Genomic DNA, 72,089 nt, shown 5'->3' on the forward strand with positions numbered 1-72,089 from the left:
TTTGTCTTTGAGATTTTGCAAACTCTTCACAATTGGGATTTTACTTGAATTACGTCATTTTTATTTTTACCCCAGCTGTTGGAAGACACGTCAGCCTTGTGTAGTATTGAATATTCAGTGTGCTGGAGCGAGTATAAATGAATGACCGTGGAGATTCATCAGCTCAGAGTTTCTTCAGCGAGATCGCGGGCAGCTGGAAGACAGGCTGAATCTCACACAAAATGCTTGACGTATTTTCCCGTGTGAGAAAGATATGGTTCATGATCATCGCCGTTATCGGTGTTCCTGGTAAGAACAGAGGCGAACTAACAATTGCGGTTCTGTGTGCGCGGTCTGTGAACTCGTTCAGTTACCGTCAGCGTTGTGATGCCGGTGTATCAATGAGTGCGGTGCAGACATTGTGATAAATCTCTGTGTTCGTTCAGAAATCTCCTTGCTGTTTAATCCGTGCCCTCGACTGAAGATCAACTGGCGGTTGAAATAGATGCAGAGTAGAAGATCGGAGATATGATTCATGGCAGGCTGTTGAAGTAAACTCCGATAATCTCGAGCTTCTGCAGCTTTACGGGCTATTAGTGTTATTCCGAATCAATAGAGTAACATGCTTTAAATTCAAATTGAAATTATTGCGCAGTGTTTTCAGAAATCGCTGCAAGTTTGAAGGGAATGCAGGAAGCGGATCGCCGGTGAGATTCAGCGGGGAGAAGTAGACATCTCTTGTGATAAACTCACAATGAAAAAGTTTACAGACGACGTTACGGGCCGAGCCCCCTCAGCAAGTCCGTTCTGCTGAAGCGTCTCGGCCGGAACTGTCGACTGTACCCTGTTCCATTGACGCTGCCTGGCCTGCTGAGTTCCTCCAGCATTTTGTGTGCGTTGCTCGGATTTCCGGCATCTGCAGATTTTCTCTTGTTTGTGATTGGATTACATCCCTTGTGAGTTAGACTCCGAAACATCGGGAGTTTCCAAAATTAAGATAAGTTTCTGTGCGCGTTTGCGTGCGCCAGGATTTGTTCCCACGTGAACTGAAGCGACATTTAAGAGCCAACCCAACAGGGTCAGTTGGAGGTCAGACGGGGCAATATGCATACGATATCATGACCTCCTCTACTGCCATGATCAGGCCAAACTCAGATTGCAGGAGCAACGCCTCATCTACCGTCTGGGTAGCCTCCAGCCTGGTGGTATGAACATTGAATTCTCCAATTTCCGGTAATTCCCTCCCCCTCCCTTTCCCCTTCCCCTGTCCCTGGTCCCTCTCTGTCTCTCTCCCCTTTCAACTTTCTGCTTCTTTATCTCTACAGTTCTTTCGTGTTTATCCCCTCCCTCTCCCCCCTTTATCTTTCCTCTGATTGGTTTTCCACCTTTCGCCTCTAGGCCCTACCCCCTCCCCTATCTCTATTACTGGGCTTCGGCCCTCTCTTCCCCCCATTCCTGATGAAGGATCTCGGCCCGAAACGTTGGCTACTCTTTTCTCACGGATGCTGAGTTCTTGCATACGATACTCCGCTCTAGAACAATAAACATCGAATCATTCAGAATCATCCTGCAGCCATCTGGAAACAAAACTAAAAGAGACAGAAGTCTTGAATTACCTATATTGCCTTTCATTTGGAAATTCGGTAGATTAAGCACTCACGTGCAAAATAGCTGAAAATTCAACGGGTCCGACAAGATCTTTAAAAAAATACGGAAGCTGAAACTCTCTAACCGGATACCGTGCAATGTGCGAAGTAACTGCGGGTTTACATTGATTTCTCTAAAGCGCCCTTGGCGATTAGTTGACAAACCGTCACCCTCTGTACCCTTTCACCCTGCATGTACTTGTGCGAGGCATCTTCCACTCCCGCTCCACACGCTTCAAATCTTCAGAAATAAGTTGTCTGCAAAGTATGATTGTTGTCAATTCCCAGCTTATTTCTTTCCTGTGACATAGGGAGCGGCGAGAGAGTAATTATCATTCTTTTTGCTGTTTCCCAGTGAACTTAGTGGCTATTGTGATCCTATCCCGGGGCAAGTGCGGCCTCTCCACCTGCACCACACGCTACCTGGTGGCCATGGCAACGGCGGATCTACAAACCATCATCTTGAATGTTATATTCTGGCTGGTCAGTTATTATTCCTTCCCCGGGACTTTCCTTGACATCACCCTGGTATGCAGTGTGATCTTTGTCCTGGGAGAGGTGGCCTCCGACTGTTCTGTCTGGTTCACCGTCGCTTTTACATTTGATTGGTTTGTCGCCATATGTTGCCAGAAACGGAAAGCAAAGTATTGCACCGGGAGAATTGGGGCTGCGGTTCTGACAACAACCGGCATTCTGCTCTGTTTTGAAAATGTGCCCCACTTCTTTATATATCACCCAGTGAAAGTGATTGACAATATACCCTGGGACTGTATTACAAAGCCAGGCTATTATACGGATCCCGGGTGCGTGGGATATGACTGGCTTTCTACCATTCTACTGCCATTACTCCCGTTCGTTACCGATAGGTTTGTGATGCCGATGTATCAGTTACTGCGGCGCCGACATTGTGAGAAAATTCTCAGTTCGTTCGATGTCCCCTTTACAGTTATTACGTGATCTCGGCGGAAATTAAGCCGGCAGTTGAAGCAGATGTAGAGCAGCTGATCGGTGAGACGGATTCATTGTGTGGCTTCGTAGCAAGCAGTTTTCAATTATCATTGCAAAGCCGCTATATAAAAAACAAACTAACTCCAATGCGCTCGGCGCCTTTAGGAGCTACTTGGAGTTGTTCCGTATCTATAGTGCAACAAGCTTTAAATTCAGATTGAAAGGTGATGCGTCATGTTTTAAGATAAATGTTGCAACGTTGAAGGGAAAGCGGAAGGCGATGCGCCGCTGTGATTCAAGGGAGATCGTTCGTCATTAGTTGTGTGTTGGACCCCGAGCCATCGGGAGTTTCGGAGATTCCAATAAGCGTCTGCGTGCGAATTAATCTAGCAGGGTTTGTTCCAATATCGAAGCATTTAGAATCGTCCCGCAGTAATTTGGAGCAAATCCGAAAGAGGCAAATCCGTAAGTTCAAGCGGACTTATATTATCTTTGATGATTTCAGCACGAACGTACGAAGTAGATGAAAAGTTCGTCGAACCAGACAGAATCTTTCAATGCGAAGATCAAACTTTCTGGTCGGATGGTTTGACACATTGTAAAATAAAGCCCGGCGAGGAGTAGTTGCAGAATTTAAAAATGGCGAGCTAAGCGGGTCTCCTCTGTGCGGGTGACGAACAGGAAGTCGAGGAGAGAAGGATGAAAATTAATCTGCTGAGAACGTTGTTCAGAGGCGGAGGGAGCAGGCAGTCGATGTATGGAGAGAGTGACAGAACCTGGGTGAGGGAAACGCGGCAGTCAATATATCTGGTTTCCAGGACTTGACCATCAGCAGAAAACCTAATGGCTGAAAATTTAGAATGATTTCCCCAAATCGCCGTCTACGACCTGTTGACAATGCCTCCTTCCCCAACACTAGTCCTCTGCCAGTACCGAGTACCGTACACGTTCACCCCACGCTCACGTGTGATTGGCTGCGACTGCAGGTTTACACGTTTTTAACTGACTGAAATTGTTGTCAGCAAAGTTTGATTGTTCTGAATTTCCAGCTTATCTCTCTCTGGAGACTCACGGAGTGGCGAGACAGTAATTCACTTTTTTTTCTCTGTTCCCCCAGTGAACTTAGTGGCGATTGTGATCCTGTCCCGGGGAAAGTGCGGCCTCTCCACCTGCACCACTCGCTACCTGGTGGCCATGGCAACGGCGGATCTATTAACCATCATATTTCGGGTCATATTGTGGCGGATCAGTTATTATTACTTCCCCGGGACTTTCCTGGACATCACCCCCGTATGCAGTGTGATTTATGCTCTGGGACAGGCAGTCACAGACTGTTCTGTCTGGTTCACCGTCATGTTTACATTTGATCGGTTTGTCGCCATCTGTTGCCAGAAGCGGAAAGCGAAGTATTGCACCGGGAAAACTGCGGCTGTGGTTCTGACAACAACTGGAGTTCTGTTCTGTTTTATAAATGTGCCCTTCCTCTTTATATACCAACCTGTGACAGTGATTGACAATATACCCTGGGACTGTATTACAAAGCCGGGCTACTATACGGATCCCGAGTGGGTGGGATATGACTGGCTTTCTACCGTTCTGGTGCCATTACTCCCGTTCGTGTTAATATTACTGTTCAACGCTCTGACAGTCAGACACATTTTAGTGACCAGTCGCGTTCGTAAGGGGCTGAGGGGTCAGAGCAAGGCGGAGAACCGCAGTGACCCGGAGATGGAGAGCAGGAGGAGGTCTGTGATCTTACTTCTCTCCATCTCCGGAAGCTTCATCATCCTGTGGTCGGTGTATATTGCCGAATTCCTTTATTACACCATTGCCGGACTGGATCCAAATAATTACAACGATTCGGAATACATACTTCAACATTCCGGATACATGCTGATGATATTAAGTTGCTGCACCAACACGTTTATTTATGGCGTGACTCAGTCCAAGTTCAGAGAGCAGTTCATCAGCGCAGCGAAATATCCACTCACGACATTTTCATTTGATTTCTTTTATTACTCTTCCAATTATTTATTTTCCAAGTTTTAGATTTGATCAGAAAGTCTTTCCTCTTTTTTTGGTTGTCTCCTCAGAACAAACTGCACAGCCCATTTCCACCCCACCCCTTTTTCATATAGTGTAATGGTTTTTTTTTTGTTTTTTTTAAATTATTTTTTTTCTCTCTTTATTAACTGATAAGAGCAGAATTAGCTGTTTCTGTTTTTACTATATACTACATATTATGATTACACGTATTCACATATATTTACATATATTTGTATGATTTTGATAATGTTTATTTCACTTTCTGTTTGTATTGTTTTTGACATGTATATTTGAGATAATTCTCTTGTTTGTATACTTGTTCTTTTCAAATCACTAAAAAGTTTAATAAAGAAAGACATATCCGCTCAGCTCAGTTAGACAACTAAATATCTAGTCTATTCTCACAGGCGATCGCTGTATTCTCACCGAGACACTACAGAACTGTCGTCAGCAGCGACCGCGACAGCCGGGAGAGTTAAACTCGTTTAGAAGCCCAGAGAAACTCAGCACCATTTGTCTCATGCATCCCACCATCTCCACGTTCTACCAATTATCACTCTCATCCGACGTTTTATTCGCGCTCTCGTCACTGCCACGCCCCTTTCGATCATGACAGAGCGGGTCAGGGTTGGAGGGTATTCAAGGGAAGAAGGTACTATCCCAGGGGAGGGCAGTGAATTACGACTTTAGTTTGCACAAAGCCTTGCGTCCGAGTAGATTAACGGGTGAGTTATTGGCTATGACTAATGTTTCTTCAATCCCTCTACCTTCTACACTAATCTCTACGGGCTGGGAAAATGGGTCGGTCATGGGGAGTCCGGTTATCCCCACGGTCTCTATACTCATAGTACTCTCAGGCAGTGCCACAGAGGGGCTTACGGACGGTATCGTGGCGCCGGAATCGACCAGGACACGGACTCGTTTCTCAGCTATTTCTACATCCGGGAATGGATCCTCCTGCGTCTTCTCATGCAGCCCGATCAGAGCCGGTTGTGTCGTCTTCCCCTCGTGGCCTCCCTACTGGGACCTGAAGGGGTTATGCAGAGTGAAACGTCTCACTTCCCGGGGCTTCGTGGGTGATTCTTTCCAATTGCCCTCTCCTAACCCTTCTCTCCGCTCCGCCTCGGCTCTCTCTGACCTAATGCCGCTTTCGCCCACATTTCCGACATCCGTCCTGCCTCCCGTCCCGGGACCTTGGCCGAACTCCCGCCTTCCACTCCCCTTTCTGTGTGAACTGCCCCCTTTCTCCCGTGATCTTAAACAACCCATTTCGTAATTATGAAAAGCTACAGGTTTTCTTAGTGGATCCGGGGCGTCGCTGATCGGACTGCGTACGTCAGCCGGGGTCCTGGTTTTTTAAATAGGGATATCGTCCACTATTATCCGGGGGATTTGAAGGGCCCCTCTCCCCCGTCTGGTGGAAACTCGACCCTCCGTGAACAGAGCGTCCGTTCCCGCCCGCGGGCTCCGGGAGAATCGGGCAAAGGGGCAGGGTTCGGACCAGGCGAGCGAACATCTGCTGCGGTCACACCCTGGGCTGGCTGCCCGTTCCGGGGTCTTTATTGTTGCAACCCCGCTGCCATTTCTATAATCTCGATATCATTCATGGGGCGTCCTAGGGCGGCGGAGGCGCCGGCTGAGGCTACAAACCTCCCAATGGGGCTTCGGACTGACGCTAGAATCTGCCATTGAACTATTATTCCCCCATTTCTTGGCCTTTACCTTAGGGCGCTGTTGCCGCTGTTCCACCTCTCCCCATTCAGTAAAACATGCAAGTCAGTTACCAGTTAGGATCCCCACGTCCGTTCTCAGATTCTCCTTTCCGATATCCGATTTTTACCAAACCGAAGAAGACTCCATGGGGCTGATCCAACACGTAAATCACTAGAAAAGGCAGCAGAGTCCTTGTTGTCCCCTATTTCCAACCAAACCTTATAGGCGGACGTACCCGGAGGAATTAACGTGTCGCAGAATAATTGTTCTGTGTTCTTGTATTTTGCAATTTTCCTCCCCGTGTCCTTATTCACTGGGGCCGTGTTCGGATCGGCCGGGAGTCGTTCATGGGAGCGTCCTTTGTTTTTCTCCATTTCGCTTGACCAAGACTTACTGGCCTTAGGGAAGAGAGGGTAGAAGTCGGGAACCGCGGGCCTGACTGTGAGCAGGTTTGCGCTTCGTTAGTGGGTTGCTCTGTTTATGAACCGGAGTACTGAAATGAACGGATATTTCACCGCGCCTTTCACCTGCTCTCGGAATCTGGACAGTGGCGGCGTAAATGAATGTGTTCGAGTAACAGCTGAAATTCCTTAGCAAATACCCAGCACAGGCGGAAATAATTTCCGAGTCATTCCCCTCTATTCCTATCCCGGTAGTAGATAAATTCTGCAACATTCGTCAGCCACGGGAGGATGAAACTGCCGGAGAGGGTGTAGAGCGAAACCACAGACCTCTTCCGGCTCTCCATCTCCGGGTCACTGCTGTTGTCCCCCTTGCTCTGACCCCTCAGTCCCCTATGGACCCGACTGGCCACTAAAATGTGCCTGACTGTCAGAGCGTTGAGCAGCATTATTACGCCGAATGGGAGGAACGGAGTTAAAACGATGTCAAACCAGTCACACGCCACCCACGCCGGTTCAGTGAAGTAACTTGGCTTCGGATAACAGAATCATGGTACATTGTTAATGATCTCTCTGTAAGTGAAGTAGAGTGGGCCGTTTTTCAGACAGAACAGACCGCTAGATGTCGCTAGAACCACGGCCGCCGTTCTCCCCGTGCAGTACTTTGTTTTCGGTTTCTGACAGCAAATGGCAACAAACCGATCGAAGGTGAAAGTGACAGTGAACCAGGCGGAACAGTTCACGGCAATGCGGGACAGGACACGGAGAACAGTGCCCACAGAGGGGACGTTCAGGAAGCAAACGGGAAAATAATGATAATTGAGTTGATACAAAACGGCCTCAGTGATAATGACCAGTAGATCCACCGCTGCCATGGCCACCAGGTACCGAGTGGTGCAGAAGGAGAGGCCGCACTTTCCCCGGGACAGAATCACAATCACCACTAAATTCACTGGAGAAAGAGAACGGAATGACATAAAATATATGATTCGCAATCAGGCACCCCCAAATTAATCGCCCTCCACTACCCATCAAGGGTAAGGTTGAGTTACTGTAAACGTCAGATTCACTGCTATCGGATTCCTGTGATTCACCAATCACAAGCGTTAAAGAATTTGGTCTGATATCCGCCGTGAACAGGGTATTCATTCTTCTGAAATTTTGCCTTCTCGGCTTCGACCACACGGTGCAGGATACATACTCCCTGCTCCCAGACAGTCAATCATAGAATCATAGAAATCTACAGCGCATTACAGGCCCTTCGGCCCACGATATTGTGCCGTCCATGTAAACTCAGATAGAGATTATCTGCAATATTTGCAAATCATTCATCTTGTTCAGTGTGAATGAATGCACAGGTCATTGTTTGAATGAAGCAGCTTCGCGACGGAGCGTCCAGTCCACGTGATCCAATCCCCGTCACAGTACAGCCACGTCAGAAGCCAAGATGGTGAACATTCCTCTATTGCGAGTCAGTATTTCTTAAGCAAGGAGCATAGGCTGCACGCGATACAGCAATTTTTGCCTCATAATGTCGAGACGAATTTGGAGTAGGAAAACATGACTCTGACAGTGGGATAAAAGTTACTTGCTGCGAATATCAACTGACCATCTCTGAATTGAACTGGTTGCACTATTTACAAGTCAAGAGTGTTCCAGGTGACCCGAGAATCAGCTCACGAAACATTTCCACTATATTATGCAGATCGCTATTTTGGTAGCACTTCGCTTTTAATTTTCCTCATACATTACAATTACCCACGTTATTTTTTTGTAATTGCCATGGATTTCCGCACACATCGAGATTCACTAAATGGCACTAAATCATACTGGCATCCTCATAATTCTGCAAATAGCCCAATTTCATCCCGCCCGGAACGTTAGGGGGGGAAAAAAAACGTTCATGTAATTCTCCACATCGCCCAATTTCACATCACCGGGAATACCAGGAGAAAAAATATATTCTGTCCTCATAATTCCCCACATCGCCTAAGTTCACATCGCCGGGGACGCCAGAAAAGAATAAAACGCCCGGTCCCGACCTAATCAATATAATCGATACAGTCTATATCATGACAGACGGGTTCCATTCTGTGCGGTACCGCACATGTGATTGCCTGCTACCCTAAAAGAGAATAATTTATTGCCAATATCTGTATTTTTCGTCTGATAACCATTGTTCAAATGCAAACTCGCACATCACTGTCTTTTCCAATCTTGAATTTATCTGAGATACTACTTATAATTTCATACTTTATAGGGAATTAGAGAATCGTTCCTGTTATTGCTGATGGACTAGACAGTTCAGAGAGGTGGGGCAGAAAAGGAATAAAAGGGTGTGGAGAGGGCTGAGGAGAGGTGGATAGGGTGCCGAGAGGGGTAGGGAGAGGAAGATAGGGTGGGGGTAGTGGTGGGGAGAGGAGGATAGGGTGGGGAGAGGGGTGGAGAGAGGAGGATAGGATAGGGAGAAAGGTGGAGAGAGGAGGATAGGGTGGGGAGAGGGGTGGAGAGACGAGGATAGGGTAGGGAGAAAGGTGGAGAGAGGAGGATAGGGTGGGGAGAGGGGTGGAGAGAGGAGGATAGGATAGGGAGAAAGGTGGAGAGAGGAGGATAGGGTGGGGAGAGGGGTGGAGGGTGGAGGATAGGGTGGGGAGAGGGGTGGAGGGTGGAGGATAGGGTGCGGAGAGGGGTGGATAGAGGAGGATAGGGTGGGGATGGTGGAGGATAGGGTGGGGAGAGGGGTGGAGGATAAGGTCGGGAGAGTGACGGGGAGAGGAGGATAGGGTGGGAAGTGTGGTGGAGAGAGGAGGATAGGGTGGGGAGAGGGGTGGGGATAAGTGGATAGGCTGGGGAGAGGGGTGGACAGAGGTGGATAGGGTGGGGAGGGAGGTGAGCAGAGGAGGATAGGGTGGGGAAGGTGGAGAGAAGAAGGATAGGGCGGGGCGAGGGGTGGAGAGAAGGGATAGGGTGTGGAGAGAGGTGGATAGAGGAGGATAGGGTGGGGAGAGGGGTGGAGAGAGGACGATAGTGTGGGGATGGTGGAGAGAGGAGGATAGGGTGGGGAGAGGGGTGGAGAGTGGAAGATAGGGTGAGGAGGGGTGGAGAGAAGAGGATAGGGTGGGGAGAGTTGTGGATAGGCTGCGGAGAGGGTGGATAGTGGAGGATAGGGTGGGGAGAGGGGTGGAGAGTGGCGGATAGGGTGGGGAGAGTGATGGGGAGAGGAGGATAGGGTGGGAAGTGTGGTGGAGAGAGGAGGATAGGGTGGGGAGAGAGGTGGGGAGAGGAGGATAGGGTGGGGAGAGGGGTGAAGAGAGGAGGATAGGGTGGGGAGAGGGGTAGAGAGAGGAGGATAGGGTGGGGAGGGAGGTGGGGAGAGGAGGATAGGGTGGGGAGGGGTGGAGAGAGGAGGATAGGATGGGGAGAGGGGTGGAGAGAGGAGGATAGGGTGGGGTGAGGGGTGGAGGGAAGAGGATTGGGTGGGCAGAGGAGTGGAGAGAGGAGCATAGGGTTGGGAGAGGGGTGGAGGGAGGATGATAGGTTGGGGAGAGGGGTGGAGAGAGGAGGATAGGGTGGGGTGAGGGTGGAGAGAAGAGGATAGGGCCGGCAGAGGAGTTTTGAGAGGAGGATAGGGTGGGGAGAGAGTTGGGGACAGGAGGATAGGGTGGGGAGAGGGGTAGAGAGAGGAGGATAGGGTGGGGAAGGTGGTGAGAGGACGATAGGGTGGGAAGAGGGGTGGGGAGAGGAGGATAGGGTGGGCAGAGGAGTGGAGAGAGGAGGATAGGGTGGGGAAGGTGGAGAGAGGACGATAGGGTGGGGAGAGGAGTGGAGAGAGGATAGGGTGGGGAGAGGAGGATAATATGGTAAGAGAAAGGTGGGGGAAGAGATGGAGAGAGGGGACTGAGGGAGAGAGAGACTGAGGGAGTGGGTAGAGGGTCTCATCTCCTCTCACCTTCTCTTTATCCCCTCCCCTACTCAATCTGACCCCTCCCTCTCCCCCACCCTGCATAAAATCGTGGTGATCCACGCCAACCAGCCCGCACCGCCAGACTTGCCTCCATCTTCTCCGGCAAGCCGGCGCCCACTCCTGCCTTTGATGGGCCCCAGTGAAGACACGTCCCCCTACTCCACCGGATAGCCTGAAGGATTCGGGCCGAGCGATCTGAGGCTCAGCCCGAAAGAAAAGTCAAAGCAGGACTTTCGAGATTGAGGAGGGGAGGGGAGGGTAACGGTGCTAGCCTCTTCCCGTAGTCACATTCCTCCCCCGTGGGAACCCCCACAGTTCTTGCTCCCTTGTTACGAGCCGCACTCTCCCACCCTCGGCTCCCGTCACTCCGGAAACACTCCGCTCTCTGTCCCCTCGCTCTCCCCTCTATCACCGCCCATCTCACCCTGGCTGGCGGCCATTTTGTGACGGTTACCATTGACAACCGCTCTCCCACCATTGTAGAATGGGGCACACCCTTTTCCTCACCTTCCGCTCACTTCCCTCCCTGTTTATTCAATCTCAACTCCTCAAACCTCCTCTCCTTCCCCTTGGTGCCCGATCTCACATCTCTCCATTTAACCTTCTGCCGACAGCCATTTTGTGACAGTGTCAGACCCTCCTTCCCACTTCCTCCACCACGAAGTGTGTCACTCCCTCACATTCAACATCTTGTCACCTTCCTTCCCATCCATTCACTCGCAAACCCCTTCCCTCCCTCTCCTCGCTCTCCTCTCCCCGCCACCTCGATGCTCTGCATCGTTTCCTGGTTGGTACTGCCATTTTGCGATGTCAATCTTCGCCTCTTCTCATCGCCCTCTCTCTCTCTCTGTTACCCAGTGAGTCACTCCCGTACTCACCGCGTCACTCCTGACACCCTCCCCTCTCTGGCCCCTTGCCCTTTCTCCCGCCATCCACCACAATTTGGTGAACATTTTCTGATGGGAAATTTCGCTCCCCCACCCAATCCCTTCTCCCCCGTCCGTTGAGTGAGTCACTCCCCTCTCCCTTGTTGAGACAATGAACTCCCCGACCCATCAGCCGTGACCGCGTCCCCGACCCCCGCTCCCTCTTTCTCCCAACTTTTGGAGAAAGTTTTAAGTAGCCCAACTTTTTGGTAGCTCGTCTTATTTGCGAAGGAAATGTCACCACCCATTCATCCCCCACTATTGAAAAAGTCACTCCCCCACACCCCCCATCCTGTCCAATCAGACCACTCCCTCCCGTCACATCACTTCCCCTCCCTTCCCGTACCGTCACTTCCTCTCCCTCCCTGTCCCATCAGTCCCGCTCCCTTCCTGTCGTTTCACTCCTCCTTACCTCGGCTTTATCTTTTCCATTTCGGCCACCAGTTTGTGACAGGAACTTCCGCCCCTCGTCTTTCCGTCCCCTATTGAGTCAGTGACTTCGCCACGCTCACCGTCTCATCAGTCTACTCCTCGTCCCATCACTCCTCTTCCTCCCAAACCCCTCACCCCTCCTCCCCAAAACCCACATGTATATGTGTATGTGTGAATATCTGAGATATATACATTAGTTTATTCAATTACAAAATTATTGGATTTTAAACACTTATACAACGCCCAAGACGATATAAAACACAAATTAAAATACTGTTATTACAATCAATAACACACTCGATCCCGGGATTCTATCCATGGACACCGTATGTTCCTTCACCATAGATTCTGATTGTGACAGTGGCCATTGTAAGTCAGTGTCTCACTCCATCCCTGGCGGCCACATTAACCAAGGATTCGCCCATTTTAAATCAGCGCGTCCCTCCCTCTCTTGTGCTCACTTCTACCAAAGCCGTCACTCCCTCCACGGCGGCCATTTCAAGTGAAGCGTCGGCCATTTGAAGTCAACGTGTCCTTCACTCCTTCTCTGCCGCTCACTTTAACCGAGGCGTCGCTCCCTCCTTGGTCCCGTTTCAACCCGGCCGAACGGGGTCTCCTTCAGTCACCACATCTCTCCCTCCTTGGTCCCGTTTCAACCCGGCCGAACGGGGTTTCCTTCAGTCACCACATCGCTCCCTCCTTGTCCCGTTTCAACCCGGCCGAACGGGGTCTCCTTCAGTCACCACATCTCTCCCTCCTTGGTCCCGTTTCAACCCGGCCGAACGGGGTCTCCTTCAGTCACCACATCGCTCCCTCCTTGGTCCCTTCTTTCCCGGTGCTCACCTTAAACAGGGTATCACTAACCATAAACTGTCCCGTCAGACAGTTTAAGCGAAACAACGGCCATTTTATGTCAGAACATCACTCTCTCCCATTAGATCATTTTACATCGACCCATTACCCCCTCTCTATTCTCAACGTGCCACTGTCTCCATTTGGGCCATTCGGTGCGTTTCTCTCTCCCTGTTGGCCATTGTAACAAAGGAATCGGGGACTATTTCAGGTCGGGCCGCCACTTCCTTTGGTTTGTCAGTGTGTTACTCCCGTCCTGGCGTCCATTTTCGTTCAGTGCATCCCTTTCTCCCTGAGACCATTTTCAATGATCGTGTCACCCCTTACCTGGTGACAATGTTATGTCGGCGCGGCACTCTCTCCCTGGTGATAACTTTATATTCTGGCTTTAATCCAGAATCATATTTTAATCAGCACATAACTACCTCCCCTCCCCTCTAACAGCACCGGTGATAATTTTCAATCAGTGAGTCATCCCCACCCTGTCGGTCATTTTAAGTCCGCCTGTCACTCCCACTCTCTTGTCAGTGTATCACTCCCTCCCTGCCGGCCATGAGAAACAAGGTGACCACGGCCATCTTAATTCCGCCTATCGCCCCCTCCCTGGCGCCCATTGTCACTCAGCCCATCACTTTCTTCCCGGAGACCATTTTCAGTCAACCTTTCACTCCCTCCCTAGTAACCATTCTAAATCCTTCTGTCGTTCCCTCCCTATTCACCATTTTCAATCAGGGGCCCCTCGCAGGACAGACACTCTCGACCACCCTCCACTCGATTGCGCAGACTGTTTATCACAAATAATAAATATATCGTAAACAATAGAGACCGATCCGACATCCTCATCTCCGGATCCTGTGCGTCATCACTCCGAGTGTCGTGGAGAGAGGAGGATACAGACGCCAGGAAACGTGTGCGGTAATATTCCCGGTGTCGATACAGAGACCCGACACCGTGCGCGGTAAAACTCTCGGTGTGGAGACAGAGATCGGGAACCGTGCCTGGCAAAATTCCCAGTTTGGGATATGGAAACTGGGAACCGTTCCCTGTATAACCTCCTGTGTGCTACGTGGACACCGGGAACAGGCGCAATAAATCTCCCGGCGTGGGGAAACAGAAACACCCCCCCCGCCACCCCTACCATCTTCAGGAAGGCGCGCAGAAGGTCCTTCAGTCCAATCGTATCCACCGTCTCCGCCTTACAAATTTGTCAACATCCTGGACCCTGGACTTCCCTTGTAACCCATCGGCGTTCTCGTCGTATTCCGTAAACGCTGCTCCGAGTTGTGTCAAATTCAGAATTTAGGTGTCCCCGCCAATTTCCAAGATCCCTTTACGTTGGAAATGAACTGTAACGGCTCCCATTGGTAGGCAGATGGTGGGAGTGAATGGGAAGGGCTGGGACTCATTGGGAGTGAATGGGAAGGGGTGGGGTCCATTGGGAAGGGCGATGAGAATGAATGGGAAGGGGTGGGGTCTATTGGGAGTGCAGACGGTGGGAATGAATGGGAATTGGTGGGGATTATTGGGAGTGTGGAAGGTGGGAGTGAATGAGAAGATGTGGAGTCTATTGGGAGTGTGGATGATGGGAGTGAATGGGAAGGGCTGTGGTCTATTCGGAGTGCGTACGATGTGAGTTTATGGGAAGGGTGGGGTCTATTGGGAGTGCAGATAGTGGGAGTGAATCGTAAGATGTGGTTCCTCATTGGCAGGCAAACAGTGGGAGTGAATGGGTAGGGGTGCGTCCCGTTAGGAATGCCGATGGATGGAGTGAATGGAAAGTGGTGGGGTCTATTGGGAGTGCGAATGGTGGGAATGACTGGGAAATGGTGGCCATTGATTGAGAGCGAAGCCTGTGTGAGTGTAAGGGAAGGGACGACATCCAGTTTGGAGTGCAGATGGCGAGAGAGGACAGCAGGGGTGGGGTTTAGTTTTTACAAAATTATCCTCATCTTCGATTTCATCCTGTGTTACTTCTCCACCGTAGAAGTCAAATGAGATTGTCAACAGCTAGCGTTTTCATATCCTCCTGTATTCCCCTGCCCGTTTTTGCCCGCTCCCACCTTCTGCAGCTTCATGCACCCTGTATCACTCCCCATCTCTCTGACCTCCCCGACATAGGTTCAACTCGTGTGTGCGATGGGGGATGTCTCTGTGCTACAATTCCAACCTGAACTCGGCTGATACATCTCACGCCACAGAGACAGTTTCCCTGTGGCTGCATACGAGAGGATAAGATTTGTCAAGGTGAAGGGAGCTTCCACCAGAGTGTGTGTTTGGACAGTGTGGAGGGTGATTCACTCTGTGTCTGACCCCGGGTGTGTGTGTTGGGAAAGTGAGGTGGGAGCTTCACTCGGTGTCTGACCATGGGAGTGTGTGTTTGGACAGTGTGGAGGGTGATTCACTCTGTGTCTGACCCTGGGAGTGTGTGATGGGACGGTGTGGAGGGAGATTCACTCTGTGTCTGACCCCGGGAGTGTGTGATGGGACGGTGTGGAGGGAGATTCACTCTGTGTCTGACCCCGGGAGTGTGTGTGTGATGGGACGGTGTGGAGGGAGATTCACTCTGTGTCTGACCCCGGGAGTGTTTGATTGGACGGTGCGGGTGGAGATTCACTCTGTGTCTGACCCCGGGAGTGTGTGACGGGACGGTGTGGAGGGAGATTCACTCTGTGTCTGACGCTGGGAGTGTGTGATGGGGCAGTGTGGAGGGAGCTTCACTCCGCGTTTAACGCTGGTATTCCATCCCCCAATCCTCTCGTACACTGGATTACGGTGGAATCATGTCTATTTCATCCATCTGCGGGGGGCAGGAGGGGGTCAGTTAGCCAGGAAGGGGGTTGGGTGGAGACGAGATCCTGGGCACCCAGACTCAGCCAGTCCGACCTCCCTCAGCCTGGAGCTGAGACGCTACTGTGTCAGTGTGAGGAGCTCCGACCCACTGTTGCAGTGCACAGGGTGCGGGGGGCAGCAGAAACCTCAAATAAAACTCAAGTCCGGCACCAGGACAGGAAGTTACAGCGGTTTATTGATTTCATCATGACAAATGTAAATTAAACAATGTGTGAGCTGCTGACGTGCGGGAATAAATAAGCTGCTCCCGACTCACTCACAGACACACACAATTAACTGACCGGCGACAACGAGTGACCGGTTGAATAATCAGTCCCGTTTCTCACCGTCACTCTGCAAAGGGGAAACGATGATGATAGAATCACACTTCAGGGCCGTGTTCGAGATCGCTGCAGATCCAGGGTCACTGCCGAGGGATTTGTCAATGTAACTTCATTACTCCTTGGAGTACTCCTTGGAGTTTAGAAGAATGAGGGGAGACCTGATAGAAACATTTCGAATGTTGAAAGGCATGGACAGAGTGAATGTGGCAAAGTTGTTTCCCATGGTGGGGAAGTCTAGTACGAGAGGACATGACTTAAGGATTGCAGGCCGCCCATTGAGAACAGAGATGCGAAAAAAAAATTAGCCAGAGGGTGGTAAATCTATGGAATTTATTGCCATGGGCGGCAGTGGAGGCCAAGTCATTTGGTGTATTTAAGGCAGAGATTGATAGGTATCTGAGTAGTCAGGGCATCAAAGTTTGTGGTGTGAAGGCGGGGGAATGGGACTAAAGGGGAAATTGGATCAGCTCATGACGAAATGCAGAGCAGACCCGATGGGCCGAATGGCCGACCTGCTCCTTTGTCTTATATCGGCCAGACTGCCGAATGCACCGTCCTCAGCAAAGGGAGCAAAAGGATTCTCTCCCGGGATAATCCCACCCCGGGACACCGGTGCCCCAAACTGAGTCCCGGCCCAAGGCTCTTCTTGTCTGTGCAATTCCCCGGGGTCTCACGTGGGGAATCTCGAACCTGCAATAGCTGGAAATACGTCACCGCGGGACCGCTTCCGATGTCACCGAGCTTGAGACCGGAGCCAGTTCTGTTAAAACCGTTGGGAATTAGCCCCGGCTTGTGGCCATTAAAGGTAAGGGTGGGTGTTAAAGGGGTGGGCGTGGAATCGGCCATAATGTCCCCATTCTGCGGACGGAGATGTTCACACAGCCACTGTCAGTCCGGATCTGGATTCCTGCAGAGATCTCAGTTCCTTCTTCCCGGTCCAGCTGAACCAATTCCCGCACAGCCTGAAATAGATGGAAGAATAAAGCTGAAATGCCCAGATTAATAATAGGGGACACGAGCGAATCTGCAGATGCTGGAAATAAATAAAAACACAAAATGCTGGCAGAACTCAGCAGGCCAGATGGCATCTATGGGAAACGCTCCTGATGAAGAAACGTCGTTACTACCTCCTCCCATAGGTGCTGTCTGGCCTGCTGAATTCTGCCAGCATTTTGTGTTTTTATTAATAACAGGGAACTGGGGTTAATGTTTCAACAACGAATTGTCACAGACAATTATCGCCAGAAAACCGTGGATCCGCAGATATTTTATCACATTGAACATTAACACAAACACTCACTCGATCTGCTCCAGACTCGGGAGGGTCAGTATGAGGCGGCGGAGAGCGGGGACAGATCGGTCTGTCAGCGTTTTTGATTCCAGGTGCAGCTCCGACAGTGATGGGTTTGTACTGAGAGCGGAGGCGAGATCCTCGGCACCAGAATCTGTGAGACAGACACTGATCAACCTGGAGATGAGAGAGAGTGAGGGTGAAGGACACAGAGAGACAGGAGATGGTACAAATCCCCAGTGTTTATAAGTAACACAATTACTGATCACATTAATGTTCAGTGTCAGACACCCAGTGACTGTAAACACAATCTCCCACAGTCTGGTACTTACCACAGTTTCTGTATTTTACACTCCGGGTTCCTCAGAGCCGCAGACACCAGTTTCACTCCTGAATCTCCCAGCTGGTTCCCCCCAAGGCTAAACACAAACAGACAATTTGATGAACAAAGTGATTCAAAACGTGTGTCTGGGGGAATTTCTCTCACTCGGATATTTCAGGAAACATTAAACCCTTCAGGAAATCACTGATCGGAGTTCCCATCACTGTCAATGTCCCTCACTGCCCAGCTCCAGGGGATTCACCGAATGTCAGTAATTTAGTCTGTCGGTGTGACCCTGTAAACTCCACATACTCTGTCTCATTCCCTGATGGTTAGAAAGGTTTTTCTGACGTGAGATGTTCGGGAAGGGTAGGGATGAAGGATGGGAGAAAGTCCCAAAAAGAGGAAGATTTGTAAATGGGGAAATGTCAATGAGAGACGGTGGAAGAGACAGAATCTGCAGGAGGATGGGTGATGAGGAAGAGAGATCCCACAGGAGGAAGGGGGACAAGGATGAGAGGTCCCATAGGAGGCAGGGGAATGGGGATGGGAAGTCCCACAGCAGTATATCGATGGGATAAGATAATCCAATAAGATGAGATGATCCAGAAATAGAATGCAAGGGAGGGGTGGGTCTGAACTGATGGTGATAATCACACACAGGGAATGGCAGGGGAGGACAATCTCACAATGGTAATTCTATTCTTCTCACTGGGACAGTCTGCTGACGGTCTCTTGTCCCTCACCGGGAAGGGGGTGTGAATCCCTGACCCACCTGCTGCAGTCAGTGTCGGTCTGGCTGTCAGTAACAGTGAGAAGGATCATTTTCAATGGACGTGTCACAGGCAGTGAGAAACACGGCCATTCCTGTGATTTACTACCATTAAACCAATGGCCATGTTCATTGATCTGATGAAGATTCTAAACATCCCTTCACAAGGAACTACAGAACCATCCCATCCTTGGGGAATTACTGACCGATCCCATGGGCATTTGTCACAATTCCTGAACAATCACTGTAGTCTGATTTACTACAGTTTAAAAAAAAATCCCTTTACATTGAAACAACACAATGGAACATTTTCACAGTTCAGAGTGAGAGATAAATCAAGTTACCCCAAATCCTGGCATTTGTGCAGCCCGGGTCCCAGCCGCTGGATTCCTTCACACTGAATGTTGCAGCCAGTCAGGTTGAGGTGTTTTATTGTATCACAGAGTCCGATGACATGAGACAGGACCGCGCAGTCAATCGGGGTCAGTGTCATTTCACTGAATGAAAGGGTTTCCACAGATCCCAATGCGGCCTGAGCCAGTCCACGATTCTGGGACTCAAACAGGTAGTACAATGTGTTCAGGAGGCTCCTTTTACCAGCTTCACTCCCTGTGTTTCCAATCTGGCGTTTCACCTCCTCCTTCACCCAGTCAATCACCCGGCAGGTTGTTTCATGAGGCAATGGACCCAGAAACTCCTCCAGACCCCGAGCTGTCATTGGGGAGGAGAGACCAGCAACAAAACGGAGAAATATTTCAAATCGCCCATCTGTTGTGTTGTGTGCTTCAGTGAGGAATTTCAGGAGATCCCCGGGATGTGGATTCAGGAATTGGGCGACTGCAGCTACAAACTCTTGGATGGTGAGGTGTGGGAAAGTGTACACCACGCTCTGGGCTGAATTCTCTCTCTCCAAAAGCTCCATCAGGAACCCGGACAGGAACTGGGAAGGCTGCAGATTGTAGTTGATCAAATCTCCATCTGTAAACACAATCTTCTTCTCAAACACCCCTCTGAAGGCCATCTGACCAACCCTGAGTAACACATCACGGGGTCTCTCAATCTCACGGCCGTGGTTTTTCAGGATGTTGTAAATATAGTAGGAGTACAGTTGGGTGATGGTCTTGGGAACTAGCTGTGGGTCCCTGACTCTTTGTGTGAAGAAGGGGCCCAGTGCCAGAGCGAGGATCCAGCAGTAGGAGGGGTTGTAGCTCATGGTGTACAGGATCTCGTTCTCCTTCACATATTTGAAAACAGCTGCTGCCACCGTCTGATCTTCAAAATGTCTGTTGAAATATTCTTTCCGTTCCTCACCAGAAAATCCCAAGATTTCAGCCCGGACACTGATCTCTGCCTTTTCCAATAAATGTAACGCAGTGGGGCGGGTGGTCACCAGCACTGAACACCCTGGGAGCAGCTTGTGCTGGATTAAACTGTACACAATGTCAGACACCTTGCACTTGAATTCCGGATCTGTGCAAGTGTACTGAGGTTCTGTGTCTCTCCGACTGTCAGAAAAATCAATTTTGTCATTGAATTCATCCAAACCATCGAATATAAACAGGAAACTCTCTGGATTCTTCCAGACCTCTCTCAGGAATTTCCCAACATAAGGATACTGATCCAGAATCAGTTCCCTCAGGTTTATTCTGCAGTTAATGGAGTTTAAATCCCGGAATTTGAAACTGAAGACAAATTGGAACTGTTGGTATATTTTCCCCGTGGCCCAGTCATAAACAATCTTTTGTACCATTGTTGTTTTCCCGATCCCCGGAACTCCAGCCACTGCTGCCGAACTCCCAGATTTGGATTTACTCCGGGAAAAGCAGCTCTGGAACAACTGATCCGTCCGGAGTTTCTCCAGCTCTCTGCGGAGATGTTTCTCTCTCCACTCCTCGTGGTCTCTGCCTCTTGCCAGCAGCTCATGTTCCACCAGTCTCCGATCTCGAACAGTAGAAATGACCGTGAGCTCAGCGTATCGATCAACCAGCTGGAAATCCTTCACCTTCTCCCTCATCAGGATCGTTTTCACTCTCAGTGTTTCAGTTTGTGCCCGCAGAGTCTCCTTGTGTTTCTGTTGAACATCTTTCATGGGAAAAGAAAACATAGTTACAATGTTAAATGGCTCAACTGTCGAAAAACTTTGTAACTGTATTCCAACATTCAGTGTTTGAGATTACATGAATTAATTCAATGAATCCATGGATATTAGGACATAAAGTAAAACTCTGTTCACAGACACCAGAACTGACAGCGATGGATGTCCCAGAAAATGTCCAGTCCTCATGTTCTGGTACTTGTGAAGGTGAATTTTCCCCTGATATCCTATTGCAATCTTGACTGAACTTCTGTTACAACAACATTTGACTATATTTAAAGCATTGTTTGCATCATTAGCAGACGATGAAAATAAAGGAACCGCAGAGACCGATGCAGCTTGGCATCAGAAGTGTCATAAGAGTTGCCAGACCGCGTTGAATACAACCTAAGACTGCTTTAGGAGCTCCAGCTCTAGACTTTGCCGACTGGGTTCACGGTCAAAGTCTTTCCTATGAGGCGTACAGTTGCAAGGCAGTGTAGGCTTGAGATCAACGTTTTCCAACGAGCCCCAACTGCCTGAAGCGACTGTTTGTCAGGTGGCAGTAACTCGCATTTGCCCTTTCTCCTATCGGAAGAACGCCTCTGCCAAGCTTAATAGCTAAGTCACACGTGAAGGCCAGGAGCTGGACATGATTGTCCGAGGCTATTTGAGTCACATGCCACTGGGAGCATTTAATGGGTCGTGGGAGCTCATCCCCGCTACCACCCCTGGGTATAACAATCTTAAGCAACCAAGCAGCTCTGTGTTATTGACAACAATAACTTGGCAAATTGGTTTATTATAGTCACATGTACCAAGGTACAATGAAAACTTTTATGCATGCGATCCAAATAGAAAATATCTTCACATTGGTGCAATAAGGTCCTACAAGGAAAAGCAGAACAGAATAGTGCAGGGAAACAGTGTTGCAATTGCCAAGAAAATTCAGTGTAGGAAGACAATAAGGTACTAGGCCAAATGACCTTTGTCAGGTCAGGGTTTTTTTGTTTTGTTTTTGAACTATACTCCTAAACTGTAGAATTCAAAATTTAAAATGACAGTACTGCACAAAATTCTGAGGCAGATATATATAACTAGGGAGACCAAGACGTTTTTATGGGTGATGCTTTCATTTCTGCTCACTGATGTGTACCCTTTATCAGAATTGCATATGCTTGTACGGAGTGGGGAATCCTGCTTGCGTTGATGAAAATATATCGTTAGAGGTAATTTGTGGATTTCAGAAAGGGTAAGATGAGGGAACACAACACAACAATCCTCACAGAAGGATCTGAAATGGAGAGTGTGGGCAATTTCAAATTCCTGGCTGTCAATATCTCCCAGTATCTAACCTGGACCCAACAAATCGATTCACCTACAAAGAAGGCACTACAGTGGCTATATTTCATCAGAAGTTTCCAAAATCACTGGAATATTTCTACAGTTCTAACTTGCAGAGCATTGTAACTGGCTGCATCACCGTCTGGTTCATGGGGACTACTGTTCAGGATCGGAGTAAGGTGCACACTCAACGATTCAGAACAACTTCTCCTCTGCCATCCAGTTTCCGAATGGACATTGAACCCATCGATAGTGACTCACTAATCTTTTTTTTTATTTCTATTTCTGCACAATTTATTAAATTTAATATTTTATAGAATCACACAGACATCCGTAGCTATATATGGTTTCTTTGGAAATAAGTTCCGTTATTTGAATTAATTGTTTTAACTCCACTGATGCAACAACAACTAATTTCCAATCATCCCTGTATAGCTGTGTCACGGTATAATTCGTTTGTTTTTTTCTCCGATTTGATATCTGATTTTTGTCTGTTTCAGGAACTTTGAGAGTGGATTTAACACCAGACAAAACCATAGTGGGTTCAGTGTATCACTCTGGAAAATGTCTCCATTTATTTTGGTCACTGTTGTTGTTCCGTTGTGGTTGTTAATAGGGCATTTATTGTACTTTATTAGATGTTGTAGAAATTTCACAAGTATCGGATGCATCTTATATAATATTGGAAACTCTTAACCATGTGAGAGACAGTTTTTGATAGACAATATAACATTGAAAGATTTCTACTCTCCCCAGTGCATGATAGATACATAATCTATTATCAGTTGCTCCTCACATCCGTTCATATACTAAGTGTATTCTTTCTGCTCTTCTGTAAGTATATTTTGGTTATCGAAGTGAGTGGTTATTAGTTACGAGATGCCCTATGTTACAATTTTATATATAAAATTGTCTTATTATTATTAAGAGCCAATAATAACATAGTAGGTAATCATTCAGTAGTCTTATAAATGCAGAATTAAAGCTGTCCTTGAGGCTGCTGGTACGGACCTTCAGCCTTTTATATCTTCTGCCCCATGGGAGTATGAAACAGAGAATGTTTGAGGTGGGTTAGGGTTCAGCAGCGAGTGCCAACTTGATCGAGTTCTTCCAGGAGGTGCCAAAGGTGATGGATGAAGTTACACATGGATATTGTCTGCTTGGATATTATTTGGGTGTTTGACAAGATCCCACATGGGAGGCACATACAAAATATTAACATGCTTGAGAAAGGCGTGAATTGTCCAGGCTGGAGGTGATCCACATTGGGAGAAATTTCTTTTACTGGCAGGTGGTGAATCTGTGAAATTATTGTCATAGACAGCTGAGGAAGACAAGTAATTGGGTATATTTAAAATGCAGGTCGATAGGTTCCTGATTAGGAACTGCATCAACGTCTGCTGGGAGAAGGCAGAATAATGGGGTAGAGAGGATTTGTTCAGCAAATTCACTGAGCCGATTGGCTTAATTTTACTCCTAGGTCTTAAGGTTTTAGGGAGCATCTGGAGTATTGTGTTCACTTCAGATTGTCCAGCTCTTGGAAGGATTGGAGAGGCTGCAGAACAGGTTCATCAGGATGTTGCCTGGATTTGGTGGCATGTGCTACAAGTGGAGGTTTGATAAACTTGGTTTGTTTACTCTGGTGGTATAATAGAGATCTGACTGAGGTGTACAAGTTTGAGAGATAAGAGTTTGGGTCGACAGCCTTTATTTTGTTTGTTTATTTTTACATAAGACTGGTGTCTAATACAAGAGGGCATTTGGTTAAGGTGAGATGGGGTAAATTTACAGCAATTGTCGGTAGGTTTTTTTTCACAGGGTGGTGGGTGCCTGGAATTTACTGCCTGGGTCGTGTCAGAGGCAACAATGTTATAGATGCTCCTAGATATACATGAATGTGCAGGAAATGCAAGGTTATGGTCAATAATATAAGAAAGGATACCAAAGTATGTTTTTCTTTCCCAGATATATAAAGAATAAAAAAAGGAGATATTGGACTGCTGAAAAATGATGTTGTAGTTGCAGTAACAGGTGAAAAGGAAATGCCAGGCAAACTCTGTGGAAGTCAATAGCAAATTGTATCTCTTCCTATAGATGCTGCCTGGCCTGCTGCGTTCCATCAGCATTTTGAGTGTGTTGCTTCAATTTCCAGCATCTGCAGATTTCCTCGTATCAGCAAATAATTAATGGTGAATTTTGATTCCCAGGTTTTGCCAAGTCCCATACTAAAATTTGAGATGTGAGTTGAACTGTGCATTTCATCACTCACCTATCAGTTGAGTGGGTAACTCAGATAATCCTTGGGCGATGTTCATGTATTCCTGTGGATCAGGACCTGTTTAAATATTTTAAAAAAACATCCATGGACACAGAGCTAAAATAATTAAAATAACTAAAATGCTTATTTCAATGTGTTCTTTGTGTTCAGTGCATGGTTTTAACATACCGAGCTCCTGTATTTCCCTCAGTATTCTGTCCAACTTCGGTAACTCAGTCCTCCATGTCACAAAGGATTCCCACATCGCCCTCCGGGCCCGGGAGCCTTTGCCCATCACCAAACTGAGGAAGAGTCTGGAACTATCTGTCCGGTTTCCCTTCTCTGTCAGTTCAGTGACTTTCTATAAAAGGAAAACAATGAATTTACTGTGGAGCAGACAGACAGACATGGAGAATGTGGAGGAAAATATCTGTTCATGGCCCCAGCAGCTTCAGAACATATGCAGTCACTGGGCTGCTGCCTCATCCTCTCTGGGTTCAGTCATTAACAGAGAAACAGTAACTGAAGGAAATTCTAAATCAATAGTGTGAAAGAACAAGGATTTACTGACACCCTGAAGTATATTCAATGTGATTAATTTACTTGTCCGTCAATGTGCAACATTACATCAAAAAGATGTGACAAGATGTGTATGGTGGGCATCACTGAATCGTGGCTGAAAGAAGATCCTAGTTGGGTGATTACATCCATGGATAAATATTGAATCGAAAGGATAAGCAGGTAGGTGAAAGTGTTGGGTTGACTCTGTTGTCATTAAAAATGAAAAGTCCCGAGAAAGAGGTGATATCAGATTGGACAACATAGATGTTAAGAGACTACGTAGGTAAAATGACCCTGATGGAAATTATATACAAGCCTGTTAACAGTAACCAGGATGTGAGCTACAAATTACAACGGGAGAAAGAAACGACATGTAAAAAGGTGAATGTGAAAATAGTCATGGGGAATTTCAATATGCAGGTAGCTTTGGAAAATCAGGTTGGTGCTGCATTCCAAGTGAGGGAATCTATAGAATGCCTTTTGAGAGAAGCCTATGGTTGATCCCACTATAGGAAAAGTGTATCTGGATTCGGTGTTCTGTAATACACCAGATTTGACTGGGGAGCTTCAGGTAAATAAACCCTGAAGAGGCAGTGATCAGAAAAGAGCAGAACTCACACTGCAGTTTGAGAGGGAGAACGTAAACTTAGATATATCAGTGTGACTGTATCTGTGTAAAGGAATTACAGAGGCATGAGAGAGGAGCTGAGCAAATAAAAACTCGAAAGTGACACTAATAGGGACAATGGCAAAGCAGGAATGGCAAGTTTCTCGGAGCAATTCAGAAAGTGCAGGACAAATGATCACAAAGATGAAGAATTATTCTAAAGGGAGGATGATCAACCGTGGCTGACGAGGTAGTCAAAGCAGCACAAAAGCAAGGGAGAGGACACGGAGTATTACAAAATATAGTAGAAAGCTGGAGGACTGGGATGTTTTTACAAACCAATAGAAAACAATCAAAGAGCCGTATGTAGAGAAAATATGGAATATGAAGGTAGGATCGCTAATAATGTAAAATAGTTTACCAAAATATCCGTCTGATATATGAAGAGTGAAAGAGAGGAATTGGGCCGCTGTTAAATGACAGTGGAGAGGTACTGTCAGTGGACAAGGAAATGTCGGAAGTTATTTTGCGTCAGTCATCACTGTAAAAACACTAGAACGTGCCAGATAGTTGAGAATGTCAGGTGGCAGTAGTGAGTGTGTTTGCAGTTATTGAAGTGAAGGCGTTCGGGAAGCTGAACGTTCTGAAGATAGGGAAGTCCAGATCAACTGCACCCGATTGCTTCTGAAAGAGGAGGCTGAAGTGATTGTGGAGACATTAGTAGTGATCGCTCAAGAATCACTAGATTTAGGGATATGGCCCAGGATCAGGTCATTGGGACTAGGCAGAAAAAAAATGGTTCGGCACAGCCAAGAAGGGCCAAAAGGCCTGTTTCTGTGCTGTAATGTTCTATGGTTCTATTTTGGAATGGTTCCGGAAGACCGACCATTTTAAACTGTAGGCCAGTTAGTCTGATCAGCGTTTGGGAAGATGTCAGCAGCCCATAATTGAGGATAATGTTTCGGGGTATTTGGAAGTACATGATAAAAAAGGACAAAATCCATGGAAGGGAATCTTGCCTGACAGACCTGTTGGAATGTTAGCATTCATTTCGAGAGCATTAGAATATAAGAACAAGCACAGGCTAGACCGCACTTGCATATTGTGAACGGTTCTAGTCCCCTGATCAGAGAAAGTATGTGATGGCATTGTGGAAAGACAAGAGAGGAATCAAAACTAACAGAAACAGTGATATTAAACCTGATTTTGATGGGAATGATTCCTGGATGCACCTGTACTGGCTGGAGTGTGGAAGGATGAGGGGGAATCTAATTGTAACCTGTGGAATATTGAAAGGCATTGAGAGGATGTGGAGATGATGTTTCAATGTGGGGGAATCTTGAACCAGACGGAACAGCCTCAGAATAGAGGGACATCCATTTGGAACAGAGGTGAGGAGATTGTTTAGCCGAAGAGTAGTGAATCTGTAGAATTCATTGGCACTGACAGCTGCGGAGACCAGGTCATTGGGCATATTTAAATCAGAGGTTGGTACCTTCTTGACTAGTCAGGTCAGCAAAGTTCGCTGGGAGAATGCAGGAGAATGGAGTGGAGAGGGATAGTAAATCACCTATGATGTAATGGTGGAGCAGAATCGACGGGCCTAATGACCTATTTGTGCTTCGATGCCTTATGGTCTTATGATGTGTAAAGACAGCCGAGCATTAAGGAATGTCAGTGCGGCCGTCTTATGATGGAGATTGTAACTGCCTGGCAATCATGCTGTAAATGGTGATCACTTCCTGAATGCAGGCATGGGCTTCCCGATTAACTGAGGAATTATGAGTTAAACACTGAATAGTCTTCACGCAACATACACCTATGATGGAATTAAGGTAATCGAGGATGCAACTGAGGATGGATGAGCTTAGGACATTACTCTGAGAAATAAGAGCAATGATGTCCTGAGTTTGAATGATTGATCTCCCAGAACAGTTACCAGTAGGGAATTGGAAAGATTTCCCATAACACGAATAATGGACAATAATTATGGAATAAATCATCATAATTCCCTGATGGTCCACTGCACTGTAAAATTATCCCTCAGTTTCACAGCTACCAGGTCTGAGGAACTGCAGTTGTGAAACATTTATAGGTTTACCAATAAAACAGACGTCTTCAGATGATGAATTTACAGATGAGCACACACCTTTACAAATTACTCCTCTTGCCTTTAGATAATGCCTGTCTGATTCATTGCATACAGCACCAATGAATCCCAACGAGAACGGAGTCACTCCCGGGTATAACACACTTGATTTTCGAATACCACTCATCGCTGAATAGTTCAGATCTAGGACAAGATAATCACTGCTTGAGAGCTGCAAGAAGAGAGCACTGAAATGGTGTGTCCCTGTCTCCCATTAGTCAGATATTCAGCAAGTTATCAGATTTCCTTTTTGATTTCCCCCCTTCCCTTTCATGTCAACCTATTGATCTTCTTCATTTTTAAGACAACCTGTTGATTTTTAGGATCATGAGATATCAGCAAGTCAGCAGATTTATTTTATGTTTATAACATATAACCATATAAGAACTACAACAAGGAAACAGGCCACCTTGGCCCTTCTAGTCCGTGCCGAACACTTACTCTCACCTAGTCCCACCTACATGCACTCGCCCCATAACCCTCCATTCCTTTCCTGTCCATATACATATCCTTTTTTTTTAAATGACAATATCGAACCTGCCTCTACCACTTCTACTCGAAGCTCGTTCCACACAGCTACCACTCTCTGAGTAAAGAAGTTCCCCCTCATGTTAACACTAAACTTTTGCCCCCTATCTCTCAACTCATGTCCTCTTGTTTGAATCTCCCCTACACTCAATGGAAAAAAAGCTTATCCACCTCAACTCTATCTATCCCCCTCTTAATTTTAAATACCTCTATCAAGTCCCCCATCAACCTTCTATGCTCCAAAGAATAAAGACCTAACTTGTTCAGCCTTTCCCTGTAACTTAGGTGCTGAAACCCAGGTAACATTCTCGTGAATCTTCTCTGTCCTCTCTATTTTGTTGACATCTTTCCTATAATTTGGTGACCAGAACTGTACACTATGTGCCAAATTTGGCCTTACCAATGCTTCGTACAATTTTAACATTACATCCCAACTCCTATACTCAATTCTCTGATTTATAAAAGGCCTGCATACCAAATGCTTTCGTCACCACCCTATCCACATGAGATTCCACCTTCAGGGGATTATGCACCATTGTTACTAGATCACTCTCTGTTCTACTACATTCCTCAATGAGCTACCATTTACCATGTATGTCCTGTTTTGATTAGTTCTACCAAAATGTAGCACCTCACACTTATCAGCATTAAACTCCATCTGCCATCTTTCAGCCCACTCTTCTAACTGGCCTAAATCTCTCTGTAAACTTTGAAAACCTACTTCATGGTCCACAATGCCACCTATCTTAATATCATCTGCATACTTACTAATCCAATTTACCACCCTAACCTCCAGATCATTAAAGTATATGACAAACAACATTGGACAAGACAATCACTGTTTGTGAGCTCCAAGGAGAGTGACCTGAAATGGTGTGTCCCTGTCTCTCATTAGTCAGATATTCAGCAAGTTATCAGATTTCTTTTTTGTTTTGTCCCTTCCCTTTCAGGAAAACCTATTGATCTTCTTCATTTTTAGGACAAACTTTTGATTTTTGGGATCATGAGATATCAGCTTTGTGCGTGATCTTCCACGTCTAACCAGTCGTAGAGATTTTTGAGGAAGTTACAAGGAAAGTTGATGAAGGCAAGGCTGTGGATATTGCCTACATGGACTTCAGCACGGTATTTGACAAGGTCCCGTATAGGATGTTAGTCAAGAAGATTCAGTTGCTCAGCATTCGAGATATGGTAGTAAACTGGATTGGGCACTAACTTTTTGGAGGAATCCAGAGTGTGGCTATAGACTGTTGCATTTCTGATTGGCGCCTTTAACTCATGCAGTGTCACTGGGATCAGTGCTGTGCCCATTGTTGTTTGTCGTCTATATCAATGATCTGGATGAAATTATAGTTAAATGGATCAGCAAATTTGCGGATGACACCAACATTGGAAAGGTGCCGTGGACAAAGAGGAAGAGCTTGCAATGAGATCTAGGCCAACTGGAGAATGGGCTTATAAGGGGCCAATGCAATTTGATGCAGACAAGTGCAAGATGTTGCATTTTGGAAGGACCAAGCAGGGCAGATCTTACACAGTGACTGTAAAGTGTGGTAGAACAAAGTGATCTGGGAATACATGTCTCTAAGTCATTGAAAGTGGCGGCAAGTGTGCACAAGTTGTGGATCTGAAAGAATGTTTCTTAGCATATTAACCTTTATAAATGAAAATATCGTGTACAGTAGATGGGCTATGATGTTGCATAAGACGTTGGTAAGGCCTAATTTTGATATGATGTGCAGTTATGCTCACCTGCCTACAGGACAGATGGAAATAAGTTTGAAAGAGTACACAAAAAAAATTACACAGACCTTCTAACCCCTTATTCTACTTGAGGCTCCTGGCTGTCCTACCATCTAAATTTAAGTTCAGGGGTGACTGCGCCTTTGCTGTTGTAGCCCCTAGACTGTGGAACATTCCCCTCCCTGTCAAATCTGCCCACTTCATTGACTCTTTTAAGTCCAGGCTCAAAACTTACCTTCATTCACTAGCATTTGAATCTTCCTGATGTGGCTGATTTTTGGCCTGTGCCTAGGCTCGTGTATTGTTTATTTTGTGACTGTAAGCTGAGTGCCTTGTTGTTTATATCTGTGTTTCTTGTATTTGTGATGTTATCTACCTGTTATGGTTCATACAACACTTTGATCAGCATGGGTTGCTTTTCAATGTGCTTTATTAGTAAATTTGACTTGACTGACTTGACAAGGATGTTGCCGGGACTAGAAGACCTAAGTAATAAGAAAAAAGTGAACGGGTTAGGACTTTATTCACTGGAACGGGGAAGACTGAGGAGAGATTTGACAGAAGTGTACACAATTACATGGGGTATAGACAGGATAAATGCAAGCAACATTTTGCACTGAGGTGAAGAGGTACTACAACAAGAGGTTATCAGTAAAGGGTGAAACGTGAAAAGTTCAAGCGGTACAAATGTTAAACTTGTTGACTCAGAGGGTGCTAAGAGTGTGAAACTAGCTAGCGGCGCAAGCAGTACAACTGATTAAGAGAAGTCTGGATAGATACATGCGTAATGAGGGTATAGAGCGTCAGGGCCCAGTGCAGGTCAACGGGAATAGGTATTTCAAGGAGTCCGGTATGGAATAGATGCGCCAAAAGGACTGTTTCTGTGCTATACCTTTCTATGACTATGACGAGTCTGCCACACATTGTTTGGGTAGTCACGGAGCCAAGACCAGCTGTGGTTAGCAGGTTTCCCTCTGTTAAGTACCGCTGTGAAGCAGTGTGGCCCAATTTACAATCTGAGAGTTTAATATTCATCCTGGATTAATGAGCTGAGATGAATCTGCCCGACGGTTCAGACAAGATATGAAATTAGTTTTAGACTGAATGCCTGTTCAAACTCCAGATATGCGCCACTGCTCTTATTTCACACTGATAAATACAGCAGGTGTGAGAGGAAAAGGTGACACTGAACCTGTAGTTCCCAGTGCTCCCCACCTTAACAGCTGAAACCAGATCTGCTGGAAACAAGTCAGAGATCAAAGTCTCCATTCCCATGTAGATCTCCTAGAACGTGCAGGAGATTAATTTTGGTCACTATACACTATACAGTTCTGTGACAATACACACACTACACTCACCTCATTTTCTTCTCTACTGAAATGTCCCTCCTTTGTCAACATCCAACCAAGTTTTTCAACCTTTTCTTCAATCGCTTGTTGAAGTCTGTCTCTGTAGAACTTTGTCAGTTGGTACAGTTGATATTCCTCCTCCTGTGCCAGGAGGTCAGAGATTGTAAACTCTGGCTCTGTGAATATAAAAAGGAAAATGTAGTCTTGAACTCCGATATCGCTTGTCTCCACCGCTCTCACCTAACTCAACAAAAAAAGTGCCTTGAGCCTGACTACAGACACAAACAATGGATTAATTCCCCCATCTCCAAACACTGGCCTTAAAATCTACCCATCAATGTCTAGGCATTACGTAATAGAAGGAACACATTTAATGCAAACCAGTCCATCCCCCAACCCACCCGCTCACCTATTTCAGTTTTGGATAGGCAATAAATGTCGGGACTGTCGGTAATATTCACTTCCCAGAGATACTCTCTCCATCCTGGCGAACACATTTCCCTGGTTTCACAAGCCGGAAATACCCTCCTCTTATTGGCAGCTGCATTTCCTCCAATACACATCCTAGAAATCCTCAGAGCAAGTAGTACATTTATTGTAGTGGGATAACGGGTGCACCACTACACCACATGCATCATGCCCACTCATTTCCCTTCTCCTCTGACCAACCCTCCAACAAAGCCTCACCTTTACCCTCCTCCCTGCAATATTCTGCAAACCCATTACCCTCATATTTCACTTACCAGCTCCTTGTTGGGGACTTGACAATTCCGTGTTTAATGAGCTTCCAAGCCAACAGGCAGTCACCTCACTTGTGCTGGTTCCAGGGTTCTGCTCAATGTCTCCGTCGTCACTGTCTCTGGGCTGACAGACAGTCGCCTCACTTGTGCTGGTGACTCTGACGTCACTGTCTCTGGGCTGAATTTGCTCCTCCTCTGCGGCCGGACTGCTTTCCATTGGGACATCGCTCTCAATCTGACCCTGCTTTGGTACCTTGCTTCCCGTGTCCAGATCATCTTCCCTCGATGATCCCCCTGGTAAAAACCTCTTCAGTCCTTTCACTACTCGATTCAATTTCCTACCTGAAATAAGTGATGAATTGCAGGTTATACGAGTATGATTTAGAGCTGAACAAAACTGATTCAGACGGCAATTGAGCCGAGACTCTGTCTGACCGGATTTGGAGTGGAACTGTGCTGGGTAATGTGAACCGTACATCCTGCCAGGTGACCATCCCGATAACCCGGTGACTGGACATATTCACTCCCAATAAAATAACAGGATAGACACAGTAATACTGATCACTGAATTCACATCAGTTGAACACGTGGATGTCCACTGGATCTTAATGCAACAGTGTCCGCTGATACCGGGAAATATCACCACGATTATCTTCCACAAGCTAAAATCTCCCTGGGTCACTTACTGTCCAGTAGTCTGTGTCACACACGGACCAGCGACGGGATTACAAATGGTCCAGTCTGCCGGATCACGCATTCTCCAATCGTTTTGTAACACGATGTCCAGTCCCCTTGGTCACAGACTGACCATTCCCTTGAGACGCACATCGTCCGGTACTCTGGGTCGCAGGCTGACCATTACCTGAAGTTCTAAGCTGACAACTGCCCTGGTTCCCTTCTTATCCCCTGCCTGATGATCGTCATGTAACAACTATGCAAGTTATTGGCAAATTCTCGCTTAGAGATCTTTGCGTGTAGTTGCAGTTACTAATCTATAGCATATATGTCAAACTCAAGGCCCGCGGGCCAAATCCGGCCCGCGGTGGAATTATCTTTGGTCCGCGAGATAATATCTAATTACTATTAAAGCTGGCCCCAGTAATCGAAGCGCCTATGGCGTATGATATGGCTAATGCTGAGTTTATTCAGGTACCAGGTTTTCAGGGATTTTAGTGTTTATTCGGCAGTCTTGCTCGGCAGTCTTCTTCATAAGAAACGGAATTTGTAAAGTGAAACACTTTGTAGTTGTAGCAGAGACTGAGACACATGAGAGCAGGCTGAAAAAACGGAGGCAACGAAAGCTGCATTCGCACGCGTCCGACTGATCCGGCCCGCATGAAGCTGCATTTTGCTCAATCCGGCCCGTGACCTAAAATGAGTTTGACACCCCTGATCTATAGGATGGTGGAGATTAAGCTGGAAAGTGTGCAGTGGAGAATGACCACGAAGGTACTGGACTAGAGTGTTGTTTTTTGTGTTATATGGTTCGGCTGGGACAGTTTGCCCTGAAGCATGGGAGCTTGAAGGGTGACCTTACACACACACATACAATAATCAGGGGCGCAGATAGGGTAAATGGTCACAGTCTTTTTCCCGGGGTAGGAGAGTCTGAGATTTGATGGCAGAGATTTAAAAGGGACCAAAGGTGCATTTTTCACCTGGTGGCTGATGGGTATAAATTACCTGCATCCAGAGGAGGCCGCAAACACAAATGAAATTACAAAACTGAGAGCATGCGGGCGGGAAAAAAGGATAGAAGAATCTTACACGGGAAATTTGGGAAATGCTGCAGGAAAACGGGGAAGCTCAGACATTTAGATCAGCATGAATTAGATGGGCAGAAGGAACCGTTTCTAGGCTGTAACATCATTTTATTCCACCTGGAATCACAGATCTGAGCACAATCACAATGTCTGAGGCCACAAACCAGGCACGCCCAGGATCCTCTTCAGTTTGCGTATAAGGAGAAGGTGGGAGTGGAGGATGCTATCACGTATTTGCTGCACAAATCACTCTCTCGCCTAGAGGGGGTCAGTTGTGCTGTGAGGATTACATTCCTTGACTTCTCTAGTGCCTTTAACACCATCCAGCCCAAGATCTTAAGGTACAAACTAACGGAGATGGGAGTAGACTCTCACATGGTGGATTGGATAGTGGACTACTTGACAGATAGACCTCAGTATGTGCGGTTGGGAGACTGCAGGTCTGACACGGTGGTCAGCAGCACAGGGGCGCCGCAGGGAACCGTACTCTCTCCGGTCCTGTTCACCCTGTACACATCAGACTTCCAATATAACTCGGAGTCCTGCCATGTGCAGAAGTTCGCTGATGACACGGCCATAGTGGGGTGTGTCAGGAATGGACAGGAGGAGGAGTATAGGAAACTGATACAGGACTTTGTGATATGGTGCAACTCAAACTACCTGCGTCTCAATATCACCAAGGAGATGGTGGTGGACTTTAGGAGATCTAGTCCTCATATGGAGCCAGTGATCATTAATGGAGAATGTGTGGAGCAGGTTAAGACCTACAAGTACCTGGGAGTACAGTTAGACGAGAAGCTAGACTGGACTGCCAACACAGAAGCCTTGTGCAGGAAGGCACAGAGTCGATTGTACTTCCTAAGAAGGTTGGCGTCATTCAATGTCTGTAGTGAGATGCTGAAGATGTTCTATAGGTCAGTTGTGGAGAGCGCCCTCTTCTTTGTGGTGGCGTGTTGGGGAGGAAGCATTAAGAAGAGGGACGCCTCATGTCTTAATAAGCTGGTAAGGAAGGCGGGCTCTGTCGTGGGCAAAGTACTGGAGGGTTTAACATCGGTAGCTGAGCGAAGGGCGCTGAGTAGGCTACGGTCAATTATGGATAACTCTGAACATCCTCTACATAGCACCATCCAGAGACAGAGAAGCAGTTTCAGCGACAGGTACTATCGATGCAATGCTCCTCAGACAGGATGAAGAGGTCAATACTCCCCAATGCCATTAGGCTTTACAATTCTACCGCCAGGACTTAAGAACTTTTTAAAAGCTATTATTAATGCTTTTTGAGATAGTGATTTAGATGCATATCATATTTTTTACTGAGTTAAGTATTGTATGTAATTAGTTTTGCTACAACAAGTGTATGGGACATTGGAAAAAAAGTTGAATTTCCCCATGGGGATGAATAAAGTATCTATCTATCTATCTATCTATCTATCTATCTATCTATCTATCTGTCTACAGGTGACAGAGACATTTGGTCATTGGTTATACCGGGTTTCCCAGCAGAGATCCTGGGAATTTAAATTCAGTTAGAAGATAATTTCAAGAGGGAAATATTTAGACACTCACGTTCACCATTTCTCCACAGCCCAGACATTCATTGGGGTGTTAAAACTTGGAAGCAGACCACAAATGTATCTACAATGAGCTGCCTCCTGATCCTCAGCCATTCCCAACACCGGCAATGATCTCAGCTCTGCTTCAGAAAACAGATTTCTGAAACACCCCTCTTCTCCTTTGTGCAGCAGCCAATGAAAACCCAGGGGGTCTTGTTAGCTTTCTTCCCAAACCCTGAAATGCTGTGTTAACACACGATCACTGAAATCCCAGAAATGCTCCTATCATCTGGCGTTGAGTTTTATAAATGAACGTTGGCGATTTCTTACACATCAGGGCCTGTCTGGAGGTGAAACCTGATCCTGAACATTTACATAAACCACAAGACCGCTGTCGCATTCCTGCCTGTGTTTCACTCACGACCACCTGATTCAGGGTCTCCGGCTCCTTTCACTCAGGTGACGCTTTGCATGGTGAGCAGAGTGATTCGACCTTTACCGGTATCAGGTCGCTGAGCTGGAACTGTTAGATTGATCAATTACTCAGGGCCGCTTTACCATGTTACGAACCCCGTAACTGGGTCACTTACCAGCAAAGACAGAGAGGTCCGTTGAAGTCTGATGGTACTATTTTTCACAGTATTTATTGGTAAAAATACACAAAAATAATATCAATGCAAACATACAGATAATATACGCTGTCAATACTAACTCTAAAAGTGCGGGTATAAAAATAATCAATAAGAAATAAGCTCTATCGTTGTCTAGGGGATAATGTATTGTCCGATGGAAATATAAAAGTCACTTTAGTTCATTCAGGCTGCAGCTTTTGGTTGGAGTCAAGAGACAGAGTTTTGAACTTGCCAGCGTTTCCTTTTTATGATTTCGATCCTTCCAGAGTTCCGTGGGTTTTGGTTTCTCCTTTTAGCTAAAGCCGTTCTTCCGTGGCAAGGCCCCCAATCCCAGGCAAAGTGAAAGGATGCACGCGAGCCTCCCACCGGCTGTGGCTACCAAACGCTGTCACGAGACTTCCACCGTCTCTCCTGGTGCGTCTAAAGGGGTTGTTCTCCAGACCCTCTTTTATCCTTACTCACGGGGTCTCAGATGTCAATCAGGTAGGGATGATGCAATCCCTCACCCAGCCCTCTCTGGTCATTCCCTGAGGGCTTCAATGAATAGTACAGTACTTAATACACAATTCTGTCTCCAAGAGACAATGGCCGGTATCCGTGGCTTTGTCTGTCTGAGTGCAGGACTACATTCCAAACCCGTGAGGATTCTCTCTCATTTCCTGGGTCCCCAGACCTGAATTAATAGCGATTTTGTGATTCTCAAAAAGGAGGGGCTACTTTGTACCCTTCGGTCCCTCAGAGTTGTGGCACTTTCGTAACAACCAGTGGGGTAAATGACACTGCTTGATGAAACTTTTCTATTCCCTGTTAACATCTGTGTCAGTTTCTTCATCTGAACTGCTGTGTATGCACGCTACAAAAGTTTACTTCAAAGGTCCCTCTGATCATACCTGTGTCCATTCTGACGATTGTTGATTGTTGTCGCCCTGTTTACACGTTGGTCCGGGTGATGGACAGCTCCACCTGCTGGTGATGCCCTGAATTACACAACAAGTAGACAGTGAGCCAGAGAGAGTACGATTACTTTGCAAATATGACAGTATTTCCATCCCCTGTATCAGAGAAGCAGTTGGTTTGGGGACCAAGCATTCCCCGTTAGCAACAACTTCCACACCATGACTGTATGTCTGTCCGGAGTGATACCTGGCACATCTGCAGAGCAATAGAGTCGAAATTCAGAGCGTTCAGCCCAACGAGACACTGCCAAACGCAGTGCCCACCGAGATGGTCACAATTTCCTGTGATGGGCCTAGCTCCCTTCTGGCCTTTTCACTCCATTTACACATTCCAACTGCTTTTTGAATTATGCAACTGCGTCTGTCTCATCCACTTCCTCTGGCTGTTTCTGCACAATATCCCCAACATCTGCATAAAGCCGTTGCTGCTGGAGTTGGTTTTGCAATCTGTTTACAATTCCCTGTCCATTTAGAACCCCTAGATGCTACGATAATCTTCTCTGTGAACAGCAACTACTAATTTTGTGCATTCTGCGAATTTACCCGTCAAGTAAGCCTTGTGCATTCACATCCAAATCATTGCTATAAAATAACGAATATCAAAGGTCTTAACTTGTAGCCTCGCGGCACACCAGTAATTGCACGCCTCCATTTTGAGGAGAAACCTTCAACCAGCAGTCTTTGCTTGCTACCTTGAAATTAAATTTTGAATACATCCAATTTGCTAACTCCGGACCGTGTGGGACCTGATCATCGAGACCAAGCTGTCATGTGACACCTTGTCAAAGGCTTTGATGAAGTCCCATGTACAACTTTCATGGGAAAATAACTTCGAATTTACACCTCTGCTTAATGTCATGTTCACAGGTTCTGACAATGTAATTAGTAGAAAAGTACTTGACAAGGCCAAGGTATGTAAATGTAAACTATTGGTTGCTGTTTGCTAGTGAGGACTGAATAAAATGTAGTGTTGGGAAATTTTGCTTTTAAAAAGGTCTGTTCTCAGCAGAGGCCTACAGGACGATATATTCGAGAGTAAGTATATCATTGCAGATTGCTATAGCCAGAGCCATTGCTATGGCATGTTGCTGCAGTTCATGGGAATTCCACATTTCTACAATCACTACAAGATGACACACTTGAGGCCTCTTATAAAGGGAGGAAATTGTCAACGTATTTTGAGATTATTATGACGTAACAAGGAAACATCAGAACTGACCAAAAGCTACTTCAAATGATGCAGGACCTTCAAATGAGCAAACACTGAGAGAATGTGAGTGACTTTAAAGAGCTGGGTTTCTGAAGGCACATTACCAGACCTGAAGTGATCGCAACTGAGTCAGGCAGAGACATAATTGGTATTTATGGGCACATTCAGTCGATTCCACCTGTTTTGTATCTTCCTTTGTACAGATATGTAATGTCTAAAGGACCAGTGTTTGAGTAAATGAGACTCACCAAGCTTTCTCCTGACTGAATCAATGGAAACCCTGAGTCAGAAGGGTTCTCTCCAGTTGGTGCTCTCAGTCCTCGGGCTGGTTCCCTCGTTTTCAGTCGTGGCTTGTTTCCAGCTGTGGACTTTTCTTCCAATAAATCTCTTACCACAGGTCTAACTTTAACCAGAGAGATAATGAAGCACGTTAACAATACAAAGGAGAGCAAAACATTTCTGCTCAATGTTTCAAAGGCAAATCTCACTGAAATTTAAATGCTGAAGACAAATAAAAGGATCTCAGTGAACAAATCTGTAATTTTTCCTAACACGTAACAAATCCTGATACGGGATACGAAGGACTCATCATTCAGTCATGGTAAGACATAAGATATTGGAGCAAAATGAAGTGATTTGGTCCATCGAGTCTGCTCCATCATTCAATCATGGCTGATTTTTTTCGCCCCGAATCCATATTCCTGTCTTCCTCTCGTAACCCTGAAGCTTCAGAGCAATCAATAATATATTGATGCCTTTCATAAATATACACAATGACAGCCGCCGCCACCCTCTGCGGCATCAAATTCCACAGTTTAGCCAAACTTTGGCAGAAATTGTCCCTATCTCTGCTTCAAAGGAAAGCGTCTTTTTTTTCTGAGACTGTGCTGTCAGATCCCAGACTTTCCGTCTCAAGGAAACATCCTCCCCATGTCCACTGTAACCAGGATTTTCAGCATTCAGTTAGTTCACTTAATAGTTCCCGCCACCACCGTCCCTCTGAACTCCATTGAGCACCGGCCCAGAGCCATCAAGTGCTCTTCATTCATAAAACCAATCATTCCCATGATTGTGCTTGTGAACCTACTTGCAAACACTGTACTGAACACATTTCCAGAAAGAACTGGCAAATTAGTATCAGGATAATTTCACACATGAGCAAATCTGCTGATGATGGAAATCCAAGTAACACACACAAAATGCTGGAGGAACTCTGCAGGCCAGGCAGCATCTATACAAGAGCATATCTGACGTTTCGGGCCGAATGTCAGTCTTGATGAAGCGTCTCGGCCAGAAACGTCGACTGTACCCTTTTCCATAGATGCTGCCCACGCTGCTGAGTTCCTCCAGCGTTTTGGGCGTGTGATCAGGATATTTTACTGTGAGAAGCTATGATTTCTGTACAGCTCTACTAACCATCAAAAAGCGAGGGCCTTTGCGCAGGTCCACTTCCAGGAAACTTAAACCCTTCCAAGATGAATCTAATAAAAAGAAACTGGAATGTATTAGAAACGCTCAGCAAGTGAAGAACAGCCGTCAGTGGAAGAACTAAGTTAATGATTCAGTTTCACAACATTTCGTCAGAAAGATTTCAAACATTTTTAGTTTTTTTTTAGTGCAGACCTCCAGCATCTTGAGTTTCGTTTAATTTCCACACTCTGACAGACAGGTGACAGTGAGGGGGAATTTCCAAACAGTGTTTGCACACTGAACCCCCGGATCCAATTCTCCTGCTGTAAACACGGAACAGTCCATTCAATCACAGTCTCCCTCTGGGAAATCATTCTCTCCTCATCTTAGCAATCATTGCTTCCAAGGAAACCTCGGAAACAAACATCTGAGACTGGAACACATGCAGCAGCTGCTCAATACCTTATAAACCTGGGTGGAATGATCACTGGGTCCACTCTATCTGGGTCAAAAACTGTGATAGCCTAAGACCCACCTCACAGGAACACAGCTGAATCTGTCACTTACCCACCCAGAATCCTCCAAGTCTCACACTGAGTAATTTACCCCAGCCAATGTCCAGCCACCGGAGACTTCTGCTTCGTTGCGGAAGGAGAAACATCAAGCCCCATCTGTAGAAGTTCATGCATGAGCCAAATCCCAGTCTCTGACAGCTCCATATTCTCGAAGTCCCCATCCCAGGATTATGGCCCAAGCACCAACTCTTCCAGGATTCTGTGCTGCCAGTAATAAGCTGCAGTATCTCCACAATTCAGGATTCAAAAACTATCCTTCAGACATCAACCTATGGCAGGACGGGAACCGGATGTTCCTCTGACTGGGCCAGAGACCAGGCTGGATATCCTGGGTGTGAGTTACCAGCGGGCCGGGACAGGTTTCAGATTGTCTCCAGCAGCTAAACTGGTCACATGTTATAATTATCTTTCTGTTAAATGACATATTGCCCGGCACAATTGGCCGTCACATTTCCAGTAGGATAAAAGTAATAACACCACCATTTGGAAATCCCCTCCAAGTCACTCAACATCCTGACTTGGAAGCAAATCGCCGTTCCTTCATGCCGCTGGGTTGAAATCATGGAATTCCCTCCCTAACAGCACTTTAGGTATCCCTACACGTCAGGGACTGCAGGGGTTCAAGAAGGCAGCTTCTCAAGGGCAGCTAGGGGTGGGTAATAAATACTGACAGAGCTGGCGACGGCCACATCCCGTAAATTAATAAAGAAACGATGATTTTAATATAAAATTGAAAGTAAAGTGCTGGAAACTCGGTACATCAGATCGGATCTGTGTAAAGAGAAACTGTGGAAGACCCAGTATCAGAACTGGGATTGTCCAAGATGCTGCGTGATATGCTGAACGCTTAATTGAGCAATTTGTCCCAGATCTCATCCTTGCTCATCCCTATAATGGGGGAGGTAGTAAAAGTGCTTATCGGGCCATAAATAGTGAAATTTTGCTGCTCAACATTAGTTCTGTATTGTTGAGCACTTGAGCCTCATTGCCTCACAGTACGCTCCCTCGGACAAGGCGAAATTATTTTTTTACGTTATCCATTACTATTTCCTGGATACTAGCGAGGTTCCTGGTGAAACAGTTTTGTCCTCTCTATTGACTTATAACATCTCTTCTACAACAGGAGGCACGATAATATAGCCTATTCGATCGTGATTAATATGCATAAAATCTAACGTGTTTCGGTCTCCAATCTTCCCACTAATTACTATTTCTGCAGCTGCGTGGATCAACCATTGCTCTGAGCCGGAAATTTCCACATGGCCTAAAAAATGCGCGGCATCATAGATGCGTCCTGCTTTGTAAAATACATCTATGAATATTTAGGATGAAGACTATCAAGAATGAAAACGTACTTTAGATTTTAATTATTAATTGAAGGACATAATAAAAATGCAGGGCAACAAAGATAAACTCTCAGGGTACATAAAAGTTTCTCTGGCAGTGTTTAATTCCATCTGCGCTGCAACAAAGGCTCCGTTCGTGGGAGCATTTTGGTTACGCAGACGCGCAGTTTAGAGGGGACAGTGACGAGTCTCTATCTCAAAGTTACCCCCACCATATAACAGTGTTTTGTCCACTGCCTTGCCAGCGACAACCTGTTGTTACAAACATGCAAATCATCATAATCAGGCCCAAATCTCATCCGTGTTCATATTCGAGATGGGTGAGGGTTTGCTTAAATGGGAAATGCACTAAATGACCTCTTTGTTACGTACAACTGTATACCAGCTCATTAATACGAATCTGTTAATCATCTGCCTGCATCTGAAAGCATAAACACATGCAGTTATGGTCAACGAGTTCAGTTGTTATTCAGGCCAAACATCTGAATAGGAAATAAATGTGATGCAAGTGACGTTGACCGGAATATACACTGGAATTTAGAAGGATGAGAGGGGATCTGACTGAAATGTATAATATTATTAAGGGATTGGACATGCTAGAGGCAGGAAAAATTTTCCCGATGTTGGGGGAGTCCAGAACCAGAGGCCACAGTTTAAGAATAAGGGGTAGGCCATTTAGAACAGAGTTGAGGAAAAATTTTTTCACGCAGAGAGTTGTGGATCTATGGAATGGCCTACTCCTGCACCTATTGTCTATTGACCGTGGAGTGATGGCTGGTGCCAGACCGGGTGGTCTGAGTGTTACGGAAACTGATCAGCTACTTGGATTTTCACGTATAAATCTCTCGGTTTACAGAGAATGGACCGGTAACAAACCAAAGGAACATCCAGTGAGCGGCAGTTCTAAAAGCCCCGTTAATGAGAGAGCTCAGTGTGAGAGTGGCCAGACTGATTACATCTGACAGGAAGGCGGCAAGAAATCAAGTGAGCATGCTTGAGAGTGTCGTGCAAGAGAGCGTCACTGAATGCATACCCTTGGATTTGGACGGGGAGCAGCCGCAGTGAACCCCGAGCATTCACTCAGTTTCACATCATTAGGTACAGGCTACATAAAAACGTGCCCACTGAGTGTCGACTTCCATACTTTTATCAAATGCCAGTGAGATTACAGAAATTTTTATCCTAAATATCATTGCCAGATATATAAAGTTCTTGCTAAAAACACACACAAACACATATATTCGTTAATCCACGCAATCCTAATGTCAATATTGAACTGATAGAAACATTAGCACTACTAGGGCGACCAGTGGCTGTAATAAAACACGATAACATTTCCCCTATGACTCTGTCCTTACCTGGAGCTGGACTCCTGATTCTGTTTCCAGCGAATCCGAGCATCTGAATTTTATGTCCCTACCAGTAAGTGAACACACCCTGAGCAATGTTCAGTCGATAACACGCTTATAAACCTGAACTTCAGGCTGTTCACCATGTAACGCCACATTTCGTTCAACAATGCTTCTGTTAAACCACATAAAGGCTTAATTTTCATGAACAAGTCACTCTTACAAGTGGTCTGAACTAGAATTAATACTACAGTACAAGTGGTGCAGTAATTTCCTCTCTCTAGAATATTTGATTTGCTCCAGAAGGGAACCACAACCTGCATCCTGGTTCCGTTCGGTTGGTGTCGTTGCTTTAATTTATTGTTCACCTCACGAACAGTTTATTGTCTGATTATAAACTCCAGCGACAGCTCAGGGCAAAGATTGCTGTCGGTTTATTGCACAGAGACAGCAGATGGAAGGGCGCTCTCAACTCTGATGGAATATTATGCATTTGGAATAATGTTCTGTTTTGAGCAGTTGGCATTCCCTTTCTCCAGATTTTACTGTGCCCCCTCTGCCTGGAGCTGACTTCAAGCTCACCCTGTTTATAAAGAGCCATTTAACTGTTGTCTGCAGTTGGCCCATTACAGTAATGGGCCGACTGGAGAGCAACTGTGCCGAGATAACCATCTCCCAGAGCTAATAACCGGTCAAAGTCGACAACAAGATAAGGACGCCCTTCCTCTTCAGTTTATTGCTCATTGACTGGAAACAGGTTACCATGTCACAGTAGCAATCATATGACAATTTCACGCTGGCGAATTTGCCTGCCATCCCAATTACTTCAGCCATTCATCAACTGGCATTGTACTTATTTTACAAATATTTGAACCGTTCCCCGTCAGAGAACAATGGGGAAAAAAATATTAATTTCACTGCGTTCCTTATTTGTCAGAGTGTGCTGCTGGTATGTTGAATTAGCGACAGGACATTCGCCCCCTCAGTCCTGTTCCGCCCTTCTCGGTGATCACACCTGTACTGTGATCTCAGTGACACATCCCTGTGACAGTCTGCAACACTTCACTCTCTTGTCTGTCCAGAATATCTCCACTGCAGAATTAAACACATTGAAAAAAACACCCTGCATCTCGTTTCCTTTGAGGAAGAGAATTCCAAACGTACACTAGTTCCACCACATAGAGTGTCGAAAGAGTTACAGGACATTCGCCCCCTCATCCTGTTCCGCCGTTCTCTGTGATCAGAGCAGGAATGTGATCTCAGTGGCACATCCCTGCGACCGGCGGCAACACTTCTCTCCCTTGTCTGTAGAGAATCTCTGTTCGGTGGAATTAAACTCATTGAAAGAAAGTTTTGTTTCTCTATCCCTTTGAGGAAACAAAATCCAAAAATACACTAATTCCATCTCAGAAAAATAACCTCGTCTATCTTAACGTGTTTCAGCACCCCCGACAGTAGCAAACGCATTCTCCCCATTCCTGTTCAGAATCTCAGTGGCACATCCCTGCGACTGCCTGGAACAATCCACTCCCTTGTCTGTCAAGGATCTGTGCCCTGCGAAATTAAACACATTGGAAAAAAATCCCTGCTCCTCGTTTCCTTTGAAAACAGTTCCACCTCATAAAAATAATCCCACCTATCATCACCTGTTTCAGCTTTCCCTGGAACAGCAACTGATAGTATGGATATGGTAGAAATACTAGAAATACTTGCCGAGACAAGTGGGCTTATTAGAACACCATAACACAGCCCAGTACACTCCCTGTTCTTACCTGGTGCTGGACTCCTGAGTCTGGTTTCAGTGAATCCGAGCATTTGAATTTTATTGGCACTAACAGTAAGTGAACACACCCTGAGCAATGGTCAGTTGATAACACGCTCATAAACCTTAACTTCAGTCTGTTCAGCATGTAATTTCGCGCCTTGTTCCACAACGACTGTGCTAACCCACACAAAGACTCATTTTGCTCGAATGTCTTCCTAACATGTGGATTGAGTCAGAATTCCTACCTCAGTACATGGCGGCAATAGTTAACTTTTTCTCTAAAACTTGATCTGCTACAGCGTGGAATCATATTTCCCATCCGGGTACGGTTTAGCTGGTATAGTCTGATACACTGTTCACCGTGGGATCAGTCCATTGTCAGACTATAAACTATAGCACCAGCTATGGCTTTATTGCATTTAGATAGCAGAAGGAAGGACAGTGTGGACTCTGGTGAGAAGATATACATTTGGGATAATCCTTTGCATTGAACACTGCACACTTCCTTTCTCCAGATCTAACTGTGTACCAGCTGCCTAGAGATGCCGTGGTCTCAGGTTCAGCCTTTTCATGAAGTCATTTTCAACCGTTGTCCGTAGTTGGATCAATGGGCCAATTGTCTATTTGTGGAGCAACTGTACCGAGATTACCATCTCCCAAGGATATCCATCTCCTTCAGTTGATTGCTCACTTACTGGAACAAGTTCCCATATCAGAGCAGCAATCATGAAATTACCCTGAATTTGCCTGATATCGCCTTTATTTTACTGAAACGTCAACCTTTTCGCATCAGTCAGTGATGGGAAAACTCTGAACTCTAAATTCACTGTGTCTCCTTTTTGTGGGAGGTTGGTTCTGCCGTATTAGATTAGCATTTGGTCAACCGGCCTCTCAATCCTGTTCCGCCATTCTATAAGCTCATCTCAGCGGCCCAACCGTGCATCGCCTGCAGAAACCTTTCCTGTCAAGGATCTGTGATCTGCGGAATTCATCACATTGAAAAATAAAAACTGTTTCATCCCCCCACCCCCTCCCCCTGACAGGAGCAAGCATATCTTACACAGTTTTTTTAACGCAGAGAATGGTGAGTGCGTAGAATGGCCTGCCAGCAACTGTGGTGGAGGCGGAACCAACTGGGTCTTTTAAGAGACTTTTGGACAGGTACACGGAGCTTAGAAAAATAGAGGGCTGTTGGTAACCCGAGTAATTTCTAAGGTAGGGGCATGTTCAGCACTTCTCTGTGGGCCGAAGGGCCGGTATTGTGCTGTAGGTTTTCTATGTTTCTATATTCTCCAGATTCCTGTCAAGATCCCGCTTGATGCTGTGTGCTCCAGCAAGTGCACAACTCATTTATCCAAAGAACATCAAATGCAAACAAGTCTCCTTCTTTACCTAATAACAACGAAAACAGTCATATCCTCCATTCATCCACTAACAGCGCATGAGATAGATTTAACTCTAATTCTTGTAATTCAGCGAAAACAAACGGAAGCTCACAGATATTTCCTGAAAGGGAATTCACACCAACTGTCAATGTACTAAATCTTCTTTGAACTACGGCCATCTGATTGACATTCGTTCTGAAAAACAAAATAAATCATCACGGTATGCAGTGACTTTCCTCAGGTCTGAGAAACAGGCAATGAAATGAAAACAACAACTCCTTATTCGTCAATATGGATATACCCCACCTCCACATCCTTTGCACTGTATTCGAAACTGTACAGAAAGCCTGGTATGGCCAGTAGCGCTGGGTTCCCGAGGGAGCTGCTCAGAAAGTTGCTTTAGATAGTCAAAGGAAATAATCAGGATAATTTCAAACAAGAGAAATTCTGCAGATGCTGCTAATACGAGCAACACACATACTATGCTGGAGGAATTCAACAGGCCAGGCAACATCTATGGGAAAGAGTACAGACGATGATATGGGCCGAGAGTTTGTCCTGCTGAAGGGTCTCGGCCTGGAACTTCAATTGTACTCTCCCATAGATGTTGCCTGGTCTGCTGAGTTCCTCCGGCATTTTGTGTGTGATCAGAATAGTTTACTGCGAGAAGCTGGGGTTTCTTTACTGTTCGAGTAACTGTCACAAAACGTGCGGCTTTGCCCAGTTCCATTTCCAGAAGATTTAAACTACCCAAAGATGAAAGTAATGGAAAGAAACTGTAGTCATTAAAAACGCTCTGCAGGTGAGCAACAGCTATGGGGAGAGGAGCAAAGTTAACGATTCCCGTTCACAACCTTTCCTCAGAATAGCTTCAAACAGATCTCCAGCATCTTGAGTTTCAGCTTGATTTCCTCTGTCTGACTGACAGGTGACAGTGAGGGCGGATTTCAAACACGTTTTCAACACTGAACTCCTGGGTCCATTACTACTGGTGTGAAAACGGCACAGCCCATTTAATCACAGCCTCTTCCTGTGCGGGCTGGAGCAGGAACTTATTCTCTTCTTAGATTAGCAGTCATTGCTGCCAAAGGAACTCCAGAAACAAACAAATGAGTCTGGAAGAAAAATACTTGCTCAGCACCTCATAAGCAGGTAGATCGATAGTCGGTCCATATTACCTTGGCGAAAAACTGTGATATCCTATCACCCAAGCTCACAGGGACCCACAGCTGAACCTGCCGCTTAACCACCCGGCCAGTCTCAGACTGGCAGCTGTAGTCAGTAAATTCCCAACAACCAACATTCATTCACTGGAAACTTCTGTGAAGTTCCTGTCACTTTTGCTGAAGCCCAAACGGTGTCAGTTCCATATTCCTGGAATACCCATACCTGGTTTATAACCCAGGCATCAAAACTCTCAGGGCTCTTTGCTTCAAGTAATATGCTGCAGCGTCTCAGCCATACCCAGTTCAAAAGCTAACCCTCCAATACCAACCCACAAAACACGAAGAACATGATGCTCCTCTGAATGGGCCAGGGATTGGGTTGTAAGACCTGACTGTGGGTCACCAGAGGGCGGGAATATGTCTCACATTGTCTCCCGAAGCTGAATTAAGCACATGTTATCATTGTCTTATCGAATGAGACCTTGCCCAGCTTAATTAATGACCACATTTATTGCAGGTTAACAGGAATAAAATGATTTTTAAAAATTATGATGTTGAAAATTATGTGCTGGGAACGGTATCTGAGATAGGATCTGGGGAAAGAGAAATAGTGGAAGACCCGGTATGAGAATTGTGACAGTCCAAGATGCTGCCCAATAGAGAGACGTTCTGACCATGAAATATAGGAGCACAAATAGGCCTGTGATGGCCCGGTCCATGAAGACCACATTCCGCTTCACGGTCCGGTCCGTGTACTCCGGACTCCGGGTCATCTGACTGTCCCTTGTTTCAGTTGAGCTTAATCATAGGCACCTGATGCCCCTCTTGGGGCAGGGAATATAAGTGGCCCTGGGTTCGAGTGTAGGTGCAGGTTCATCTCGTCAGTATCCCGTCCTCGCCTCCATGGGGTAAGTCAGGCCGTCTTTGCCGTTACCCTGCTCCCTTACCTTCACCTTCTTTCTGTAGCCCTTGGCTGGAGCTTCGCCTGCTACCTTTCGCCTATTCTCACCATCACGTTCTACCGCCAGAGGAAGACCAGAGCCTTGCGGTGTCCAGATAAGGAACCGTCTTTCGTTGTCTGGAACTGTCTCCTTGTGTTCACGCCTTCGTTAGGTAGGTCCAGCTATTTGCCGCAACCTCGTGTTGGGAACTGTCTCGTCGTGTGCAGCTTTCAATGTATGAGTCCCGGCCCTACATCCTGTTCCCAAGGAGGGTCCCGACTCTGTGTTTTGTGTATGAGTCCTGGCCCTATGTCCTGTTCCCAAGGAGGGGTCCCGACTCTGTGTTCCACGTTCATGTCTCCGAAGACCAAGGCTTTGTGTTCCGCGTTCCTGTCTCCCAAGACGAAGGCTCTGCGTTCCTGTTCTCCCTCGACCAGGGCTCTGCATTCCTGTCTTCCAAGACCAAGTCTGTGATTCATGTCCTCATCCAGCCCTGGTTTTCCGCATCCTGTCCCCTCATCCTGTCCTGTTACCTTGTCACATCTTGTCCTCACCTCGATCCAGAGTCCGAGCACGAGTCAAACCCAGGTTCAGGGTCCCTGTCCAGTCTTCGGCTCGGAGTCCTTGTCCGGGTTCCAAGTTCCTAGTTCCCAGTTCCTAGTTCCTCGTCCAGGTCCCGCTTTCCTAGACTAGTCCTAGCCTAGGGTCTGTATCCTTGTCTCGTCCAGGGCCTGTGTCTTGTCCAGCGTCACTTCTTCCCCACTTCCCTTACTCTCTTGGCACACCTCGTCCTTTCCCTGGTACTTCAGTGTCTGTGTCTTGCATTTGGGTCCGCGCTCAACGCCCATCTTATGACAAGGCTATTTGGCCTATCGAGTCTGTTATTCCATTTCATGGCTGTTCCATTGTCCCTCTGAACCACAATCTCCTGCTCCCTTCCATATACTTTTCATATTATAACCATATAAACATACAACTACAGCATGGAAACAGGCGCTCTTGGCCTTTCTTATTCATGCCGAACGTTTACTCTCACCTAGTCCCACCGACCTGCACTCAGCTCATAACCCTCCATTCCTTTCCTGTCCATATACCTATCCAATTTTACTTTCAATGACAATATCGAACCTGCCTCTACCACTTCTACTGGAAGCTCATTCCACACAGCTCCCACCCTAGGAGTAAAGAAATTCCGCCTCGGGTTAACCCTAAACTTTTGTCCCTTAACTCTCAACTCAGGTCCTCTTGTTTACATCCCCCTTACTCTCAAAGGAAAAAGCCTATCAATGTCAACTCTATCTATACCCCTCATAATTTTAAGTACCTCTATCATGTCCCCCCTCAACCTTCTATTCTCCAAAGAATAAAGGCCTAACTTGTTCAACCTTTCTCTGTAACTTAGGTGTTGAAACCCAGGTAACATTCTAGTAAATCTCCTCTGTACTCTCACTATTTTGTTGACATCTTTCCTATAATTCGGTGACCAGAACTGTACACAATACTCCAAGTTTGGCCTTACATTGGACCCAGTACAGATCCTTGAGGCACACCACTAGTCGCTGGACTCCAATCTGACAAACAGTTATCCACCACTACTCTCTGGCATCTCCCATCCAGCCACTGTTGAATCCATTTTTCTACTTCAATAATAACACCTAAAGATTGATCCTTCCTAACTAACCTTGTCAAAGGCCTTACTGAAGTCCACATAGACAACATCCACTGCTTTACCCTTGTCAAATTTCCTAGTAACCTCTTCAAAATATTCAATAAGATTTGTCAAACACGACCTTCCACACCAAATCCATGTTGACTGTTCTAATCAGACCCTGTCTATCCAGATAATTATATATACCATCAATAAGAATACTTCGCATTAATTTACCCGCCACTGACGTCAAACTTACAGGCGTGAAATTGCTAGGTTTACTCTTAGAACCCTTTTCAAGCAATGGAACAACATATGCAATATGCCAATCCTCCGGCACCAAACCCATTTCTACTGACATTTGAAATATTTCTTTCAGAGCCCCTGCTATTTCTACACTAACTTCCCTCAAGGTCCTAGGAACCAGAGATTTATCCACTTTTATATTCCTCAAAAGCGCCAGCACTTCCACCTCTTTAATCGTCATAGTTTCCATAACTTCCCTACTTAATTCCCTTCCCTCACACAATTCAATATCCTTCTTCTTAGTGGATACAGAAGAAAAGAAATTGTTCAAAATCTCCCCCATCTCTTTTGGCTCTACACATAGCTGTCCACTCTGATCCTCTAAGGGACTTATTTTATCCCTCACTATCCTTTTGCTATTAATATAACTGTAGAAACCCTTTGGATTTACTTTCACCTTACTTGCCAAAGCAACCTCGTATCTTCTTTTAGCTTTTCTGATTTCTTTCTTAAGATTCTTTTTACATTCTTTATATTCGTCGAGCACCTCATTTACTCCATGCTGCCTTTATTTATTGTAGATCTCTCTATTACATCCTTTCCATAAAACAAATTGCTTCAATCCACTCCTTTTAAATCCTTTCGCATCTCCTCAAAGTTAGTCTTTCTCCAATCAAAAATCTCAACACTATTCCTTCTCCATAATTATAGTGAAATTAATGGCTTTGTGATCACTGGACCCGAGGTGCTCCAAACCCATACTTCCGTCACCTGACCTATCTCATTCCCGAACAGGAGATCCAACACTGCTCCTTCTCTAGTCGATACCTCTATGTATTGCTGCAAAAAACTATGCTGCACACAGTCTTCCAATGTGAAAGCTGATCCCCACATTACTATCTTCTCAAATTGCAGGGTAAGGTATATAATTTTTTATCACTAGTGTGCTGCCTTTATGGCAGTTATTTAGTTTATAATATTTTCGCTTAGTAATTCGTTTGTTAGCATTTTTTAGTTAAGTTAGGATTGTTTAAGTAAATTCGTTGTCTGTAATATATCGCGGCATGCGATGACGTCACATCCGGTTTCGCTGCGTCCTGTGGGAACATACCGGTTTAGGAAAGACGGGAAGGTGGGGGCCACACATGTACCAGTCCAGCGCAAGCAAAGTTTTCTTTCTATGCACCAGAAACATAGTGAAAGCAACGCTATAAGTCATAGATAATTGACATGTTGAATTAAAATGTTAACGCTGATTCTGTTAAAAGTAACCTCGGTCGAAAAGGTTTATGTTTTCGTTAGTTAAAGAGTCGGGATAGTTTGTGTTGAAGTGTATTTAAAGCAGTCAATGGCGTAGATAGATTCTGACTGTATGCTGCACTTTAATGTAATGTAGTTGTAGTTTTACCTTTGCAAGTATTCACGATGTAAATGTGATATCTAGAAGGAAACAAATACTGTACCAATCTTGTATTGTTTTATCAACAGTTTTCACCATACGTTAATGTGGAAGAGTGAACAGTAAACGGTTAATCTTACTGTGATTCTGTCTTCATTGACTACGGTTTATCTCGGCGTTTAACTCGGGTTCCGTTACACCCGAGTGAGAACGCTACAGTGAAAAAGTGGCATTATCAGGTGTTTCAAGTGCAGCAATGACAACTCGATCCAGCATCAAGTCGTTGCCACCCAGCGACAGGGGCAGTAGGGCATCAAGTAAGGCCACCCAAGCAAGAGCTAAATCTGAAGCCGCCAAGGTACGAGCGCGCTACGCCAAACAAAAAGTAGAAATGAAAATGAAAGCGGCTGGCAGAGAAGCCGAAAACCAGAAGGAAGCGGCTGCCAGAGAAGCCGAAAACCAGTTGGAAAGAGCAAGGATAGCGGCAGAGTTAGAAGTGCTGACGCTAGAACGAGAAGCAGAAGCTGCCAGGGTGGAAGCAGAGTTCATAGAAGATGCTGAAGAAATGCATGATCCGGTTGACGGAAAATCTACTTCAGAAAAGATCAGCTTGGAACGCACAAGCGACTATGTACAATCTCAAATAGACTGGAAGATTCGTTCTTCCGCTCCACACTTATTTGATAACGTTCCATTTCACGAGGAGTCTCAGAGAGGCCCGACCGCATCACATCCATCCGAGGAAATCAATTTACGCGTGCAACTCCGCGACGAACCCAAGAGTGAAAGGGCTCACGACAAGTACTTCTCGACACCAGATTTGGGCAGAAGAGAGGCGAAGACCGAATTCAGAACAGCAAATTCCATAACAGATGTACGCCCTCAGTCGTATACCCGCCGACATGTTTCCCCAGCCCGCATGCCACTTGCAGCCGAACCCGTAGCACGGTATTTAGCACAACGGGATCTAGTCACTTCAGGACTATACCAGTTCGACGATAAACCTGAAAATTACCGTGCATGGCACTCCACATTCACGAACGCTATCAACGGGAGTCCAGCTCAGAGCAACCCAGGAGTTGGATCTTATGGCGAAATGGCTGGGAAAAGAATCATGTGAACAGGTGAGACGCATACGTTCAGTGTACATCAACAAACCCGAGCTAGCCTTGAGCAAAGCATGGGAGAGACTTCGGGAGGGCTATGGGGCCCCCGGAATACTATTCGGGGCGCTATACCGACGTCTGGAAAAATTTCCTAAGGTGTCAGCCAAGGACCACATTAAGTTAAGGGAGCTCGGAGATTTACTCATGGAGATTCAAGGCGCCAAAGAAGACGGCTACTCAACTGGCCTAGTACACCTAGATACTCCACCCGGGATTAGACAAATCGTGGACAAACTTCCATTTGGGCTGCAGGACAGGTGGGTGTCTGTTGCCTCAGATTACAAGTAAGATCTCAGAGGTCGATTTCCTCCCTTTGAGTATTTCACTAGGTTTGTGCGCAAGGAGGCGAAGAAGCGAAATGACCCTAGCCTCATGGGTCCAGGAAGCAGTACAATTTACACCAAGCCAGATAAATCCTCTTCGAATAATTTCAACATTAATAAACCAGTCTCAGTGCTTAACCATATAACCATATAACCATATAACAATCACAGCACGGAAACAGGCCATTCCGGCCCTCCTAGTCCGTGCCGAACTCTTAATCTCACCTAGTCCACCTACCCGCACTCAGCCCATAACCCTCCACTCCTTTCCTATCCATATACCTATCCAATTTTACCTTAAATGACACAACTGAACTGGCCTCTACTACTTCTACAGGAAGCTCATTCCACACAGCTATCACTCTCTGAGTAAAGAAATACCCCCTCGTGTTTCCCTTAAACTTTTGCCCCCTAACTCTCAAATCATTTCCTCTCGTTTGAATCTCCCCTACTCTCAATGGAAACAGCCTATTCACGTCAACTCTATCTATCCCTCTCAACATTTTAAATACCTCGATCAAATCCCCCCTCAACCTTCTACACTCCAATGAATAGAGACCTAACTTGTTCAACCTTTCTCTGTAACTTAAGTGCTGAAACCCAGGTAACATCCTAGTAAATCGTCTCTGCACTCTCTCTAATTTATTGATATCTTTCCTATAATTCGGTGACCAGAACTGTACACAATATTCCAAATTTGGCCTTACCAATGCCTTGTACAATTTTAACATTACATCCCAACTTCTGTACTCAATGCTCTGATTTATAAAGGCCAGCGTTCCAAAAGCCTTCTTCACCACCCTATCTACATGAGACTCCACCTTCAGGGAACTATGCACTGTTATTCCTAGATCTCTCTGTTCCACTGCATTCCTCAATGCCCTACCATTTACCCTGTATGTTCTATTTGGATTATTCCTGCCAAAATGTAGAACCTCACACTTCTCAGCATTAAACTCCATCTGCCAACGTTCAGCCCATTCTTCTAACCGGCATAAATCTCCCTGCAAGCTTTGAAAACCCACCTCATTATCCACAACACCTCCTACCTTAGTATCATCAGCATACTTACTAATCCAATTTACCACCCCATCATCCAGATCATTTATGTATATTACAAACAACATTGGGCCCAAAACAGATCCCTGAGGCACCCCGCTAGTCACCGGCATCCATCCCGATAAACAATTATCCACCACTACTCTCTGGCATCTCCCATCTAGCCACTGTTGAATCCATTTTATTACTCCAGCATTAATACCTAACGACTGAACCTTCTTAACTAACCTTCCATGTGGAACTTTGTCAAAGGCCTTGCTGAAGTCCATATAGACTACATCCACTGCCTTACCCTCGTCAACATTCCTCGTAACTACTTCAAAAAATTCAATAAGGTTTGTCAAACATGACCTTCCACGCACAAATCCATGCTGGCTACTCCTAATCAGATCCTGTCTATCCAGATAATTATAAATACTATCTCTAAGAATACTTTCCATTAATTTACCCACCACTGATGTCAAACTGACAGGTCTATAATTGCCAGGCTTACTTCTAGAACCCTTTTTAAACAATGGAACCACATGAGCAATACGCCAATCCTCCGGCACAATCCCTGTTTCTAATGACATCTGAAAGATCTCCGTCAGAGCTCCTGCTATCTCTACACAAACTTCCCTCAAGGTCCTGGGGAATATCCGGTCAGGACCCGGAGATTTATCCACTTTTAAATTTCTTAAAAGCGCCAGTACTTCCACCTCTTTAATTGTCATAGGTTCCATAACTTCCTTACATGTTTCCCACACCTTACACCATTCAATATCCTTCTCCTTAGTGAATACCGAAGAGAAGAAATCGTTCAAAATCTCTCCCATCTCCCTCGGCTCCACACATAGCTGACGACCCTGATTCTCTAAGGGACCAATTTTATCCCTCACTATCCGCTTGCTTTTAATATAACTGTAGAAGCCTTTCGGATTTACTTCCACCTTATTTGCCAAACCAAACTCGTAACTTCTTTTAGCTTTTCTAATCTCTTTCTTAAGTTTCCTTTTACATTCTTTATATTCCTCGAGCAATTCCTTTACTCCATGCTGCCTATATCTATTGTAGACATCCCTCTTTTTTCGAACCAAGTTTCTAATATCCCTTGAAAACCATGGCGCTTTCAAACCTTTAACCTTTCCTTTCAACCGAACAGGAACATAAAGATTCTGTACCCTCATAATTTCACCCTAAATGACCTCCATTTCTCTATTACATCCTTCCCATAAAACAACTTGACCCATTCCACTCTCTCTAAATCCCTGCGCATCTCCTCAAAGTTAGCCTTTCTCCAATCAAAAATCTCAACTCTAGGTCCAGTCCTGTCCTTCTCCATAATTATATTGAAGCTAATGCTATTGTGATCACTGGACCCGAAGTGCTCCCCAACACATACATCTGTCAGCTGACCTATCGCATTCCCTAACAGGAGATCCAACACTGCCCCATCTCTAGTCGGTACTTCTATGTATTGTTGCAAAAAGCTATCCTGCACACATTTCACAAACTCTAAACCATCCAGCCCTTTTACAGAATGAGCTTCCCAATCTATGTGTGGAAAATTAAAATCTCCCACAATCACCACCTTGTGTTTACTACAAATATCTGCTATCTCCTTACACATTTGCTCTTCCAACTCACGCTCCCCATTAGGTGGCCTATAATACACTCCTATCAGTGTTACTACACCTTTCCCATTCCTCAAATCCACCCAAATAGCCTCCCTAGAGGAGCTCTGTAATCTATCCTTCCAAAGCACCGCCATAAGATTTTCTCGGACAAGCAATGCAACACCTCCTCCTCTGGCCCCTCCTACTCTATCACACCTGAAGCAACTAAATCCAGGAATATTTAGTTGCCAATCACACCCTTCCTGCAACCATGTTTCACTAATAGCTACAACATCATAATTCCAGGTATCAATCTACACTTTAAGCTCATCCACCTTTCTTACAATGCTCCTAGCATTAAAATAGATACATTTAAGATACTCTCCACCTCCTCCTCTCTTTTCATCCCTAGCAATGCATTCAAATTTATTATCCTTTTCTTTCTTCTCCCCTACAACTTCGGGCTGAGCGCATCCCTCCTCCATCACCTGCCTGACCTCCCTCACACACGGTCTACTTACTTGCTCTACTGGTGAACTAACCTCCTCTCCCATAGTTTCCTCAAATTGATTTCCGCCCCCCCCCCCATCTTACTAGTTTAAAGTCTGCCCCGTAGCCCTAGCAAACCTCCCCGCTAGGATATTGGTCCCCCCAGGATTCAAGTGTAACCCGTCTTTCTTGAACAGGTCACGCCTGCCCCAGAAGAGGTCCCAATGATCCAGAAACTTGAATCCCTGCCCCCTGCTCCAATCCCTCAACCACGCATTCATCCTCCACCTAATTCCATTCCTACTCTCACTGAAGTCTCACTGTAAAGACTGAAGCCTTTACAACTAACAACGACCCTAGCAAGAATTGTCCATTGCATAACAAACCCCACCCCATCAAGAAATGCAGAACGTTTAGGGAAAAACCCCTTGAAGAGAGGAAGGCCCTTCTCAAGGAGAAACGAATATGTTTTAAATGCTGTTCCTCGACCTCTCACTGCGCTAGAGAGTGTACGATCGCCGTGAAGTGCCCGGAATGTAATAGCACTCTTCACGATGGGGCCATGCATCCCGGCCCATTACCGCGAACCGACAACGCTCCTTCACCCCCACAACAGGACAGCGGGGAGGGAGAAGCTCACTCCAGGGCAACTGTTGTCAGCTCGAGCTGTACAGAAGTTTGCTGTCAAGCTCAGTCAAGTCACTCTTGTTCAAAGATCTGTCTCACTAAGGTGTACCCTAAGGGAGCCAAAGACAAGGCCATCAAAGCCTATGTAATTCTGGATGATCAGAGCAATCGCTCGCTAGTCAGTCCAGAGTTCTTTAACTTGTTCAACATTGAGAGTGAGCAGTTCCCATACTACCTTAGAACTTGCTCAGGCAACATGGAAACTTATGGAAGGAAGGCAGAACGCTTGCAGATCGAGTCCCTGGATGGTAAAGTCGTCATCTGTCTCCCTCCACTTTTAGAGTGCAATGAAATCTTGAATAACCGCACTGAGATCCCGACGCCAAGTGCGGTGTTACACCAGCCACATCTCCACCACATTGCCAAACACATCCCAGAACTGGATCCAAAAGCAGAAATACTCCTGCTAATAGGGAGAAATGTTCTCCGGGTACACAAGGTTAGGCAGCAGGTCAATGGACCACAGGACGCCCCGTTTGCACAACGCCTGGATCTGGGCTGGGTGGTGATAGGAGAGGTGTGCCCTGGCCATGTACACAAACCGACGGTTAGCACACTCAAGACCAATGTGCTAGAGACTGGCCGCCATTCGATTCTTCAACACCGCACAAGTTCCATGTGTATCAAGGAAGCACGACATGGCTTTAACAAACGTAAAGTGACTGACGAGACGCTGGGTCAGTCAGTCTTCGCTCAAACTGAGCATGATAATAAACTTGCTCAATCAGCTCAAGATGCCATTTTCATAAAAACAAAGGACACCAAGGTCTTCAGAGATGAAGCAAATAATGGGGTCGCTCCAATGCCTTTCAGAAAACCACGCCAGTGCTTGCCAAACAACAAAGAGCAGGCAGTCAAGCGGTTCACGCCCTTGTAAAAAACCCTGAAAAGGAAACCTGAGATGCAGCAACGCACCCGATCGACCCACGAGGTACTGTGCACACTAATGACAGAGGTCACAGCCATTATAAATGCACGACCACTCCTACCCGTGTCTTCTGACCCGGAACACCCCTTCATACCCTCGCCATCAATGCTCCTTACGCAGAAGGCAGGAGCTCCCCCTCCACCAGGGGATTTCTCTGATAAGGATTTGTACACAAAGCAATGGAGGCAGGTCCAGGCTCTGGCAAATCAGTTCTGGTCTCGTTGGAGACAGGAATATCTACCTTTGTTGCAACACAGACAAAAGTGGACAGAACCCCGCAGGAACCTTCAAGTTGGAGATTTAGTCCTGCTCAGGGACAAGCAAATCGCCCTCAACTGCTGGCCAATGGCCAGAATCACTGCCACATTCCCTAGTAGGGATGGACATGTCAGGAAGGTTGAGTTGAAAACTTCCGAACAAGGCGATGTGAAAATTTACCAAAGGCCAGTTACAGAAGTCATTCTACTTCTACTTAAGGACTGATTTAGAGACTGAAGTTTTGTATTATGTTCATTGTGACCTTACGAAGGTCAAGCGGGAAGTGAGCTGCCTTTATTGCAATTATTTAGTTTATAATGTTTTCGCTTAGTAATTCGATTGTTAGCATTTTTTAGTTAAAGTTAGGATTGTTGAAGTAAATTCGTTGCCTGTAATATAGCTCGGCGATGACGTGTCTTGTGGGAAAATACCGGTTTGGGAAAAACGGAAAGGTGGGGGCTCACATGTGCGAGTCCAGCGCAAGAAAAGTTGTCTCTCTACGTATTAGAAATCACAGTGGAGCAACGCTGTAAGTTCATAGATAATCGATATGTTGAATTAAAATGTTAACGCTGATTCTGTTAAAAGTAACGACGGTCGATAAGGTTTATGTTTTCGTTAGTTAAAGAGTTGCGGATAGTCGTGTAGAAGTGCATTTAAAGCAGTCAATGGCGTAAGTAGATTCTGACTGTATGCTGCACTTTAATGTAATGTAGTTGTTGTAGTTTTAATATTGTAAGTATTCACGATGTAAATGTGATATCTAGAAGGAAACAAATACTGTACAAATCTTGCATTGTTTTATCAACAGTTTTCACCATACGTTAAGGTGGAAGAGTGAACAGTAAATGGTTAATCTTACTGCGACCCTGTTTTCATTAACGACGGTTTACCGCGGTGTTTAGTTCGGGTTCCGTTACACCCCAGCGAGAACACTACAACAGTCTTGTCAACTCTATTGACATTTAATATCTTGTCTATAACAGGATGCACAATTATGTACCATATTCATCATGATTAATATGCATAAAATCTCAAATGGTCCGGTCTCCAATGTTCCCACTAATTACTATTTTTGCAGCAGCGTGGATCAACCATTTCTCTGAGCTGGAATTTTTCAGACGGTCTGAGAAAAGCACGGCGTCGTAGATGCGTGTGTGTGTTTTGTAATAAGCATCAATGAATATTCAGAATGAAAATTGAATAAAAGTCACATATTTTGATTTCAAATATTAATTGAGGGATATGATAAAATACAGAACAACAAAGAAAAACTTTCAGTTTTTGTAATCTTCTTTCCGGCTGCGTTCACTTCCATCTGCACTACAACAATGGCTCCGTAATGGGAGCATTTCATTTACGGCGCAGCTCTCGCTCTCATTTACGTCTCTCTCTCCAGGTTTCCCCAAACTTATAACAGTGTTTTGTCCACTGCCTCGTCAGCAACAAGGAAATCAGCAATAATCGGGCACAGATCTCATCCGTGTTCATATTCGTGATGGATGAGGTTTTGTCTAAATGGCCTCTTTATTAGGTACAACTGTAATCTATCAATCTTGTGGCAGCAACTCAAAGCATGAAAACATGCATATATAGTCAAGGAGTTCAGTTGTTGTTCAGGCCAAATATCCGAATAGGGAATGTTATGATATGGCAACAATGAATATAGAATTGAGACAGGTTTTTATAAACAAATTAAACATTTATTTAAACTCAGCTCAACAACAAATGAAAAGTAAACAAACGACGACCTTAACCGCAAGTTAACTGCTATACGGCAACTCGAAACAGTTCTTTCTTTTTTTTAATTATTAATTTTTTAGAAAATTACAAAGAATAAATGTAATGATAAAATAGTAAGAAAGAGAAAAATAATATTGACGCTCTCCCCTCCACTTAACCCTCCCCCCCCCCCCCCTTAACCCTTGTCTAAAGAAAGAAAAAAAAAGAAAGAAAGAAGAGAAAGATTGCCTGGATACCGGAGGATCCCCACATGCTCCATGGAGTTCAAAATAATTTTAATATTTATTTTTACTTTCCCCAATTACTTTATAATTTTATCTTCAAAGACCTATGTCTTTAGTCCTATCTTTTGTAGGTATGGGAGCCAAATTTTCAAAAATATATCATATTCATTTCTAAGATTGTATGTAATTTTTTCAAGTGGAATACAACTATATATTTCATTATTCCAATGATCCATAGTTAAATATAAATCAGATTTCCAAGTAACTGCGATAACTTTTTTGGCTACTGCCAATGCAATTTTTATAAATTTTTTCTGATACTTATTTAATTTAAGTTTCGGTATTGTCCCTTCAATATCTCCTAATAAAAATAATATTGGACTATGTGGGAGTTGTACTCCAGTAATTTGTTCCAATAAAAGTCTTAGATTTATCCAAAATGATTGAATTTTAAAACAAGACCAAGTAGAAAGTAAAAAAGTACCAATTTCTTGATTACATCGAGAACATTGTTCAGACATATTTGAATTTAATCTATTTATTTTCTGTGGTGTTATATATAATTGATGTAAAAAATTATATTGTACTAATCTAAGTCGGACAATTATTGTATTTATCATACTATCAGAACATAATCTTGACCAGCTTTTTCCATCAATTTTAATATTCAAATCAGATTCCCATTTTCGTCTTGATTTATGAATTCCTGATTTAAATGTCTGTTTTTGAATCAAATTGTACATACAACATGTATTTTTTTTAATTTTTCCTTTTTGAATTAATATTTCAATTTCACAAGGTTTTGACATCAACATTGTTTGACCCAGCTTTTCTCGTAAATAAGCCTTTAATTGACAATAACAGAAAAGAGTGTTGTTTGATATTTTATATTTATTTTTTAATTGATCAAGCGACATCAATATACCTCCTTCAAAACAATCACCTATATATTTAATCCCCTTTTGGAACCAATTACGCAAAAGTTTATTATCCATTTTAAAAGGAATAAGCCTATTTTGAATTAAAGTTCTTTTTGCTAATAAAGATTTCTTTATCTCATCGTCCATATTTACTTTATTCCATAAATCAATCAAGTGTCTTAATATAGGAGATTCTTTTTTTTCCCGTATCCCTTTGGATTCCCATTTATATATAAAATCTTCTGGTATGTTTTCTCCTATCTTATCTAATTCTATTCTAATCCATGCCAGTTTTTCTTCATCAAAAAAGGACGCAATAAATCTAAGTAGATTTGCTTTATAATAATTCTTAAAATTTGGAAGTTGTAAGCCTCTTAAGTCAAATTTACATGTCAATTACTCCAATGATATTCTTGACATCTTTCCTTTCCAAAGAAATTTCCTGACATATTTATTCAGTTCTTGAAAAAACTTCTGAGGTAATTGTATTGGTAAAGTTTGGAATAAATATTGCAATCTAGGAAATATATTCATTTTTACAGCATTACCTCTACCTATTAATGTTATTGGTAACATCATCCTTTTATCAAGATCCTCTTTTATTTTTTTTTATAATGGCAAATAATTTTGTTTATATAAGTTTTTTACATCATTATCAACTCTAATACCTAAATATTTTATCCCATTTATTGACCATCGAAATTGAGTTACTAATCGACATTGATTATAATTTTCTTTGGTAAGGGGTAAAATTTCACTTTAATCCCAATTTACTTTGTACCCTGATACTTTCCAATATTCTTCCAATCTAAAAGATAATCTTTGCAAAGATTGAAATGGGTTTGTTAAATAAATCAAAACATCATCAGCAAATAAATTAATCTTATATTCGTTCTGAATAACTCTAAAGCCCCCGATGTCTGAATCTGGTCTAATTAATTCAGCTACTGGTTCTATTGCCAATACAAATAAAGCAGGTGATAATGGGCAGCTTTGTCTGGTTGACCTCGTTAAGCAAAATGGTGTTGAAATCTGACCATTTATAACTACTTTAGCTTGAGGATTAGTATTTAAGGTTTTAATCCATTGTATAAAAGATTTTCCTAACTCATATCTTTCCAATACCTTAAATAGAAAATCCCATTCCAATCTATCAAATGCTTTTTCTGCATCCAAAGCAACTGCCACACTCATTTCCTCTTTTTTGTGCCAAATGAATTATACTAAGTAACCAGGTTATATTATCCATTGATTGTCTGTTTTTAATAAAACCTGTTTAATCCATATGTATTAATTTTGGTAAATATTTAGATATTCTATTAGATAAAATTTTTGCTATTATTTTATAATCTGTATTCAACAAAGAAATAGGCCTATATGATGTTGGTTTTAAAGGATCTCTATCTTTTTTTGGTAATACAGTTATGATCGCTGTTAAAATAGATTGTGGGAGTTTATGCATTCTTTCCACTTGATATATTAATTCCATAAAAGGAGGAATTCATAAATCTTTAAATTTTTTTTATAAAACTCAGGAGGAAAACCATCTTCTCCTGGGGATTTATTACTCTGAAGTGATCCTCAAGCTTCTTCAACCTCTTTTAATGTAAAGGGCATATCTAATCCTTTCTGTTCTTCCAAATTTAATTTTGGAAGGGTTATTTGTGATAAAAATTTATCTATCTCAGCAATCTTAGTTTGTGAGTCTGATTGATATAGTTCAGTATAAATTTTTTTTAAAGTTTCATTAATTTCTAAAGGTTATAAGTAACGTTATTTACACTTGTTCTAATTGCATTTATTGTTTTAGAAGCCTGTTCTGTTTTCAGCTGCCAAGCAAGAATCTTATGTGATCTTTCACCTAATTCATAATATTTCTGTTTAGTTCTCATAATTACTTTTTCTGTACGATATGTCTGGAGTGTATTATATTGTAATTTTTTATTAACAAGTTGTCTTCGGTTTTCTTCTGTCATATATCTTTGAGATTCTTTTTCTAAGTTTACGATATCTTTTTCTAATTGATATTTCTGCCATGTATTCCTTCTTAATTTTAGATGTATAACTTTTAATCTGACCCCTTAAATATGCTTTCATCGCTTCCCATAATACAATTTTATCCTCAACTGAATGTAAATTTGTATCCAAAAAAAATTGAATCTGTTTTTTCATAAAATCACAAAAATCTTGACGTTTTAATAAAATTGAATTAAATCTCCATCTATAGATCGATTCTTCCTGATCCGTCATTGTCGTTGTCAATATCAAGGGAGAATGATCTGACAGTATTCTTGCTTTATATTTCACACTTTTTACTCTATCCTGAATATTTTTGATAATAAAAAAAATCAATCCTTGAGTAAGTTTTATATCTATTTGAATAAAATGAATAGTCTCTTTCTCTTGGATTAATTTTTCTCCATATATCAATCAGGTTTAAATCTTTCATTAATGATAAAGTTAGTTTTATTACTTTTGATTTTGTAGCAACTTTAGTTGACCTATCCAAAACTGGATCTAAACAGAAATTAAAGTCTCCACCTATTAATATTTTATCATGTGCATCCGCCAAGTTCAAAAAAACGTTGTATGAATTTTGCATCATTTTCATTTGGTGCATAAATGTTCATAATCCATAATTCTGAAAAAAATTGACACATATCTTCCCGCAGAATCAATTACTACATTTTGTATTTGAATTGGTAAAGTTTTATTAACCAAAATTGCAACTCCTCTCGATTTTGAATTAAATGAAGCTGCAATGACATTTCCAACCCAATCTCTCTTTAATTTCTTATGTTGTGATTCTGTTAAATGTGTTTCTTGTAGAAAAGCTATATCTCCTTTCATTTTCTTAATATATGTTAAAGCTCTTTTTCTTTTCACAGGTCCATTAAGTCCATTAACATTAAAACTTTAAAAAATAAGTAAATTAATCATTCATAATACCTTGGGAAATCTTTAAAATTCTCCATGTTGCTATGAGTCTCTCCCCAACCATCCAGGCAAAAAAGAAGAAAGGTAACTAATATATAAGAAAAAAACAAAATACCCCCCCCCCCCGCTAATGTTGCGAATAAGAAGAAACACAACATTACCCCCCCCCCCCATTTTACGGGTCATGGCAATTGCCATGACTGTACACGTGAAACTCGCAACCATCGACCAGGAGCTCGTCCAGCTCCCCCGCAAAAAAAAAGAAAATATATTAGTGAAGAAAAAAAAGAAAATAATTAATGTCTCTACTCCCAATTAATACTCCTCAACTATTTTTTTACGTATAAATGTCCGTAAAGTCCAACCTTATTTCAGTCTCCATCATTAGTCCACTTCATTTCTATAATTTTTTACTCCTCCTCGTGGATATCAGGTAGTTCTTGTACAAATTTCTCCGCTTTCCGGTAGTCAACAAAAAATCTTCTTCCTTCGTTATCCAGGAAAATTCTCAATTTTGCTGGGTAGCTCAATAAAAACTTTGGCCCTTTTCCCATAAAGATTTTTTCACTGGATTAAATTCCTTCCGCCTGTTCAGAAGATCGTAACTTATGTCTGGATTTTTTAAAAAACTCTTTTCCCTTCTATCATCAGTGGCCCATTTCCCTTTTTAGCACCTTGAGTAGCTGCCTTCAAGATCATTTCTTTATCTTGGTACCTTAAGCATTTTATGAAAATTGATCTTGGATTTTGATCTTGTTGAGGTTTTGGTCTTAAAGCTCTGTGTGCTCTTTCAATTTCAATTACGTGGCTTCCTTCTTTCATTTCCAAAATTTTCGGAATCCATTCTTGGAAGAATTTCATTGGATTTTCTCCCACTGTAACTTCCATAAGACCAACAATTTTAATATTATTTCGTCTACTAGAGTTTTCAAGCGCATCTATTTTTTCCAACATCCGTTTTCTTTCTATTGTCCAGGCAAGATTATTGTCTTCTATCTTATCTATTCTTTCAGTGTTTTCTTCCATTTTTACTTCAATGTCTTTAACATTATTATCCATCTTCTTTTGTTTTTCCACCACATTATCGCGTGTAATCTGCATCCTTCTTATATCTGTTCTTATAGCTTTTAATTCATTCATCATAAATATCAGGATATCTCTTATGTCTCCTTTAATCTCCTCCTTCTTTTCCTCTTCTTCTTCATCTGTGTTTCCCAAAGAATCTGATTCCACTTCCGATTCACTTCCAATTTCACTTCCAGCCGTAGTTGGGATTTATAGCTTTGTTAATATCTGTTCATGCATACTTGTTTCTTCGCGCATGCGTTGTTCTTGCCGTTTCTTCTTGGAGACCGCCGTTATTGCCGCAACTTCCTGTCCCGCATCATCAGAAGTGCCATGCACTTCGCCGGGAGGAGATCCAACTTGAGTACAAGGCTTCGCCGAGACAGTTAGGCCTTTTTCTCCGCCAATTTGCGCAGTCTTCGAAGTAGTAGCTTTCTTCTGTTTCGGTTTAGGAGCCATATCTAAAAATAATCCTGAATTGCTTATAAATAGTTTCTAGTAGGTATTTGGTAACTCTTCTTCATTTAAACCCTATTCCATTACTTTTTGCGAGAAAGCTGGATTCCCAACGTCTCGATTCTACGTCATCACGTGACGCCCCCTCGAAACAGTTCTTAAAGCGATAAATGCAAGCACAGTCCTTAAAAGTGGTAAATGCAAAAGTCCAAGTATTTATGCAGACAATTATGAGAGACTTTCCTGAAGTAACGAACTCCTCGACGACGTGACGTTACTGCTGAGCCTAGGCGAGAATATGCCTTGCCAGAAGGATTTATAATGAAGGAAAAAATAACGTTGTGCCCAGTCTTTTCTGCTTTCACAATTCAGGGACTATCTCGGATGCAGGTTACTACTTCCTTGAATGAAGAATCAATAAGGTCATTCCTGTATTACCGCCAATGACACCAACTTTACTCGATCCTTCGCGTTCACGAACTTCAATAAATTCTTCACTCTCCGACTGAACTGAAACTGGCAGCATTTTAAAAACTGCAATAACATTTGAGACTTAAGATAGAAAGTAAAGCTCCACCTAAAACAAAACTGCATCACGAAACGAATACGCAGCATAACAGAGTCACTGATGAACGAAACGATGAACTAACCTGCGTCACAGCATGGCTTTCCTGTTTTATACCTGTTGAAACAGAACATCACATCACCTCTCACTGGCAGAAAATTACATCATGTGACCTCACACTGGTGGGAATTTACATCACCCCACCATCACAAGACTATTACATCATGTTCACCAGATACTCAATTACATCATGGTCACAAGACATTCACAAGATATACACAGGGTATGTAACAGGAATAAATGTGATATAAGTGATGTTGACCATGGAATGATCGCTGGTGCTATTGAGAAATATACCTGACATAATCATTATATATACCTGAAATATAATCACTATGTACTAGCTATTTACTATACTATGTAATCACTATGTAATCACTTCTAGGTACTGAATATTACTATGTATTATTTTACTAGACACATTTTGCTATGTATTGTTTTAACTAGATACTTTGTACTCTCTTAGCTGCATACTGTGGCAATTACAGAACACCTGTTTAGCTAGCAGCACTAATTAGCTGAAATGTACCCCATGTATTACACTCAGCCTTTGTTTAGTAAGAGATAACGGTGGCGGACAGGATGGTGCGAGCAGGAATGTAATGTGAGGGAGGTTGTCTGGAAAAATAACCTTGGCCAGGAATGGGGCCCCAATGCGAACTGGAGCGAAATAATGGTGGCACACCGAGAGCTAGGCAAGAGCGATTGATTAGTTAATGAATACATGATATGCAATTAAAAATTGATTGGGTATGCTAATAAAACCGAAAATGTAACTGAGATAAAAAATTACTATAAAGAATGCTGTACATCGGAGCTCGGGGGGCTTTCGGTGACAAGTTCATTGATTGCCTCAGCCTTCGTTTGCAAATAAAGGTTTAAATTGTCTGCGTCTCCTGGTCATTTCAAGTGACCACGACAGTGCCAGACGGGATGCTATGAGTATTACGGAACCGATCAACTCCTTGGATTTTCACGCATAAATCCCTGGGTTTACAGAGAATGGTGCGGAAACAAAATTAAGGAATATCCAGTGAGCGGCAGTTCTAAAGTCCTCGTAATAAGAGAGCCCAGTAAATTTCGCTAGACTGATTAAATCCGACAGGACGGCGGCAAGAACTCTAATTACCATGCGCTCCAACAGCGGCGTGCAGAAGAGCATCACTGAACGCCGAACACGGGGTACAGCCGCAGTAAACCCCGAACATACACTCAGTGCCACATCATTACGTACAGTAGGTACATAAAAAAAAGTGTCCACTGAGATTCCATACTTTTATCAACTGCCAGTGCGATTTATTACAGAAATTTTTTATCTTAAATATCACTGCCAGATATACGGCATATTTGCTAAAAAGTTACACAAACAAAATAAAACACACATATTCGTTAATCCACGCAATCCTAAGGGTAGTACTGAACTGGTAGAAACAGAAGAAATACTGCCGGGACAAGTGAGCGTAATAAAACTAGATAATATTTCCCCGTGTGGTCCCTTTTCTTCCCTGGTGCTAGAATCCTATTTCTAACGAATTCGAGCATCTGAATTTTATGTCCCTAACAGTAAGTGAACACACCCTGAGCAATGTTCAGTTGATAACACGCTCGTAAACCTGAACTTCAGTCTGTTCAGCATGTAACGCCACACCCTGTTCCACCACACTTGTGTTAAACTACACAAATAATCATTTTGTCTGAATGTTTTCCTAACATGTGGATCAGGCCAGAATTTCCAGTTCAATACACAGTAGTAATGGTTACCCTTCACTCTAAAATTTGATCTGCCCCAGAGTGGAATCATATCTCGTATCTGGGTTCGGTTTAGCTGGTACGGTCTGATTCATTGTTCACCTTGGGACCAGTTTATTGCCAGACTATAAACCACAGCACTAGCTATGGTTTTATTGCATATAGATAGCAGAAGGAAGGGCGCTGTAGACTCTGGCGAGAAGTTCTGCACTTGGGATAACCTTTTGCATTGAACACTGCACACTTCCTTTCTTCAGATCTAACTGTGCAACAGCTGCCTGGAGATGCCGTGGTCTCAGGTTCAGCCTTTTCATGAAGTCATTTTCAACCGTTGTCCATAGTTGGATCATTGCAGTAATATGCCAATTGGGAAGCAACTGTACGAGATTACCAACTTGCAGGGATGCCCTTCTCCTTCAGGTGATGGCTCTCTTACTGGAACAAGCTACCATGTCAGAGCAGCAATCATGAAATTACATTGAATTTGCCTGGTATCGCCTTTATTTTACAGACGCATCAACTGTTTCTCATCAGTCAGTGATGGGAAATCTGTGAACTCTAAATTCACTGTGTCTCCTTTTTGTTGGAGGTTGGTTCTGCCATATTAGATTAGCATTAGGACATTTGGCCCCTCAATCCTGTTCCGCCATTCTATAAGCTCATCTGAGTGACCCAAACCTGCTTTCACCTGCAGAAACCCTTCCTGCGGAATTCATCACATTGAAAAAAAAATTGTTTCATCCCCCCACCCACCCCCCGACAGCAGCAAACATATCTTACGCAGTTTTATATGCAAAGAGTGGTGAGTGCATGGAATGGGCTGCCGACAACGCTGATGGCGGCGGATACGATAGGATTTTTAAGAGGCTTTTACATGGAGCTTTGAAAAAAAGAGAGCTATGTGTAACCCTAGTAGTTTCTAAGGTAGGGACATGTTCGGCACCTCTCTGTGGGCCGAAGGGCCGGTATTGTGCTGTAGATTTTCTATGTTTCTATATTCTCCAGATTCCTGTCAAGATCCCGCTTGATGTTGTGTGCCCCAAGCAAGTTTACAACTCATTTATTCAAAGAACATCAAATACAATCAAGTCCCCGTCGTTACCGAATACCAACGAATACAGTCATATTCTCCATTCATCCACTAACAGCGCATGAAATAGATCCATCTCTAATTCTTGTAATTCAGCAAAAAGAAAACAAAAGCTCACAGCTATTTCCTGAAAGGGAATTCACACCAACCAAATGTCAATGTACTAAAGCTTCTTTAAACAACGGCCATCTGATTGACATTTGTTCTGAAAAAAAAACCATCACGGCATGCGGTGACTCTCCTCAGGTCTGAGAAACAGGCAATGAAATGAACCCATCAACTCCGTATTCGTCAATATGGATAGACCCCACCTCCACATCCTTTGCACTGTATTCAAAACTGTACAGAAAGCCTGGTATGGCCAGTAGCGCTGGGTTCCCGATGGAGCTGCTCAGAAAGTTGCTTTAGATAGTCAAAGGAAATAATCAGGATAATTTCAAACAGGAGAAATTCTGCAGATACTGGTAATACGAGCAACACACACACACTATGCTGGAGGAATTCAACAGGCCAGGTAATATCTATGGAAAATAGTACAGACGATGATATGGGCCGAGAGTTTGTCCTGCTGAAGGGTCTCGGCCTGAAACTTTGATTGTACTCTTCCATAGATGTTGCCTGGTCTGCTGAGTTCCTCCGGCATTTTATGTGTGATCAGAATAGTTTACTGCGAGAAGCTGTGGTTTCTTTACTGTTCAAGTAACTGTCACAAAACGTGCGGCTTTGCCCAGTTCCATTTCCAGAAGATTTAAACCACCCAAAGATGAAAGTAATGGAAAGAAAGTGTAGTCATTAGAAACGCTCTGCAGGTGAGCAACAGCTGTGGGGAGAGGAGCAAAGTTAACGATTCCCGTTCACAACCTTTCCTCAGAATAGCTTCAAACATTTTCAGGTTTAGTGCAGATCGCCCGCATCTTGAGTTTCTACTTGATTTCCTCTGTCTGACTGACAGGCGACAGTGAGGGCAAACTTCAAACACGTTTTAAACACCGAAGCCCGGATCTATTTCTACTGGTGTGAAAACGGCACAGCCCATTTAATCACAGCCTCTTCCTGTGCGGGCTGGAGCAGGAACTTATTCTCTCCTCAGATTAGCAGTCATTACTGCCAAAGGAACTCCAGAAACAAACAAATGAGTCTGGAAGAAAAATACTTGCTCAGCACCTCATAAGCAGGTAGATCGATAGTCGGTCCATATTACCTTGGCGTAAAACTGTGATATACTATCACCCAAGCTCACAGGGACCCACGGCTGAACCTGCCGCTTAACCACCCGGCCAGTCTCAGACTGGCAGCTGTAGTCAGTAAATTCCCAACAACCAACATCCATTCATCGGAAACTTCTGTTTCACAGAGGAAGGACGAAGATCCCGTCACATTTGCTGAAGCCCAAACAGTGTCAGTTCCATATTCCTGGAATACCCATACCTGGTTTATAACCCAAGCATCAAAACTCTCAAGGCTCTTTGCTTCAAGTAATATGCTGCAGCATCGCAGCCATACCTAGTTCAAAAACTAACACTCCAATACCAACCCACAAAACACGGAAAACATGATGCTCCTCTGAATGGGCTGTAAAACCTGACTGTGGGTCACCAGAGGGCGGGAATACGTCTCACATTGTCTCCCAAAGCTGAATTAAACACATGTTACCATTGTATTATCGAATGAGACCTTGCCCAGCATAATTAATGACCACATTTACTGCAGGGTAACAGGAATAAAATGATTTTTAAAAATTATGATGTTGAAAATTATGTGCTGGAAACGGTATCTGAGATAGGATCTGGGGAAAGAGAAATAGTGGAAGACCCGGTATGAGAATTGTGACAGTCCAAGATGCTGCCCAATAGAGAGACGTTCTGACCATGAAATATAGGAACATATATAGGCCTGTGATGGTCCGGTCCATGAAGTCCACATTCCGCTTCACGGTCCGGTCCGTGTACTCCGGACTCCGGGTCTTCTGACTGTCCCTTGTTTCAGTTGAGCTTAATCATAGGCACCTGATGCCCTTCTTGGGGCTGGGAATATGTGGCCCTGGGTTCGAATGTAGGTGCAGGTTCATCTCGTCAGTATCCCAACTTCGCCTCCGTGGGGTAAGCCAGGGCGTCTTTGCTGTTACCCTGCAATTGGATCTGTCCCTTCCTGTCCTTGCCTCCATTGGGTAAGCAGGCCGTCTTTGCCATTACCCTGTTCCATTACCTTCACCTTCTTTCTGTAGCCCTTGGCTGGAGCTTCGCCTGCTACCTTTCGCCTATTCTCACCATCACGTTCTACCGCCAGAGGAAGACCAGAGCCTTGCTGTGTCCAGATAAGGAACCGTCTTTCGTTATCTGGAACTGTCTCCTTGTGTTCACGCCTTCGTTAGGTAGGTCCAGCCATTTGCTGGTACCTAGTGTTGGGAACTGTCTCGTCGTGTGCAGCTTTCTATGTATGAGTCCCAGCCCTACATCCTGTTCCCAAGGAGGGGTCCAGACTCTGTGTTCTGCGTTCCTGTCTCCCAAGACCAAGTCTGACCTTCATGTCCTCATCCAGCCCTGGTGTCCTGCGTCCTGTCCCCACGTCCTGTCCTGTTACCTTGTCACAACTTGTCCTCACCTCGATCCGCAGTCCGAGCAGGAGTCAAGACCCAGGGTCAGGGTCCTTATCCAGTCTCTGTCCAGGTTCCAAGTTCCTAGTTCCTCGTCCAGGTCCTGCTTTCCTAGACTAGTCCTAGCCTAGGGTCTGTATCCTTGTCTTGTCCAGGGCCTGTGTCTTGTCCAGCATCACTTCATCCCCACTTCCCTTGCTCTCTTGACACACCTGGTCCTTTCCCTGGTACTTCAGTGTCTGTGTCTTGCATTTGGGTCCGCTCTCAACGCCTATTTTATGAAAAGGCCATTTGGCCGATCGAGTTTGTTCTTCCATTTCATGGTTGTTCCATTCTCCCTCTGAACCACAATCTCCTGCTCCCTTCCTATATACTTTTCATATTATAACCATATAAACATACTACAACTACAGCGCGGAAACAGGCTCTCTCGGCTTTTATAATCCATGCCGAACGCTTACTCTCATCTAGTCCCATCGACTTGCACTCAGCTCATAACCATCCAACCCTTTCCTGTCCATATACCTATCCAATTTTACTTTAAATGACAATATCGAACCTGACTCGACCACTTCTACTGGAAGCTCGTTCCACACAGCTACCACTCTCTGAGTAAAGAAATTCAGCCTCAGGTTACCCCTAAACTTTGGTCCCCTAACTCTCAACTCAGGTTCTCTTGTTTACATCTCCCATACTCTCAAAGGAAAAAGCCTATCAATGTCAACTCTATCCATCCCCCTCATAATTTTAAACACCTCTATTAAGTCCCCCCTCAACTTCTACGCTCCAAAGAATAAAGGCCTAACTTGTTCAACCTTTCTCTGTAACTTAGGTGCTGAAACCCAGGTAACATTCTAGTAAATCTCCTCTGTACTCTCTCTATTTTGTTGACATCTTTCCTATAATTCGGTGACCAGAACTGTACACAATACTCCAAGTCTGGCCTTAATAATGCCTTGTACAATTTTAACATGGCATCCCAACTCCTATACTCAATGCTCTGATTTATAAAGGCCAGCGT

General features: G+C 44.4%; 1 protein-coding gene across 1 annotated transcript; it reads right to left on the reverse strand.

Annotated features, from left to right (window-relative positions):
• Positions 1-15,929: 15,929 nt before the first annotated feature.
• LOC140720815 (NACHT, LRR and PYD domains-containing protein 3-like) lies at positions 15,930-48,716 on the reverse strand. The gene is made up of 10 exons (XM_073035657.1): positions 48,641-48,716; positions 31,821-32,159; positions 31,087-31,253; positions 24,330-24,501; positions 24,153-24,218; positions 20,304-20,547; positions 18,810-19,970; positions 17,709-17,790; positions 17,381-17,529; positions 15,930-17,042 (listed from the first exon to the last, which is right to left on the reverse strand). Exons 1-10 carry the CDS (start codon positions 48,714-48,716, stop codon positions 16,955-16,957), a joined length of 2,544 nt encoding a protein of 847 aa, XP_072891758.1. The 3' UTR covers positions 15,930-16,954.
• Positions 48,717-72,089: the final 23,373 nt, after the last annotated feature.

This window comes from Hemitrygon akajei, unplaced genomic scaffold, assembly GCF_048418815.1.
Source record: "Hemitrygon akajei unplaced genomic scaffold, sHemAka1.3 Scf000047, whole genome shotgun sequence".
Classification (NCBI taxonomy): Eukaryota; Metazoa; Chordata; class Chondrichthyes; order Myliobatiformes; family Dasyatidae; genus Hemitrygon; species Hemitrygon akajei.

Bases quoted from the DNA above. Each gene is read 5' to 3' on its own strand.
- LOC140720815 (XM_073035657.1), bottom strand. From the start codon at position 48,716: ATGGGCGTTGAGCGCGGACCCAAATGCAAGACACAGACACTGAAGTAC. The intron at 24,219-24,329 runs GTATGTTAAAAC...ATATTTAAACAG, and splicing joins GAGGGAAATACAGGAGCTCG to GTCCTGATCCACAGGAATAC. The intron at 19,971-20,303 runs GTTGTTCCAGAG...TTTTTCTGACAG, and splicing joins GAGAAACTCCGGACGGATCA to TCGGAGAGACACAGAACCTC.